Raw genomic sequence first — 72,089 nt, forward strand, 5'->3', positions numbered from 1 at the left:
GAATTTGTAGGAATGATAGACTTCGCTCCTATCGTTTCCCACAAACTCCCGGATAACAAGGGCGAGAGCGACGGTTCCAGCATCGGTGATGTGGCACCCTACCACCATCCATCCTAGGAGTGTGCTATGGTGGATGGTCCAAGACAGCCGCCAGTGGTTGTGGAGTCTATGCAAACTCACCCCTCTCCGGACCTGCGTGCGGAGGCCCTCGTGTCTACGCAGGCATGATCGGTGCATCACGTTGCGCCCCATGCGCATGGCCCAGCAGGTGACGCTTGGGGTCATGCTCGTCAGGTCTAGCACGACATCATGAACGAGGGGAGTAATGCCCCATAATTCGCCTGGGTCGGCTAGAATATCGCAGAAGCAGTAATGCTTCTGCGCGGTGTTCCTGAGCCCGTCGACCCAGAGGAGCGGGCAGTCTATCAAAACCTCCAGGTTCTAGTAGAGGCCACCTCCATCCAACAGGTGGAAAGCTCCATGTCATGACTTTGACCTACGCCCTCTCTCCCCACCGGGGGGACACGGACGCGCCAGCCGGATCGCTCCGTTCGCTCACCGCTACAGCCGATAGGCTCGGCTCAGGGTACGGTAGCCGCACCACGGTTCGATCGGGCGCCTACTCTACACTGACTGCTGATATGCGAGCAGCCTGATCCACACCAGGACGCTCATAGTGTCATCAGCGACCAGCATCGGGCCTGACACGATAACAATGTCCATCGTACGGCAGCAGACGACACGGATCCTGGCCAAACCATCGAGGGAAGCGGTGAAACACGCCCCAGGCGCGGTTGTCGGTTGGACAATCGGAACCCTAGCCCTGAGGGCCTAGGGCCACGGGCCTTCAACTGGTGTATCCGGAGAGCACCGTTCCCACAACGTTTCCGACCTCCCTCCAACATCACCAAATACATAGGGGAGACAAACCCAGGCATTTGGCTCAAAGACTTCCGGCTTGCCTGTCGAGCTGAAGGAGTGGATGATGACTATTTCATCATCCAATATCTTCCCATTTGTGTGGGGGAACATGTTCGAGCATGGCTTGAATTCGTTCCACACGACAGCATCCGCGACTGGGCGGACCTTGAGAGGATCTTTGTCAGGAATTTCTAGGGGACGTATGTCCACCCAGGAAACTCCTAGGACCTCAAGAGCTGTCAGCAGGAGCCCAACAAGTCCTTGTAGGATTACATCCGTAGGTTTTCTCAACGATGCAACACCCTCCCTGATGTTGTCGATGCAGACATCATCAGTGCATTCCTCTCTGGGACAAACTACAAGTCCCTGATCCACAAGCTTGGCTGCCTAAAACCCCGTACCACCCGTGATCTGCTCAACGTTGCCACCAACCACGCCTCTGGCGAGGAGGTGGTCGGAGCGGTCATCAGTGGAGGCTAGGACAAAGGCAAGCCCAAGCGTGTGGATCTAGATGAAGGCCCCTCCACTCAGAGGGGCAAGAAGAACAAGACAGATCGGCGCTGGTCGAACAATACTGCGTTGGTCACCGCGACTAATCGCACACCTAGGCAACCCGAACAAGGACTGCCTAACCACTTCAACAAACTCATGGATGGTCTATGCCCCAACCATGCCTACCCCATCAAACACCTCTACAAGGAGTGCGAGCTCCTCAAATGTTTCCTCCAATAGGCCGACGGGTCAAAGGAGGGAGACAGCAAGGAGCCAACAGCCAAGAAGGAAGGCGCGGTAGGCAAGGATGGAGATGGTTTCCCTGAATCTGAAGAGTGCATCATGATCTTCAGCGGGTCCGACACCATTAGGACTAAACGTCAGCATAAGTGAAAGGTTCTTGTTTGGTTTTGGTAATTGAGTGACAACTTAGGTGGACTAATTGTGTTTATGTGAGATACACAGGTGATTAGTCCATAGGTACATGTGTGTGAGCAACATATGCCATGGAGGTGAAAATGGCTTGGAGATGTTGCAAAGCTCACACATGTGATGATGAAGGAGCTTATTGCACATGAGACATGACATTGAGTCATGTGATCAAGGTGGAGAAGATCAAGACAAGACTTGGCTTGATGGACCGGTTGCAAGCGTGAAGGGCAAGTCGAAGGCTTTGGAGTGATGGACCACGTGGCGGTGAAGCTTGAGCAAGACTTGGCGCCGATGGACGATGGCAACGGTGAAGAGCAAGTAGAGTCAAGATCAATGAACCAATATGATCATATGATGATATGAAGTGGATCATATCATTATTCATCGTGTTGGTGCATGTGTTGCATCAACATTGAAGGAGATGGAATGGAATGCGCAAGGCAAAGGTATAACCTAGGGCATTTCATTTCACCGGTCATAGGTGTGTAGAGAAGTTTATGACCGGCTTTAGGATAGATGGCCGTACTATCAAGAGGGGCAAACTTGTTTGCATATCGGTCATCTAGTGCCACTCGAGTGATCTAACTTTGCATTGTCGCTAGGATCGAGTGGCGTGGCAAGTTGAGTGGCTAACATCCTTTGGGAAATGATTGTGAAAAGCTAACACACATACACATTGTGGTGTACACTTGGTGGTGTTGGCACATTTACAAAGGAGGCGCTTTCGGGAAAATGGAATGCCTATTTTCTATTGCGCCGGATGCAAGTTCTTGGTGGTTAGCACATTGGAGCAAGGGTGAAGAAGTTAGAAGTGAAAACGAGTTGGTCGCGAAGATGCCGGCGTCGGTCAACTGACCGGACGCTGGATCTGAATGCACCGGACGCTGGAAGGCTACGTCCGGTCAGGCTGACGTACGGTGACGCAGTAGCTGGAGAGTGACCGGACGCTAGCTGCGTCCGACCGCGTTCGACCGGACGTGTTCGGTCATACTCAGGAGCTTACTGGAAACGACCGGACGCTGGGGGTTCTACGTCCGGTCAGTTGAGTGCTGCTACGTCCGGTCAGGTCAAGTGACCGTTGGAACCGGGACACGTGGTCGTCTGTGAGCGACCGGACGCTGAGGTCCAGCGTCCGGTCAACACGACCGGAGCGTCCGGTCGGCCCAACCATTGCCCAGTGAAGGGGTAACGGCTAGTTTAGCCCTTGGGGCTATAAATAGAAGTGGCCTTCGGCCATGGCTGGTGTGGAGCACCTCAAGGGACTTAGTGTCCATGCTTGTGAGTGCTTGGGAGCCCTCCATCACACACATACTTGATAGTGATCATTCGATTGTGTGAGTGAGTGATTCTAGTGCGATTGCATCGTGAGGTTGCATCGAGTGGCACTAGGTGATCGAGTTGCAAGCTGGTGGTGCTTGTTACTCTTGGAGGTTGCCACCTCCTAGACGGCTTGGTGGTGGTCTCCGTCGAAGCGCACAAGAAGCTTGTGCGGCGCTCCGGAGAAGTGCTTGTGAGGGGCATTGTGCTCGCCCCGCGGGAGCCGCGAAGAGCAACTCTAGTAAAGCGTGTCATTGAGCTACCCTCACTCAAGGGGTAGGTTCTTGCGGCGCCCGACGTGCGGGCTTAGCGGGTGATGCTAATTAGCCGCCAAACCACCAAGTGAGCGGTCAACACAACGGGGACTAGCGTGTTGGCAAACACGTGAACCTCGGGAGAAAAATCATCGTGTCAACCTTATTCTTCCCGTTGGTTTGCATCCCCACTACATAAGCTTGCAATTACTTTTATACATATTAAGCTTGTGTAGTTGCTCTTGTAATTAGATAGCTTGTGTAGCTTGCTAATTACCTTCTTGCTTGTGTAGCATAGAAGTAGCTCCCTTGCGTGGCTAATTTGGTTTTAGTAACCATGTTAGTCACATTGTTTAGTTTGTGTAACTAAGTATTTGCGCTCTCTAATTAGGCATTGGTTGCCTTGTTATTGAGCATTGCTAGTGAGCTTAGTTAGCTTTGTGCTTTTGCTTACTAGCATGTGTAGGAGCTCCCTTGTTGTTTAAAGTACTAGTGGCATAGGTTTGTGTGACCTTGCTCCTAGAATTGTTTAGGAGAGCTCTAGCTAGCCCGGCACCTTTGTTGTATAATTGTTATCTTTGCAAGGTGCTAGTGAACATATATAGTGGGGTGTAGTCTTGGCTAGACCATTAGTTTAAATTCCACATTTGTATCGGTTAGCCGAAGCGATTAAGTTTTAGAAAAGACTATTCACCCCCCCCTCTAGTCGCCATCTCGACCCTTCAATAAGGTACGCTACATGGAGGCATACGCCGTCGAGACGGTCATCCCCTCCTTCCTTAGCTGGTTGGAATCCCCGATCACCTTTGATTAGAGGGACCATCTCTCCTGCATCGCAAGACTAGGACGCTACCTGCTCGTCATCGACCCCATCGTTCGCAAGAAGTGCCTCACTAAGGTGCTGATGGACGGAGGCAGCGGCCTCAACATCCTATACATCGACACCCTCGATGCCATGCGCATCCTTCGATCAGAGCTCCGCCTGGCGGGCTCCCCCTTCCACAGGGTAATCCTAGGAGCACAGGCATACCCGCTCGGACATATCGATCTACCCGTCACGTTTGGCAGCCGGGCCAACTTCCGCTCGGAGGTCCTCACCTTCGAAGTGGTGGACTTTCTAGGGTCCTACCACGACATCTTGGGCGGCCATGCTATGCAAGATTCATGGCAATCCCCAACTTCACCTACCTCAAGCTAAAGACGCCGAGACCAAACAGCGTCATCACCATGAGTAGCGCCTTCTTGCACGCCTTTGTGTGCGACCGTGAGCACTACGAGCTCGCCACCGTGGTCATCAACTCATCCGAGCTCCTACAGCTCAGGGAGTCGTCAACCCTAGCAGTCCTAGACTACAACAAACCAACCTTCTCGATGGCCTTCCACCCGCTCGAGGAAACCAAGGCGGTGGGTGTTGACCCCACCGACCCAGTCAAAATAGTGCGAATCGAGACCCAGCTACTGGCCAAATAGGAACGTGAGCTCATCGACTTCCTACGCGGCAATCATGATGTCTTCATATGGCAGCCTTCTGACATGCCGAGGATACCACAGGAGGTCGCAGAGCATGTACTATGCCTTATCCTGGCCTCAAAGCCCGCCAAGCAACACCTACGTTGTTTCGACGATAAGAGGCGTAGGGCCATAGGCGAAGAGATCGCCAAGCTCCTGGCAGCCGGATTCATCGGGGAGGTTTTCCACTCTAACTGGTTCACCAATCCCATCCTTATCAGAAAAAAGACTAGGAAGTGGAGAATGTGCGTTGACTATACTAGACTCAACAAGGTGCGTCTAAAGGATCACTTTCCCTTGTCGCGCATAGACCAGATAATCGACTCCACCTTGGGTTGCGAGATCCTCTCCTTTCTGGATGCCTACTCAAGCTATCACCAGATCACGATGAAAGAGTCCGATCAACTCACAACCTCATTCATCACCCTATATGGTTCATACTGCTACGTAACCATGCCTTTCAGCTTAAAGAACATTGGCGCCACCTACCAAAGGTGCATGCAGCAATGCTTCGCCGACCAAATCAACCCGCCCGATTAGCCTGATCAGGCCGAATGGCCAAAACCAACAATCGCCGTGTATGTTGATGACATAGTGGTCAAAATAACTCGAGCGTGTGATCTGATCGCAAACTTGGCCGCTACATTCATGAACCTTCGAAGGTTCAACATCAAGTTGAATCCCAAAAAATGTATTTTTGGCGTTCTAAAGGGGAAGCTACTCGGATACATTGTTTTCGAGCGTGGCATCGAGGCCAACCCCAAAAAGATCGTAGCCATCTCTAACATGGGTCCCATATGCAATGTCAAGGGCGTGTAGAGGCTCACCGACTGCCTAGCTACCCTAAGTCACTTCATCTCCCGGCTCGGCAAATGGGGGATGCCACTCTATAAGCTCCTCAAAAAGACGGATGCCTTCATCTGGACTGAGAAAGCCCAGCAGGCTCTCGAAAGCCTCAAAACGTCCCTAACATCGGCCCCAATCCTCGTCGCTCTCGAACAGGAAGAACCCCTCCTTCTTTACGTCACGGCAAGTAACCATGTGGTGAGCGCCGCCCTGGTCATCGAGAGGGAGGAACCGGGACACCAGCTCAAGGTACAGTGACCCATATACTTCATCAAAGAAGTACTTACCTGACCCCAAGGTCTGGTACCCCCAGGTGCAGAAACTCCTATACACCATACTAATGGCGATCAGGAAGCTCCTACACTACTTCACCGACCACGAAGTCACAGTCGTCACTTCGTACCCGCTCGGAGACATCATCCGCAACCACGATGCCGCAGGACAAATCTCTAAGTGGGCAGTTGAACTCATAGGCCTTGACATCAGATATACCCTTCGCACTGCAATTAAGTCTCAGGCTCTCGCGGATTTGTTGGCCGAATGGACGGAGGTCCAGCTACCGACCCCTGACGTCACCCACGAGTATTGGACAATGTACTTCGACAGGTCTGTAATGGCACCTGGCTCAGGGGCTGGAGTGGTTCTGATCTCCCTATATAGGAGTAGGCTCCTCTACGCCATTTGCCTCCACTTCTCAACTTCAAACAATGCCACAGAATATGAGGCCCTTATCAATGGACTCCGCATCGCCATCGAGCTTGGTGCTACATGACTCTACGTCCATGGCGACTCGGAACTAGTCATTGATCAGGTCATGAACGAGTCCTCCTGCAAAAGCCCCCTCATGATAGCATACTGCTAAGAGGTGCGCAAGCTCGAGGACAAATTCTAGGGGATCAAACTACATCACGTCCCTCGAAGGGACAATGATGCCACCAACGGGGGATACCACAGGAGGTCGCAGAGCACACACTATGCCTTATCCTAGCCTCAAAGCCCGCTAAGCAACGCCTGCGTTGTTTTGACGATGAGAGGCGCAGGGCTATAGGCGAAGAGATCACCAAGCTCCTGGCAACCGGATTCATCGAGGAGGTTTTCCACTCCAACTGGTTCACCAATCCCATCCTTGTCAGAAAAAAGACTGGGAAGTGGAGAATGTGCGTTGACTATACTGGACTCAACAAGGCATGTCTAAAGGATCACTTTCCCTTGTCGCGCATAGACCAGATAATCGACTCTACCTCAGGTTGCGAGATCCTCTCCTTTCTGGATGCCTACTCAGGCTATCACCAAATCACGATGAAAGAGTCTAATCAACTCGCAACCTCGTTCATCACCCCATATGGTTCGTACTGCTACGTAACCATGCCTTTTGGCTTGAAGAACATTGGTGCCACCTACCAAAGGTGCATGCAGCAATGCTTCGCCGACCAAATCGACCCGCCCGATCAGCCTGATTAGGCCGAACGGCCAAAACCAACAATCGCCGTCTATGTTGATGACATAGTAGTCAAAACAACTCGAGCGTGCGATCTGATCGCAAACTTGGCCGCTACATTCACGAACCTTTGAAGGTTCAACATCAAGCTGAATCCTGAAAAATGTATTTTTGGCGTTCTAAAGGGGAAGCTACTCGGATACATCGTATCCGAGCGTGGCATTGAGGCCAACCCCAAAAAGATCGTAGCCATCTCCAACATGGGTCCCATATGAAATGTCAAGGGCGTGCAGAGGCTCATCGACTGCCTAGCTGCCCTAAGCCGCTTCATCTCCTGGCTTGGCAAACAGGGGATGCCACTCTATAAGCTCCTCAAAAAGATAGATGCCTTCATCTAGACTGAGGAAGCCCAGCAGGCTCTCAAAAGCCTCAAAACGTCCCTAACATCGGCCCCAATCCTTGTCGCTCCTGAACAGAAAGAACCCCACCTCCTTTACGTCGCGGCAAGTGACCATGTGGTGAGCACCGCCCTGGTCATCGAGAGGGAGGAACCGGGACACCAGCTCAAGGTACAGCGACCCATATACTTCATCGAAGAAGTACTTACCGACCCCAAGGTCTAGTACCCCCAGGTGTAGAAACTCCTATACACCATACTAATGATGATCAGGAAGCTCCTACACTACTTCACCGACCATGAAGTCACAGTCGTCACTTCATACCCGCTCGGAGACATCATCCGCAACCACGATGCTGTGGGACAAATCTCTAAGTGGGCAGTTGAACTCATGGGCCATGACATCAGATATACCCTCTGCACTGCTATTAAGTCTCAGGCTCTCATGGATTTGATGGCCGAATGGATGGAGGTCCAGCTACCGACCCCTGACGTCACCCACGAGTACTGGACAATGTACTTCGACAGGTCTGTAATGGCACCCGGCTCAGGGGCTAGAGTGGTTCAGATCTCCCTAGATAGGAGTAGGCTCCTCTATGCCATTCACCTCCACTTCTCAACTTCAAACAATGCCGTAGAATATGAGGCCCTTATCAACGGACTCCACATCGCCATCGAGCTTGGTGCTACGCGACTCTATGTCCGTGGTGACTCGGAACTAGTCATTGATCAGGTCATGAACGAGTCCTCCTGCAAAAGCCCCCTTATGATAGCATACTGCTAAGAGGTGCGTAAGCTCGAGGACAAATTCTAGGGGATCAAACTGCATCACGTCCCTCGAAGGGACAATGATGCCACCAATTTCCTCGTGAAACTGGCCACCAGGCGGGATCCATCCCCAAGCGGGGTCTTCATCAATGACATCCACGAGCCATCCGCTCACATCCTAGAAGGTCTGACTTGGACACACCCCAATGCCCAGCCAGCGCTTGGGGGCTCCGACCCCGATGCCCAGCCAACGCCCGGGGGCTCTAACCCCAGTACCTCTATGTCACCCACGAACATCACCATACTAGCACTCGATCAAACCGACTAGCGAGTACTGCTACTCACCTACCTCCTCGAGGAGGTTCTCCCACCTAAAAGGACTAAAGCCCGACGAATCGCTCAACGATCCAAGACCTTCATCGTGCTTGGTAACGAACTCTACAAATAGAGTCCATCAGGGGTACTCATGAAGTGTGTCCCCACTAGCCGGGGGAAGCAGATCCTCCTCGAGGTCCATGCCAGGATCTACGGACATCATGCAGGCCCAAGTTCTCTGGTAGGAAAAACTTTTGCCAAGGTTTTTACTAGCCCACCGTGCTACAAGATGCAGAGGAGGTCATCCGCAGGTGCGAAGGATGCTAGTTCTACGCTCGACAAACCCATTTACCGGTGTAGGAGCTCCAAACCATCCCGATCACCTGGCCATTCACGGTCTGGGGTCTCAACATGGTGGGACCCCTCAAGAAGGGCCCGGGCGACTTCACTCACCTACTTGTAGCAATCGACAAGTTTACCAAGTGGATATAGGCCAAGCCCATCACCATCATCCACTTAGAAGAAGCGGTCAAATTCTTCCTCGACATCATCTACCGGTTCGGCGTTCCCAACTGTATCATCACTGAACACGGGACTAACTTCACCGGGAAGAAGTTCCTGGACTTTAGTGATGGGTACGACATCAGAATTAACTGGGCCTCGGTTGGACACCCACGTACCAATGGTTAGATCGAGCGTGCCAATGGCATGGTCCTCCAAGGACTTAAGTCATGCATCTTCGACCGACTCAACAAGTACGCCGAACGATGGGTTGCAGAGGTCCCAGCGATCCTTTGGAGCCTAAGGACGACCCCAAACTGATCCACAGGATTCACACCTTTCTTTCTGGCTTATGGAGTCGAGTAGTATTGCCCTCCGACCACAACCATGGCGCACCAAGAGTGAAGGCTTTCGACCATGACCGAGCCATGGAGGCTCAATAGGACATAGTCGACCTACTTGAAGAAGCCCATGAGACGACTATCATTCACTCCGTCTGCTACCAACAAACCCTCCGCAGATACCACGAAAGGAAGATCAGAGAAAGGATACTCGAAGTCGGTGATCTCATACTCCAGAGAACCCAATCAATGAAGGAAAAACACAAGCTCTCTCCACCATGGGAAGGACCCTATACGATAGCCGAAGTAATTCGACCGGGCACCTACCGACTGGAGGACAACAACGGCAACGTTCTCAACAATACCTAGAACATTTTATAGCTACGTCGTTTTCCCCTAAATTTGGTCTAAACCGCTTTTTTAGTTAAAACATGCTCCCGTAAGAGCACCCCTACCCAAAACACTTTCAGTCCGGGTCGCTCGGGGGCTCCATAAGGGTACAATATTGAATATTACCTCGGTACAATATTGAATATTACCTCTCTTTCTTTTTTACTATCACACGATAAAACAACTTTGTCCCTAAACGGAAACACATTCCATTCCTCTGATTACCTTATGTAACTTTGTTCTTACTCCCAATAGGACGCACCCTGCCTTTCCCTATGGGTACGAATAGCCAAGCCTCACGGGCCATGCCCCAGGCTCCCAAGGTCGCACCCTATGAGACAAACAGACATGTATAAGAAAGAAAGGATAAAAACAAAAGTTACGCTAAGATAAACACAAAGAACGAATATTGTGGTTCTATCACAAGGGCAGCACGGATGTATTTATTGATATAGAAAACTATTCACACAGGGACTCACCCACAAACTTAACTATTACATTCTCTACTGCTACAAATACTACTGTGGCCGCTCAACGACATCGCCTGGAAGCCAAAGAAGAAACCGGATGCAACCACTAGGGACCCGCTCGGCTCCGCTCCTTCGACTTCAGCAAACACAATGGATACCTCCAGGGCATCGCACCTATAGATGCTCAGTAGAAGAACATAAAGCTCCTGACCTTCTCATGCGGCTGAGGTAGCTCCTGGGTAGGGGCGCCGCTACCAAGGTATGGTCACCATGCCTAGGAGAAATCTCATCAAACTTTATGAACTGGTCGACTTGAGCGGCTGTAGGCACGGAACCCTCCACCGGCACAATCATGAGTAACCTCCCCTCCGACAAAGCTCGCCCAGTAAAGATCCACCAGAGAAAATCTACATGTGGCTCTAGCCCAAAGAAGGCCTCGCAGATTAGATCCAGCATCAGCTGCACGCGGCCTCCAGTCCGACATCACGCTCCGGGTTCACAAAAGGATCTGTAAGTCCTCCCCCTCGCTCACTCTCTCTCTCACTTAGGAACTGCCACAGCATACAGGCACTCTCGGTGAGACGGAAGAAGGAAGAGAGACAATAGTTGGAGAACAGGAAAAGAATTGAGACGGAGAGCCCTTTTCTCCCCCTATTTAAAGAAGAAAAGCAGACGATCAGAGCGCAAAACTCTACCCCCATTCAATGCAGATGGGAAATGATGGGACACACCCTGCCTGAAGGGACGCACACTGATTGACGGAGCAACGCTAGGTCAGATGGAATGTTGCCTGGCAAGGCAAAACGTGGCCTGGGAATGGCCCACAACTATTGCATGACTGGGCATGAAAACCGAAGCGTCACCACACGCGGACGGCTCCCTGCTTCCCTAGGACAGACCTGGGAGACCAAAAACAAAATCTCTGCCGTGAGAGACCAACTGGCCCCCTGAGTCGATCGAGTCGCTTAGTATCCACACCGAGACATAGGTAGGAAGCGAAGGGGCGCCCCATGTAGGCCATGCCGACTCTATCACGAATGACGAGCATGGGTCCCGATCGGACATTTTCCGACTGAAGCTCTCGAAGCCCCGTCACTCCTGTCGTCAAGGTAAACACTATCAAACCCCCTCTATTTCATTATAAATCATTTCATACATCCATATGCACATTCATTCCATACGCCCGCGCCTCCTGGACAATTCGGGCCCTCAACCGCCTAGGGGCTCGGGAACTAAGCATTGCACGTGCAGCAAAATGCATCAGAACGCTCCGTGTTGTATCACGAAGCGGCGGTTGCCTCATTCGACATAAGCAATCATCAGAGCCAGGGAGAAAACCGTAGATGAGCACCATGCGGCCCTCGCCTGATCTGGCAGACCGGGTCATCTCAACCTTCTCGTTCGATCCTGAACCTCTCGCTAGGCCCACAAAATCTCCATCGAGGGGAGTCCGTTAGGCCACCCGGGTCGGTCTCCGAAATGACCTAAGCACCTGCCGGGTTGCAGGTGAAGGATAGTTGAATGTCACAAGAGGGCTATGCCGACCCCATCATGAATGATGGACCTAGATTCCGCTCGATCACACCCGTTAGCGAACTCACCGAACTAGTCTTAGAGCCCGAGTGATCAGGACAAGCGACGAAACTCAGTCCCTCCAGTTGTGAGGAACCGAGGATGGGGTAACGCACACAACTCACATCGACCCCCATGAAGGCCCGACAGGCTCGGGGGCTCAAGACAAACAGCAAGGATAGCGACCTCGAACTCGCCACATCCATGACTCCCACTCGCCCGATCCCACGATGCGCACCGACGCCAGGATCCATGAGCACCGCCTCATCCGATCTTTAACTAACTAACTACGCTTTGGCTCCATCTGGCTTCACTTCCGAATGCGCTCAGACTCCTAGGACCATGACCCTGAACTCGCGTCAAACAGCTTCACTTCCGACCATGCTCCAGACTCCTGGGACCGCGACCTCGAACTCACGTCAAATGGCTTCACTTCTGACTGCGCTCCAGACTCGTGGGACCGCGACCCCAAACTCATGTCAAATGGCTTCACTTTTGATCCCACGTGCGCATCGACGCCAAAGATCAGTGAGCTCCATTGCATCCAAACTAAACTGTCTCAATCCGCGGCGAGCACCGATGCCAGGGTTTGTCCCGAACTAACTCCCTCACCCGATCCCATGGCGCGCATCGACACCAGGATCAGTGAGCTCTCTCACGTCCGAACTAACTTTCTCACCCAATCCCACGGCGCGCATCGACACCAGGATCAGCAAGTTCTGTCTCAATCCAATCCCCATGCCCAAATGCCTCGGCTGCACAACGATGCCTTGGTTAAACAAAAATTCATCTCAGACTAAAAACATGCACACATGCCCGCTAAACACGACACCCCCCAGATGGTTCTGCCCGAACCGCCCGGGGGCCCGGAGGCTACACCCGCGGGTGCGCTCGCGCGCACCCGCCGAACAACAGAAAAAACTCCCCCGCTGACAACACAGAAAACCCCCCTAGCCGATTCTGTCCGAACCACCCGGGGCTCGGGGGCTACACCCGTGGGTGCGCTCGTGTGCACCCGCCGGCAAGACAAAAATCCCCAAGACGATTCTGCCCGAATCGCCTAGGGGCTCGGGGGCTCCTGTCGGGTTCATAAACCCGGGGTCCCTTGGGGACCGGCTTCCATGCCAAGGCTCGACCCAAGAGTCTAAAAACAATAGGGCAAAAGGACAGTCCAACAACCGACCGTAAGGCCTGGCCCAAGAAGAGCAACACCCGCTCGTCAGCTACTTCGGCCCACCTATCCGATCGGAGCGCTCGATTCGGGCTCCAGCCGCCTCTAGATGGCCTCTCCGATCGGAAGGCCTGCCCCGAGCCCTACTTCCGACTCTGACCCCACGTCTCTCCGACCGGGGTATGTAAGAACCCTGCTCGCCGCTCTCCTTCAACCGGCGCAACCTAAGCCGATTGGGGCCATCCGACCAGGGATGCCCGCTAGGAAGGGACCAGGGACGAACGAAGAAAGCAGCACGCGAGTCAAACCACGATACAGGGACCATACCTTATACACCTGCGGGAATAGTGTTCCACAACCACCCTGACATAAATAGTATTGTAGGCACCGACATTTATTCCTACAGTATTGTAGGCGTCGTTGGACCCCCGTACGACGAAAAGCCCCTCACATGCCTCTGGGCATCAATAGTGTTGTAGGCGTCGGGATTCACCATACCCGGTAAACGTCGTGAGACTCCTCACATACCGCTAGGCTTCCAGCAGTATTTTGCAGGTACCGACGTCAACCCTTCCTAAAGAAGACAACACAACCTCCCACGTGCACCTGACATTCTACAGTGATATCAACAGTGTTGTGGGCATCTACCATTATCCAATCCACATCAGCGTGGGCAACAAGGCTTAAAAGCATCCATACCCTCCCCCTCTCACCTGTAAAGCCATCCCTTTCATCTATAAAAGGTGATGCACTTCCTCCAACCGGAGGACCGATTCATTCAAGCTCAGTTCCTTTAGATTCATTAGTCCAATAGCTCACAACTACAGAACCGCTAGGTTCGGACCTCAAGCACATGTTTAAACACTTTGCTCATAGCGGAGTTCCTGTCGCTCTCGGCCCTTCCGACCGGAGCCGACCAAGCCTCTGGTACCCCTGTCTTTCTCATTCTCGTTTGTAACCCCACTGCAGACTTCGAGCACCTAGGCTTAGGAATAAAGTCACCGACCGACCAAAACTGGACATAGGGCACGTTGCCTAAACCAGTATAAATCATGTGTCATTGAGTGCTAGACCACCTCCGATCACAACGTACAGCAAAACTACAAATATTCACTAGTTGGTCACTTTCTGTACCGACAAATACTAAAACAAAATGTGCTTAAGTGAGATCACTATGAATGATATACTTCCGTCCATGATCCACAGCCATACGTAGCCACCTGGTCTAGGCTCTCGTAGCTCTGAGCGTTGCCGCCGCCGCCTCCATCACCACTAGTCCCCCACCCTTCCGCTCCGGCATATCGTTAAAGGCCGGTGGGAGTGGGGATCCATCATTTTTAATAAGTTTTTTTCGGTAAATCGAGTCCTTAAGGTTAGGGTCTCTATACTAAATTTCTTGATTTTTGAGATTTATCTCCTCCTACTCCTTTCCGGCGACGGCGAGAGGGCAGGGTGGAATCGCTTTCTCCATGGCGGCTCCGTTGAAGATGAGGGCGACAACTACGGCGTCAGTATCCTCACCAGTATGACATGGAGACTTTTATTTCCAGACAGTGACATCAAAATGGAGATGGTGTTGCTACCATGGAATATTTTTTTCCGGTCTCTTCTCTGTTTTATCGTGGTTAGATCTGGCCACGATGAAGGACTAGGGAGATTAAGTTTGAGAACGGTGACTAGGGAGATTAAGTTTGAGAACGGTCTTCCTCATTCTTCGGTGACCGAGAGAAGAATAAGAAAGACACCAGAAAGAGGCAGTTTTTTAACTCCGCCTTCATGAATGTTGGCCATCGTTCGTTGGCCATGTGTTCTCAGGCCTTTTGCCGAATGTTTGCATGTGTGATCATCTATACTGCAAAGCGTCATACATGTTTGGTTTTGAGATCTGAAATTATTCATAGCGTGGGTATAGGCCCCGTGCGGCTTGCTAAAACTGGCTGAAAAAATACGGTTCTAGCTGAATTGTTGTGAGAGAAAAATACTGTTCCGACTGAAAAAAAAAAATGAACCAATCGTTTTTAAGATAAGTCGAACGGGGTCATAATTTAGATGAAAATGAGTTTTCTGGATAAGCATGAAGAGGCAGTCTGCTCCACCGTTATTCTTCCTTCTAGGTCCCCAAGGAAGAACAAAGTTTGAATCGATCGAGTTTTGCGAACCGCCGGATGTCAAGCTGCCTAAAACCTTCCCCTATTTCAAAGTTGCAAGTACCTTGACGTGTACCAAAAGCACGTCCAAAAGCTACAGTCAGCTGCATCTTGTCCTGCATGGACTTTATATTCCCGATGCACGCTCACTCGCCGGTCACTCCTGCCAGTACCAAATACTGTGCGTACCAGCCAATGCGTGTCCGGAATCGATAGATCTTAGGGTCTGTTTAGATTAAAAAAAATTTACGCAGTATCCGTCACATTGAATCTTGCCGTACATACATGGAGTATTAAATATAGACGAAAAAAAACTAATTACACAGTTAGGTGATAAATCGCGAACCGAAACTTTTGAACATAATTAGTCCATAATTAGTCACCAATTGACAAATACAAATGAAAGTGCTACAGTAGCCAAAATCTAAAAATTTTTGCATCTAAACGAAGCCTTAGACCGACACGACACCTAATCTCGAAACTCTACCAATGACAGGCGCGCCAATCAAACAAGCATGAGTACTCCAATCCACGCCCGGCGACGGCGAGCTGCGCGAGGATGCACCGTGGTTCTCCGGGTGCCCAAGCCTGGAATCCCGAATCGATCTGGACTGACCCCGTCACCCCACCCGACGTGCGTGCGTGCGGACGAAGCAACCCACCCGATGAACCCCGGAGACCAGACCACAGCCCGGCTCGGGCGACGCTCTATCCACTTGGAGAACCGCGAGCGAGGGCGGTGGCGCATTGACATGGCAGACGCGCACGCGACAAGCGGGCGCGGACAAGCACATCGCGACAGGTCTCGGGGATCCGGGGCCGCGTCCGCCTGCACGTGCGCTCTCCCTGTTGTTCCGGCTGAACCCGTCGTCGCGGCGCTTCTTGGCCCGGCGCGGCCTGCGCGCACACGGGCGCTCGCACTGTCGCTATCCAGGTCACCGGGGTAGGGCGCGACCCAGACACAGTACCGTGCTACTGGGCTACTACTGGCTACTGGTAGCCAAGGTGCAGGACTGCAGGTGCTGAATGAGGCTTAGCGCCCGGCCGGCCGGCCCATCCCGTGCGGTCGCACTGCACCCGGCAGGGCACGACCCGTCTCCGTGGTTAGCCGCACAACAAAACAGCTTCAATCAGCAGCCGACAGCCCCAGGCCACCGCGCAGGCCGCGGGCACGGGTGTCGTGCGCGCAGTGCACGGCATCGGTCAGGAATCGAGAGGTGAGGAATGATGAGGATCGCGGCGCAGGACCGGGCTGGAGAGTGGAGACGGCGATCCTCGTTCCATCCTGCACCTGGATCTGGATGCAGCGACCCCGTCGTTTTTAGCATCGTACTCCACTCGTGCGCGATGCGTTGCGTGCTGGTGATGACAATTAACAACTGGCACTTGCGTGCTACGAAAGACGAAAGAGAAATCTGTCGCCGAGGGAGCAGGTCCTCATGCGGCGTGTGCGTGTCGCCGGAAATTGTCGTGTGTTAACACTGCCAATGTCAGAAAATCTGGTGGGGCAGCGGTGACAAGAGATTTTTGTTCATAACTGAAACCATTCTGACGCGTGCTCTGAAAGATAAGTATTGATCAGATGGTGATGATCAGAAGGCTCAACTCAAGGGTGCGAAGCTCACTGTTAATGCGGTATTGTTGTTGCTCAGCGGTGAGGTTTCCGCGAGGCTGCGAAAGATCATTGATGGTGTTTGGTTTGTCCTCGGGTAACGTAACTGTAAATGGAATCAATTCACTGAGTTTTGATTGCTTGGATCATTGATTCTAGACTTTGTTTGGAGTGGACATGGTAACGGTATTGCAGAGAGAGATCGGCGACGTACGTAATGAGAAAAAGGGTCGAGGAGTGGCGGTATCGACAATGAATTGGGTGCTATTTGATTACACGGTATCTCCGTAACAGGAAGGGCCAAAGCAAACAGTTGTATCGTTATCTAGTCCCAGGAGTAATTAGATTACGTTACATTCCATCGAACCAAACGCTTCGATGGTTCCTTTTGTCACTATTGCATTAAGATTTTTACTCCATCCATTCTAAATTACAAGACGCTTTGACTTTTCTATAATCTATAAATACATTAGTATCTAAATATATTGTACGGAGTATATCTAAACGCATGACAGAAGTTATATTTCTAGAAAATCCAAAATGTCTTATAATTGGAATGGAGAAAGTACACAATTAGAGCTCCAGACGTCTTAAAAATGGAAATAGATTACCAAACGTTGTACCACTACTTCTTGTGTTGTCAAGGATGCATTGATGATACACAAACTCGCTAGATTCTGCACTAGGCATATCTTAAAGTCTACATATCTAGTACACCAGACACACATCCTCAACAATGAACTCAACTTGCTAGCCATAGGCCTCGTTCGCTGGTCTGAATCTTAGCTGAAACTGGCTAAAAACACTGTTCTGGCTGAATTGTTGTGAGAGAAAAACACTGTCTCGGCTAAAAAAACAAGCCGAACAAGCCGAATATGAGATAAGCCGAACAGGGCCATAAACTTAAACAAGGATAAAAAATAGATAACCCAATATGCTAGTATAGACAAATGTATTACTATAGACATGTAATTTGGAGAGAGTCCAACTCAAAATCGGATGAGTGCTACTAGAGCGACTAGGCTAGAGGCATGTTCGCACCTTGCCTTATCATGGCATAGGCCCTATTTGTAAATGCGGTGGACAGTGGACTGTTTTGGCTGCTGCATAATTCATACTTGTATTTGTATTGCATGGACATGAAGACCCGGAGCAAGAGATGATGGATTTATATGATCATGTGAACCTAATAGGTTTGTTTTTAATTGCTCTATTGCATATGTGCCGCTTGTGCGTGATTGGTGAATGGTGAATGGCGAATGGTTGTTTTATCCGTGATGAGGCCACGCACTACCCAATGCCTCTATACATCTGTACCGCAAGCATCACCCTGTCAGTGTAACAAAGTCTTAATGATGTGGTTTTAATCAACTCTTTAATACGTGCTTAGCTAAGATTATAGTCATCCATTTATTTACTCTTTATATTTTTTTTGTTCAAGGACTTTCACGAACCTCCAGTCCTATCAGTGTAACAACTAACAAATTTTTTCTGTTCAGGATTTAACGGCGCTATACTTTCAGTGATAGGCGATATCCTCGTCGACAGCGAGGTGCCTGTGGTGACTTCGTGAATCTCGAGATCTACCGGCTCCGTCCTTCGGAGGTACTCATAGGGGTAGGGTTTTGCGTGCGTGTGTTCATAGGGGTGAGTGTGCGTACGTGTTTTTGAGCGTCTATGTTGTACTGTGTAATTCTCAAAAAAAAAAGTTTCAGCTCAAGCTTGAGTGACCCTGACTCGAGGATTGTTGTGTATATGTAGAGGGTGATTGGTTGCTTTAATGATGGAGAGTCGGGATGGAGAGCCGGTCCAGGATGATGGGATGCATGCTCAAATCATGCACCTAGTCCTGTTTGGTTGCCTTTGTTGTTGGTTTAGAACGAGATGAAATCTTGTTTGGCTGCATGCATGAATTAGAGTTTTGAATGTACGACACATGTGTCTTTGTACCATGGGTGCATCGTGTCGTCCTACATCACGAGAGAAGTGGAAAGCGAGAAGATAGACACATGTGAGACGAAGAAGTGAAGATGAATAAGATAGAACAGAAAAAGAATGCGAGGAAAGCGTACGGAAACGAGGCCGAGGATGGTCTTGAGCGTGCAACCAATCACCCCCGTAGCCTAGCAGGCAGCTCAGCAGCCAGGCTCGGATCAGTTTCCTGAGCCAGACACATTCTCAGACCACGAACCAAACAGCCCATCAATAAGCACCCTAGTTGCCTGTGCTGACGCACGCAAGTTATCACAAATAGAGCCGTGCTACTCCGTCTGTCATAGGAAAACACCATATGGCTCTGATTCTTGACGTTTAAGCACTACAAGCACACTGAAGATCCCTGTGCAGAAACGCAGAATGCACAGATGCACACAACGCTCGCTAGCTATCCCAGAGCAGAGTACTCCGTGTCTGGTTGTCTGTTCCCTCGTCCTCCAACCCCGACCCTCAATCCCTCACACGCTTCCTAATATAAAACCCGCCACGCGCCAACCCAATCGCCAGTTCGCCACCGGCCAGTCCCCGGCGCACCGAGCTTCGTGACTCCACCTCCGATCCACGCATGGCCAAGCGCCTCTTCTATTCCTGCCGCTCGCCGTCGGCAGCCGCCGCGGTCAGCCCCACGACCACCCTCCTCCCGAGGGACCCGAGCGCTCACCCGCCCGTTGTCCCGGCCCCATCGGGCGGCGCGTGCTGCCCTCGCCGCGCGCCTCGGCGGCGGGGGCGGGCCCAGACACCTGCAGCCTGCGGCGCCGGGGGCTGCGCCGTCGACTACGGCGCCGACGACCTCCCTCCGGCGCGTGGAACGCCGGCGTACCGGTGGCTGAAGAGCTCCCGCTGGCACGTCATCGAGGCCGCCAACGCGTACGCCTCCGACGGCGACGGCGACGACACGCCCCGCCTCAAGATCGACGCGCGGCGCCGGGTGCGGCACTCGCGCCGCCGCCGCCGCCGCAGGGTCCTCCACCGGAGTCTGGCGGGCCCGTCGAGCTGGTCGTCCGGGGACAGCGGGTGGTTCAGCAGCGACGACGACGACGGAGACGAGCCGTTCGGCGCCGTGGGGGAAGCGTCGTCGGCGCTGCACGTGGCGGCGGCGTCGTCGACCACCACGACGGAGTCCTCGTCGACGGGCGCGAGCCGGAACAGCGCCGGCGCCGGTGCCGCGAGGGGAGAGGAGGCCGCGGCCGCGGCGCTGGCCGGGGGCTTCGCGGTGGTGAAGCGCTCCGACGACCCGCGCGCCGACTTCCGGCGGTCCATGGCGGAGATGGTCGTGGGCCGCGGCATCTACGACGCCGACGGCCTGGAGCGCCTGCTCCGCTGCTTCCTGGCGCTCAACGACCGGCGCCACCGCCACGACATCGTGGCGGCGTTCGGCGACGTGTGGGAGGCCGTCTTCTCCAACCCACCGCCGCAGTCGCACTCCCACGGCGCCGCCGCCGCCGCTGCTGCCGCTGCCACATCCTCCGACGCTACGAGCTGCAAGGCTGCAGGCCTGCAGCCATGTCTCGTCCCTAGATAACGTGCTCATCGCACACGTATGTCTATGCACTTCTTTTAATTACGTGAAGCAGCTACTCTAGTATATGTAAAAATGCGATTATATGTACATGTAAATTACGCTGTCTGTTTACGGCGGCGGCTCCTTTCGGCCTGCTCCCTACAGCATGCATGTTCATGTCAAGGCCTCGTGTAGTTCCTTCTCCTAAAATCTAGTAGGATTGGCCGTACAATGTTTAGACACGTGAATGTATCAGTAAACATAGAGTAAAAAAATAACTAATTATATAATTTACGACTAAATGGTTAGACTGCTTTTTAAGCCTAATTAATTTATAATTTGACAATTCGGTACTAAGATAACACATGTGCTAATAATAGATTAATTAGATTTAATAAATTTATAGTGGTATGTAATTTAGACCCGTTCGTGTGTCCTTAAACTCAACTTAATTCGCTTTTTTCTATCTGAAATAGTGTTTTTTTCTCTAACAAATTCCGCTATATTCATCCAGATTTTTTCAGAATTTCTCCAAGCAAACGGGACCTAAGGATTAAAAATTTAGGAGGTGTTTGATTGCCCCTCTTAAATTTTAGTCGTTGTTCCATCGGATGTTTAGACACGTGTATGGAGTATTAAATATAAACTAATTACGAAACTAATTGTATAGTTTGTGACTAATTTGGGAGACGAATCTTTTAAATCTAATTAGTCTATGATTTGATAATGTTTTGCTACCGTAAACATGTGTTAATAATAGATTAATTAGACTTAAAAATTCATCTCGTGAAATACCGACAAATTATATAATTTATTTTTTTATTAGCATCCGAACATCCATATAATATCTTCTCGACGCAGCTTCTCAATTTTAGTAACAGCATCAAACAACCTCTTAAACAATGCCTGAGTTCATGTGTGGAAACAGGTGTCACGACTCTGGTGTCTGACCTGATGTGATGTGACCTGGAGTGAGCGTACGGAGTATGGCACTATTTCTCGGGCCTTGTTTAGATCACTTTCAAATTCCAAGTTTTTTTACTCTCTCCATCACATCAATTTTTAGCCGCTTGTATGGAGCATTAAATATAGGTAAAAATAATAACTAATTGCACAGTTTAGTTAGAAATTACGAGATGAATCTTTTGAGCTTAGTTGGTCCACAATCGGACAATATTTACCAAATAAGACGAAAACGCTACTATTCATCGGGTTGCAATTTTTTACAATCTAAACATGGCCTCGATCCCAATCCATCTCTGCTTTCTCCCGTGTTCAGTTCCAAAAGAGTGCGTGGAGTATTAAATGTAGACAAAAAAAAAAAAGCTAATTATACAGTTTGATTGAAAATCACGAGTCAAACATTTTGAGCTTAATTAGTCTATGATTAAATATTATTTGTCAAATAAAAATAAAAGTACTACGTTACCTAAATTCTCACTTTCTCTCCGACTAAACATTATTTGCTCACTGAATATTTCGTACGAACATCTTTCGCGTGCGCGCATTGCCATTTCGTGCAGACTGATCGCGGCGCAGACACAGAAACTACTCACCTGCCGGTGTTCTTTCTTGCACAGCACCAAGGCAGCCATGGCCCGGAACACCCAACATGGATGTGACGCGCACTTGCGCAAGGTTCCATTTGGTGCGTTGAGTTGGCCTGGCGCCATGGCTCCATTTTGGCGCGGTAACAAAGAGCAATTTGTTCAGCTTTTGGTGATTTGCTGTAACTTATAATCGGCCGTTCGTTTGAACTTATTCAAAACTACTTTTCAGTTAGAAAAAAAATATTTTTCTCTCACAACATTTTAGCATTAGCATCATCCTGAGTTAAATTTTAGTATAAGCGAACAAACTAAATGTCTTTTAAGGCGATTATTGTTGTACTTGCTTAATCGTTCTTAGGAAAGTGGAGTTTTGTTCTACAGAAAGCACTCACTTCACGTCCGGGCATCGTTCACTTGCCGGAGAACGCTGTGGAGAAGAAAGAAAGCAAACAGTTGACGCGATATGATTTGATGCGACATACATTTATTGACAGACTAGCTATAGGACGTTGTGAGTGAAATTGGATTCGTAGATCTCAAAGCGTCTTTATTCACGCTAGCCTTGACCTGGAGGAGTTTGGATTCTCTTGCACAACTTTTGAGCAGGTTTGTTCAGTTCCTTTCAGCGGCTACATAAACACCATGGACAGCCTATAGGCAATAGGCAGTATACGCCATACGTATTTGCATTTGCATACTGCTCCATTTTTTTTTGGTGCTGCTGCTCTGTTGGAGTAGTTGGTAAAGTGAGGAAGAAGTACTTACCGGTTGTTCGGCCGGGACGAAATAAAACACGGTTCAGGCTAAAAACACTGTTTATGCTGAAATTTTGTGAGAGAAAAACACTGCTCGGGCTGGAAAAAACAAGCCCAGCCGAACAATGTCTTAGTGTTCAAGGCTCTATTCGGCTGTTCATAAAGCCACTTATGTTGATTTGTATGACTGATAAAAGAGAAAAATATTATACCATGGCTTATAAACCGGCTATAGTTCTTCCAAATTGAAATGTCAGGTTTCCAAAAACGGGGGAGAATGAATTGTTGTTGTACTGAATTGGTGCTATAGTTCTGTATTTATTCAGTCTGTCCTCACCTAGAAGATTTGTACGTTGTGACATTGCTCATGCTCATCACCTGAAGATGCTGATGCAGTAATAAGTGATCGACCGGAATGTTTGCACCAACGGCCAGATGTTTGTAGTTCAAAATTCGAATTTTGTTATGTCGGCAGTTGACTATGTTCCATGCATTTATGTACTCCCTCTGTCCCTATAGTACCTAAAGGAGAGCACATCTAGTTGTTTTTAAGAAATCAATAAATTTAAAATGTTGAAAATCTAAAAAAAAGATAGTACCAAATAAATAGTATTAAATTATTATTAATCGAATTTGAAATTAAAGATTTTTAAAAGCGGCATGTACTTTTTTTTTAGATGGAGGGACACAGACTAGGGTTACTCGGTTGTACGTTCGCACGAATATTTATTCTATAGCTCGATCGTCCAGTCGTCCTGGATGTTTGATTCGAGTACAATCACTAGTCGATCCTACGCGTGTTCTGGGCTCTGTGTATCGGAACGCAGCTGGAGGATTTGGTTTGTTTGTGCAAAATTTATTACTGGAGACAGCACTACTACCAGCTACTAACTGAAATGCTACACCGCAGGACGACTATCGACTATACCAGCCAACTGAAACGCTCAAAACATCTCTAGGGCACTCTCAATGCAGAAATCACTATAGTTTTTATGGACATTAATTGTACTGCCACCTAAGCATTTTGCTGATGTGGCAAGGTAGTTATTGAAGAGAGAGAACAAAAATCATAGAAACCGGGTCTAAGTTAGAAACCATGTCTACACGAGAACCAAGACACGAAAGGATGTGATTGGTAGCGAATGGAGAGAGAGTGTATGTGATTGGATAAAAAATTATTCTATAGAAACTATCCATTGGAACCATGGTTTCTATACATAATGTCTATGAAAATTAATAGGTATAGAAATTATACGTAGTTTCTAGCATTGGGACTACCCTTAGCGCTTTGGACGTACACAGTGGTACACTGGCATTCCCAACGCGGTTCCATTTGTCCAGCAGCCAGCCAGTGGGCGGAGCGGCGGACGGGAACGGCCGGCCTTCCTTTACGTCTGTTCAGACGTGCTGATTGCTATGGGTGTGTTTGGTTTGAGCTATTATAGTAGCTATTAAACGGTTTAATTATTTTTAGTAACTTTAGAGTTGTTAGAGAGGACTAAAACCTTTTTAATAGTTTTTAGTCATAGCGTTTAGTTAAAAAGTTACTAAAATAACTAAAGGCTACTAAATTTAGTAGCTACTAGGCGAACCAAATAGACCCTAAGTTGACCAAAACTCAAAAGCCCCGTTGGTTTCCGTAAAAAACAAGACAAAATATTGTTCCACACGATTTTTTAAGAGAAAAATACACTTCTGGCTAAAAAAGTAAACTAAAAAATATGAATTATAAGGGAAGTGAACATGACAAAAAAAAAAAAAAAGATGTTGGCAAAAGAGCTGCTAGCTGTGACCAACTGACCACAAGCCACTGCAGCCGTGCACGGGGGGTGCCCAAGCGACGCGTTGGATTAGACCACATGGTCGCTATTCTATTATTCTGTGTGCCTGGCCGCTAGGTCCTTGGAGAGCTGGAGGCTTCCATTATCGGGTCTGGTTTAAATTTAGGATATAAAGTTTTAGGTGTTATATTGGATATCATATATGATGTTGTATGGGGTATTCGTATACTAATATAAAAATAAATTACAAAATCAATCAGTAATCCGTGAGATAAATTTATTAAGTCTAATTAATTAGTCATTAGCACAGTGTTACCGTAGCAAACATTGTCAAATCATGAAGTAATTAGGTTTAAAATATTTGTTTCGCAAATTAGTACAATTAGTTATTTTTAATCTACATTTAATACTCCTGTCCGATAAACTTTAGGAAAAAAAAACTAAAGGCCGCATGCAGAAAGCCGTGGACGATGCCGGCGCCCCCCTGATTTTGAGGGACTCGTTCAGGAAGAGGCGGCAGCATCATGGTGCAGCCACCTCGCTACAGAAGTAACACTAGGAGTATTATGGCGACGCAGCAAGCACATTGCCTTGCCTGGTTGAGAAGGTTGTGCTAAAAATGGACGAGATAATTTCTTATTTGACATTAGGAAAATGAATCGTTTTTTTCTTGGTCCTGAAATTTTCTTCGTTCCCTATTTGACACTCACTTTAACTTTTATCCCTAATTTGACACTACCGTCAAATCCGTTAGCTAACGATGTTAACTGACTGTTAAAAAGACGTTTTTGCCCCTAGAAAAAAAGCGGCGAAGCAAATTTGAGAGGAAAAAAACCTGCACCTTTTTTTTCAGCTGGGCGCATGCATCAGAGGCGGGCGCAGGTTTTTTTTCCTCTCAAATTTGCTTCGCCGTTTTTTTTTCTAGGGGCAAAAACGTCTTTTTAACAGCCAGTTAACACCGTTAGCTAACGGATTTGACGGTAGTGTCAAATTAGGGATGAAAGTTGAAGTGAGTGTCAAATAGGGAACGAAGAAAATTTCAGAGCTAAGAAAGAAACGACTCATTTTTCCAGTGTCAAATAAGGAATTCTCTCGAAATGGACAGGAGGTGCCTGGGATTACAGCTTGGTTTGCAACCGGCGGTGAAGTGAAGTGAACAGGCGGCGGCACTGCCTGCAAATTGGGCATTCCGGGCTGAGGCGCTGAGCGGCACCGCCCTGTTCCGGCCGGCGCTCCATCCTGTCCGCCGGTTCACCACTATTTGTTCGTGTTGAAAGAAGGCCGCCGGCTCGGCTGGGTGGTTGCCGGCCCGGCCCAGCCAAAAAGCTTAACACTCAGGTTATTATCTCTCCTGGACCAATCTAAATTATACGTTCACTCAGAAAAACATCCGTCCAATAGCCTCCAACCACTGTACATTTAGGAAAATATAAACATAAATTCATTTCATTTAAATTAAAGGCTAATATAACATCCAAACCAAATCCGATGGCTGACCGAAGAAGTTTGATGACAGGCTTCAAACGCAGCCGCCCTCCGCCTCATCACGCGAGCACGGTTCGAAGTCTGGAAACACGGAATTAAAAAAAAGCAAACGCCGGACGCCGTCGGCTACCCAGGCGCGATCCTCCCCACGCGCACTCCTCTCCCCACGCCGATCGCCGGTCGCCAGGCCGTCGGGCGCTGGCCGCGGGGCAGCGGCGGCGGCATGGAGCGCGTCTTTTCCGTGGAGATCCCCAACCCCTAATGGGCCCAGCCGCACCCTCAAATCGGCGGCCACCGGCGTTGTTGCTGCACCAGGGTGGAGGAGGAGCAGGCGGAGCGGGGGACCCGCGGCTGGGGGCGCTCCTTCCCCGACGGTTCCCCACCGCTCACGCCGGATGTGCCGCTGTCGGCACCTCCCGCATCGAACACGCGAGCGGACGAAGGAGGTTGAGGCGTGTGGCGGCGTGTCGCAACAGGTATGCCGGTGATGAGCACCCAATGGGTATTCCCACCCCTTCTCTGCTCTCCCATTTGTGCGATGCCGAGGATCCAAACCCTAACTTAAGCTATTTGGTGTACTCGGATCTGATCTAATTACAAGCGTGTACATGTATTCGTTTTTTCTTCAAAAGTTATCGGATCCGCCCTGCAGTTGGTCTTGGTTTGTTGGTTTGCTCTGTACAGATGGAGGGTTAGGGAGGAACTAACTTGTTTCTGTTTCTGCACCTGAACTTGCGAATCCAGCAGAAGCCATCGGAGAGTTTGGTAAATCTACTGCCTGATGTAGGAATGTCGCTATGCACCTTCCGCTGAGTTTAATAATACCAAAATTGCTGGTAATTTTGTCTTGTCATATGTCATCCTCATAATTTCTATCGATGTGTTACTAATTACAGCTACTAATATAGCGATATATAATCCGTAACTGTTTAGTTCGTCTGTTCGTTCATAATTTCATAGGGTACTATAACTCTTTCCAACATGCTTATAATTACAGCAAAGCATATAATGAACTGTTCTTAGGTGTAACTACTGAGCAGGAGCCTCAATCATCGACTAATTCTCCTGGCTATAGTTTGGGTGGCGTCTCTTCTTAATGCTTCGTTCGAGATCACCAGAATTATTCAAGGACCTGGTGTCCTGGTCTCCTGGACCAATGGATCAGTTGTTGTATTGGCCAGTTTGCTTATTTCGCCTTTCTTTTGTTTCATTATGGATTTTTGAACTATGACTCCTTTAGTGCTGTGAGCTGCTACTTGTATTTTCAATTGATCACAAAACTGCTTACTCAATGCATGTCATACTTTTGATTCACGTGCCAGCTAAATTTAGGAGCTTCACAAATGAAGGCCCTTCTCACTTAAGTAATTGTTCCTTATGAATCTATTTATTCATTCAGCATATGGCACATAGTTATGTTTTTTTTCTTTCTTGAATTCAGTCAAATAAACTGAGAAAGGCGTGGATATTATTGCTCGTTATGTCATAATTATCATACCTCCGAAGAACGTTTGAAAGAAATGATGGACAAGTCTCACAAGGCAATACAAGACGTTTTCTTTACGAAAACGCTAAGTTCATATGATCCCATACATCTGGATCTACTGCACAAGCAGGTCGCTCATATGATCCCATACATCTAGATCTCCGTACATAAAGCTTTCAGAGAAAATTTTATGATTATCGGTGCTATTTTTGATATGGTATTCTTATAATATGTGAGATTTTAGTACATTACGGAATGTAGTTTCAGTCTCCAGGTAGCCGGTGTAAACTGCCACGATTGTACATTATTGGATGATGTTGTTAGATGAAGCCACTGCGAAGCTGGATTTGGAGGCGGCCAATGGCCACAGAGTCGATGAGAAGCTTCCGAGAGAGGTACTGAGTACTGACCAGTGTTCTGATGTGTTTGTTACTAGTTGTGTTAAATTGTATTTGAGTTTAGTCCTTACTGAAGGCAGGTAGTGCCGAAAATTGAATCAGACAATCTATATACTCGTACCGATTGTTGTCCAATCAATAGGTTTTAGGTGCTCAATTCAGATTTGTGATGATTTTACAGCATGATATACATCACATGCACTATAATGCAGCAGGTTCAAAGAAATGTGTAATGTGTGATTTAGGATTAGCTGCTTGGTGACTATACTGGACTAAAGTTATGACCCCTGTTTCACTCTTGATCACTGACCATTTTTCTTATATTATGAGCTGCACCAAGAAGGTACTTTTGCTAATAAAAATAATAATGTTTTATGATTTTTTCTGAAACTGGAATTAGATTTTGCTACAATTAAATTGACATTGTGACCTGTGATGTGTAAATTAGTAGAAGTGTATGCATTGTAAGTTTTTATTTTATTGCGGATATGCATATAGAAACCGATCAAAACACTATTTTTAGTAAATCTATCGTCTTAAGACTGAATATAGGGTCTACACCGGAGATGATTGCCTCACCATTCCAAACATATGAATGTGGGGCATGCTCCACTATAGATGATTCCACTGGAGACTGAATGTAAGACTGAATGTGGCGTGTTTCTTTGCAGAGCAAGCAAGAAGAGGAGGCGACGAAGCTTATGGAGAGCACAGACAAAATTAAGAAGAGGTTGGCAGCCAAAGAAGTTGAGGTGCAGGAGGCCAAGATCACCCTCGACGCCAAGGTCACGACGATTGGCAACATCATGCATGAGTCCGTGACGACGATAACCCTGTTCGCTGGTCTGAAACTTGGCTGAAACTGGCTGAAAAACACTGTTCCGGCTGAATTGTTGTGAGAGAAAAATACTGTTCCGGCTGAAAAAAGAAGCCGAACAAGCCATTTTTAAGACAAGCGAACGGGACCGATGTGATCAGAAAAATTAGTTGTTGGTTATTTAGTAACCCTAATTATTTTAGTTTTCTGATTTATTTTTTCTAAAGGCTAGTCGTCTAACGTCCGAATGTTACTGTTTGTTTGCTGCGATTCCTGCCTCCGATAGGAAAAAAAAGTCTAATGGACCTCCCAACTTTTTTCTAAGTACGAAATACCTCTACCAACAAAAAAAAACGGTTTGTGATCTCCTTAACTTTTGAAACCGTGTGATTTGCTCTCTGGTTAGGCCTTGTTTAGATTGCCTCAAAATTCAAGTTTTTTCACTCTCTCTCCATCATATCAATTTTTAGATGCATATATGGAGCATTAAATGTAGGTAAAAAAAAAACTAATTGCACAGTTTGGTTGTAAATTACGAGACGAATCTTTTGAGCCTAGTTAGTCCATGATCGGACAAAGTTTATCAAATACAAACGAAACATAATACAGTGTCCAGATTCAAAATTTTGCAATCTAAACAAGGCCTTAGTTTGAAAGCGGCTCGGGCTAACATGGCGCCAGATCAGCCACGAGGAAGTAAATTGAACAAGGCGGTAGATCTTCTACGCTGCCACGGTCTTCCTGCTTGCTTGCCCTCCTCTTCCGTGTCACGGCTTCTCCCCGGGGAAGCTCTTGTTTCATTTCGTTGGCATGCTAACAGTAACAGAGATGGCGTTGCGGTGACTAAAAAAAAAAAAGAAAAAACAGAGATGGCGGGATTAAAAAGTTTTGCATCCAGTCTCGCAAAAGAAAATAAAACAAAGTTTTGCATCCAAGACCAGGAATGCATGAACCTGCTGGTGGCTGTGGGACTTTCTGCCTTCGTCCAGGGGATTTACTACTACACCGTAAGAGCAGCGGCAGGATCGGACGATCGAGCTGCAGGAGATGCCCCCAAATTGCTCCGTTCGCTTAGCTTATAAGTTATGACTGAAAAAGTATCGTTTAACTAATTTGTTGTGAGAGAAAAATACTATTCGTTGACTGAAAAAATATAATTTATAAGTCAAACAAATATGACGTCTAGAACACGATCCTAAAAGCATGTTCTAATTGACAGGGTTGCTCAATCGCAGGATCGTATTATTGTAAATCAGCATGTAATTTTGTAAGTGTGAGTATGCGTTCAGGAGATCGTCGGATGCCGCTTGCAAGCCGATCGATCAACGTTCGCATATGTGCCACGGCACTATAGCGAATAAAAAAAGCATTCTCTAATTTAGCCATTCCTTTGATATACTTTGTGAGAACTGTAATGTTTGCACTAAAGACCGTTTTATGGTCCTGCTAAATAATTCAAATGGACCGGGGTAAGACCCCTTGAAATAGAAAAAAAGGAATTAACACAGTTGTATGACATTACTTTTCGTTAATCAAGCCGAGTCTCATACATTATTTGTCCTGTTCGTTTGAGCTGGTTTGGCTTATAAGTCACGGCTGAAAGTACTGTCGTCTAGTTTGGCGTGAGAGAAAAATACTGTTTATTGGCTGATAAGCCGTGACTTATAAGCCAAATACGACCAAGCGAACAGGCTTATTGCTGTTTCAGAAAGCCACTACACGTCTACCTACCGTCCTGTTCGTTTGGGCTGGTTTAACTTATAAGCCATGGCTGAAAATACTGTTACCTAGTTTGATGTGAGAGAAAAATAATATTCATTGGCTGATAAGCCAGTGCTTATAAGTCAAATACGAGCAATCGAAAAGGCGGTACACCCGTTCACTATTGGCGTGTGGTCTTACACTGTTCGTTCGTTCTGGCCTTAGAGAGCAATATCAGAAAGCGACACAAACACACCCACAATGAAGCAAAGCCAGTAACATCTGCACGCAGAAGCGAGTCTTGCAACCGCAGGCGCTGCACCGGCGTGTAGCAGAAGGCCACCACAGCTCCGGGGCGGACAAGGATGGGCACGAGCGCCCTGTGCCGGTTGTTGTGTCCGTGGCCATTCGCCATGCCCGCCGCTGCCGCTGCCGGGGGCAGCACCACGAGAAGGCCTCGAGGGACCGCTTCCGCGTAACGCCGGCGGTCTACTACGACGTAGTACATCTTCATTCTGCTCTGCGTCTGCGCCGCGTGCGGTTCGCCGGTTGCCGGTGGTGGGTGGTTTGTGCATGAGGCTGCCGAGCAACGGTTTAAAACCCCGCGAAAGGACGCGTTTGGCATCCCTTGCGTCGGCTGGTTGGATTGGGGATTTGCGTCAGGCGTCTGTTTGTTCGTTTCGGCCAACTGATCACGGCGAAACTGCTCGTCAGTTTGGGTTGGATTTTAGTTGTTCGCTGCGGGGGAAGAAAGCCCACGAAGGGGTCGAAGTTGCTGCCGCCTTCTACAGGAATAATCTGGCCCAGTAGGCCGACATGGACTTCGGTTAATCCTCCTTCATCACTGAAAAAAACGTGAAATTCTTTTTCCATTATGCCCAGGAGACTGCATCTAGCAATAAGAGAAATGTTGCAAGCCAGGTGACACCTGCTATTATGGGGGTAAACTGTAAAGTTCAGAGAGCCAGAGGTGATTGATGGGAGGGGATGGAAGCAAAGAAGTTTGTCTATGCAATCAGCAACTCAAAATAAAAAACAAACTGTGCGGTGAGCGTGGATCGAACACGCGACCTTCAGATCTTCAGTCTGACGCTCTCCCAACTGAGCTATCCCCGCCTGATGCTGTTTTCTCATGACAGTCTTATATATCGCGGTGACAGTCCGCACAAACAGCACAGCAACTATTTCTGCTCATTTATTGTTGTACTTGAAAATATATCTTATTTTCTCGAATGTAATTATTCTTTCTCAATGGGCGCCAGCTCCAATCTCTACTGTAATGAACCAATCAAAATTGTACTAGGTTACCCCTAAGAAAAAGTCTCCCGCTGAGAGCCTTCAACCATTGTACACACAGAAAAATACACACAATAATTCATCTGCATTAAAACCAAATCCGATGACCACGATTAGATGTGGGATGTCAGGCTTCTCACCCCCATGCCCTCCTCGCACGCCGCACGCCGCTGCGATTTAACGCTCGAAGCCAATCATCACCGAATAAAAAAACACTTTCAAAACCTTCCGGGCCGTCGCCGTGCCGTTCGACGTTGAAACATTCCGATCGCCCACGCCCACGCGGCCACGCCTACACCCTTCATGGAGAGGAGGAAGCCGCGGTGCCCGTACGCGGCAACGCCCTTCGCGGAGGGGAGGGGAAGCCGTGACGCCTCCGCGACATAAAATCGCACCTCGGCGCCGCCGCTTCTGCCTCCTCGCCTTCTCCTCTTCCCTACCTGCGCCGCGGCAGATGCAGCGCACAGCCCTACCGGCGGCTGCGCGCACGACCTCCATCCTTTCCTGCCTTTGCCCCCGCTGATCCGCCGCAGCTGTCGGCACCGCCTCCTCATCCTGCTCCTCTTACATCTGGACATGAGAGCTGCCATTGGTGGACCTCGGGAAGGGGCACAGATCGGGACTCGGGTGCGGTCAGAGATGGACAGGAGGGGCAGACATGCTCGGGGCCGTGGCCGCACCGTTGTCAGCATCTCTCCCCAAACTCCAACAGAGTGAATTGGAGCTGCGGATCGATGGACCCGGCCAACCTCCCCTACCGCCACGCTAGGCTCACCAGGTGACAGCTCAGGTACTTAGGTGTGCATTTCTTCTCCTTTAGTTTCCATGTTCCTTCTGATCTTTGTTTAAAAAAATGTTCCTTCCGATCTACATCTGGTTTAGTTTTTGGCTTTGCTCAGTTTATCTTCTTTGGGTGCCTTCCATGTACAGAACCAGAGAACAGAGACATTGTTTTCCTATAGGTTTTCTCAAGACAGTGTAAGTTTTTGTGCCTCAACTTCCTCATTGGTAAAAAACTGTTCTTAGACGTTCCCTATCCCCATCATGCTTCATGAGTCTATATGTACTACTAATCTGTTTGGTTATCATATATAGCATCCCCTCCCTAAGTTATGTCGGATGGAGCTTCGTTGAAGTCCTGACACAATTTTCTGTATGTGCTGACACCTTGGATTTTTACAGCGGATGACATTTTGTCCATTCATGTTCTGCTTACCTGACTGCGAAACATCAAATGATGCCATTTTGTTTATTTCTGAGCCTAGCGCTTCCTTCCCTTCTTTTCCAAATTCTTTTTTATTGTTCTAATTCCTAATTGATTGATAATGAATAGAAAGAACATCCTCTCGTGACTATTTTTTATTGTCCGGCCATCTTATTTTAGTGGTATAGTTGGGAATTAGCTGTTCGAGTTTGATCTTGAAAGCTATATGATCTGTTGTGGCGACTGATTCAGTTTTAGCTTACTTTGTTCAGTTAATGATTGCAAAAATGATTAAGTTGCCTAAGCAGCTATCCGTATTTAGAAATCTTAATGCTAACATCAGTTTATTGGTTTGCTTCTTCCCAGAAAGATTTATTGGTTTGCTTCACAGCCAAATACATTAACACTATTTAGTACTTATCCTTCAGAATCCACCTGTATTAAAATGATCCTAGGTTCAAAATTTGGGATGATGTCTTTATGCTATTTGTATTTTCATTCTTCCTTAGACGTCTTGCTGCCAAGACTATGGCTCTAACTGCTATAGCTTCTAGGCCCTACAACATCTACCATTGCTTATTATGCCATTGAATTGTTTGACGAAATGTCAATGTTATATAGTAGTATGCTATATAGCAATTAAGTCTGAGTTGTAGCTGGAACTTGAGGACAAATATTTTATTTTTTATAAGTGCAATGAATTTTTATTGTTGGTCTTCCCTTTCGTAAAATTTCATTGTGCATAAGGGAGGAGGAAGCCGCGGTGCTTGGTGAGCTGGGTCTGAATGACGGCGAGCCTGGTGAGCCACGGTGCCTGGTGAGCTGGAGGAAGCCGCGGTGCCTGGTGCCTGGTGAGCTGGGTCATTGCAATTTGCAATAGCGTCTTGCTACTCAGAGAGCCGACCTCGCGTCGTCGCACAACGTGCAACCTTTATCTGCCTGAACGATGGCACGCTTTCATTGCTATATTACCTCAGTTTGCCGGACGTGGTGAGGAAACCCTACTGCCCGTCGCTACTGTCGGCCGGCCGGCCATAACCCCGGCGCCGTGACGAACGCGCAGCAGGCCACTAAACTCGGACGGCCCGGCTGCATCTACGGACTAGCCGACAGAAGATCTGGCCGGACACATCTCATTGTCATCGCATGTACTTCACAATGTCTACTATCAGTATCATAGGGACTCTGAAGTCTGATTATGAACGATTTTCAATGTGACAAATACTCTGCATTTGTTCTAAAAACTCTGGGAGTGAAAAGTTGCAAAAAATTAGCAGCGAATCAGAGGAGCTTGATGGCTTGACCCTAGCAGCCTGGCCTGCAGTTAACACACCATGTTACTACTAAAAAAACTAAAAAACATGTGTTCTATCTGGTTTTAGTTTCAGTTTTTTTCATATCAGAAGTCACTTCTTTTTTTCCACCATCTAATGGATTAGATGTCGACAATATTTTTTTCATTCTAGATCAATATGTACCAGTGCCAGTGTGCAACACTGCAACTTGACTGATATAAAAAAATACTAAATAATATTCATGTTGTCGGTGTTCCGGACCGGGGGGTCCTCGACCGACTAGTGAATTTGTTCTGCGTGCTCCCGATTCCGGATGGTGATGCAAAGGACACAAGGTTTATACTGGTTCGGGCAATCGGCGCCCTACGTCCAGTCTGAGAGATCGAACTTGTATTCCTTGCATCGGAGTGCTCGTAGTAGGGGGTTACAAGCTAAGGGAGAGAGGGAACTAGTCCCAGGTCTCGGCAGGGTGTCATGTGGGCCGTCTGAGATGTTGCTCTCAAGCGGTTGGAATGTGCGTGCGTGTGTGTGTGTTATCCGGTGCCCTCCCCCCCTAAGTGGCCCAAGTCCTCTCCTTTTATAGTTGAAGGGAGGACGAGGTCAGTACATGTATCACTATGCGGCGTCGTGCTAATAGGAGCAGCACATCTGAACCCTGTGGCCTATTCCTGTTGCGGCGTGGTTGTAGGAGTGATCCGTCCTTGAAGTACGGGGGCGGCGTGGTTGTCCCCATCAGATCCTGTGCGTCGTGGGAGCCCCGGGAATGTCTCGGAGTGGATGTGGCGGCGAACGTGTAAGCCGTGGTGGACAGATTGTGTGCGAGGCTAAGGCCCGGTCGGTGCTGAGGTTTGTACTGCGGTGGGGGGTCTCGGTAGGCACGAACCCCGAGATTGCCGAGGCCCCGATGTACAGTGCCGAGGCCTTGAGCGGGCGGCGGGTCATGGGTGCAGCGTTAGGACACAGTGGCCGGTAACCCCTGTCATACCCTGCCCCAGGCGCTGATCGTGGACACAGTGCTGGGACACAGTGGCTGGTAATCCCCGCCGTGCCCTGTCCCGGCCGATATGGCGCTGATGCGACTTCGGGTCACGTCGGCCATTCTGTGATGTTGAGCCACTGTCGGCTGAGATTGCGGGAGTGGTTGAAAGTATTAATGAGACGTGACTCGCTGTCGGGAGGGTCGGCCGAGGCGGGGGGTGACGGACCGCGGACGAGCCGGCCTCGAGCGATACGGAGAATGAGGCCTCGTGCGAGATGGAGATCAGGCTCCTTGCCGAGGCCTCTCGCGAGAGGCCTCACACGATACGGAGAATGCGCCTCCTGCCGAGGCCTTTCGTGGAGAGCCTCGGGCGAGGCGGAAGCGGTGTTTCCTGCCGAGGCCTTCCCGGGGGGGCCTCGCGTGAAGCGGAGTTGGCGTCAAGATGCCGAGGCCTCCTGCCCAAGGCTCGAAGCGAGGAGGGGGAGGACCCAGTGGGCTCGGTCACGGTGGAGGAGGGGCCCACAACTTACCTTCTTGCTTTTATTATTTTTAGATGAGACCTTGGCAACCTGTTTGATGTTTTGCTGGGGGTACCCCATCCAAAGGTACCCGACAGTAGCCCCCGAGCCTCGGAGGGAGTGCGTGCACTCCCCCTGAGGGTTTGCCGAGGCTTGGTTTATACCTGCCCCGTAGGAATTGGGGTTTGTTTTTTTAGGTTCCGGTGGGTGCGCGCGAGCGCACCCGCCGGGTGTAGCCCCTGAGCCCCCGGAGGAGTGGAGTTACTCCTCCAGGGGCTTTCTTTATTTTCGTGTTTGAACGAGTAGTTCTTATTGCATTTGCTGAGCCTCCAAGCGTAAGTTCGGGTTGCGGGGGTCTCGGCGAGGCTGCAGGAAGAAGCCCTCTAGCCTCCACATGGAGCGAGAGGTTCGCCAGGGGTCCCCTGACTTTGGGTATGACCCTCAAGCTTCCTTTCGTTCGGAAGGAGGGGTGGAATGTGCTAGGCTACCCTCGATGGGCACGAGCGTGGACACTTCCGGTGAGCTGTTAGCGGGTAGTCCGAGTGGAGGCCCAAGCCCCATTCGCTGGGGGACGGCTAGTGGTCTAGAGACGCACTCCAAGAGTACCAGGGGGTTTCTCTAGTGGGTGCCGAGGCCGTTCACGGGCCTCGGTGGCTCGGTGCCTCCCTATGGTGGGATCCCATTCGGATACTTCCCCGCCGGTCTCGGACACGACTTAGGGCGCCCCGAGCGACCGTTCGCTCGGGCCTGGGCCATTCGTAGGCTCGCCTCGCTATCATCCCTGACTCTGTTGCCCTAGGCAGCTGTCGAAACCTGTTGGAGGCCCAGCCTTCGAACCCCTAGACCGTAACGGGCTCGATGCCCTTTTTATCGTGATTGTAGTGAGACTTCTAGCGCGGTTTCGGACTGTTCGTCTTTGTCTTGGGTGTTCTGGCCCTTTCATCTGATCTTCACATGTCCTTTTCGTTCGGACAGAGGGTTAGTTTGCCGAGCCCATTTTGGTCTCAGCAAGGTTGCAGGAAGAGACCCTAGCCTCTGCGTGAGAGGGCCGTCGGGAGTTCTCCTGACTTTTTATACGCCCCTTGCGCGTGAGGGTTTGTTTGCCGAGGCCCCTTTGGGCGTGAGCCCGGGTTGTGGGGTCTCGGCATATTTGCAGGAGGAGCCCCCTAGCCTCTACATAGGGCGAGAAGGCCATCAAGGGCTCCCCTGACTTTTTATGTGACCCTCGCGCTTCCTTTTCGCTCAGAAGGAGGGGTGGAATGTGCCTCGCTACCCTCGATGGGCATGAGCGGTGGCACTCCCGGTGAGCTGTTATCGGGTAGTCCGAGTGGAGGCCCAAACCCTGTTCGTTAGGGGACGGCTAGCGGTCCAGAGACACACTCCAAGAGTACCAGCGGATTTCTCTAGTGGGTGCCGAGGCCGTTCGTTGGGCCTCGGTGGCTCGGTGCCTCCCTACGGTGGGATCCCATTCGGATACTTTACTGCCGGTCTCGGACATGACTTTGGGCGTTCCAAGCGTTTCACTCGTTTGGGTCTCGGCCCCGTACAGGCTCGCCCGTAGTCGCCCCTGACTCTGTTATCCTAGGGCGGCTGTCAAAACCCTTTGGGGTCCAACCTTCGAACCCCTAGATCGTAATAGGCTCAGAGCCCGGTTCCTTCCTATGAAAGGAACAGGCCACGGGAAATATCTTCCCTATCGGCTCGGCCGTGGGTGGTGCGCCTTTTAAGGCAGTTTCGTGGGGAGGCGAACCGACGCCTGCTGCCGTAGTGGCCGAGCGCGACGTGATGGACGGGACGTAACTGTCCTCGCATTTAATGCGGGAGACGTGGGTGCGTGGGCCGCCGAAATCGGCTCGTGGTTAACCGCGCCGGACGGGGAAAACCGCCCCGATTTCATCGCCCGTTCGTTTCACCTCCTCCCTGCATAAATACCCGAAGAGTCTCATCCCTCCTTGTCTTACCTTGCCTGCCACCTCCATCGAGCCATCGCCAGAGCAGCGGGTGCCGGGGAGAAGAGGAGAGAAGAGCAAGCCTAGGGAGAAAGCGAGAAAAAAGCGAGAGCGTGGAGGGAGAGAGAAAGACTCACCGCCGCACCCGATTCCTCCATCGCACTCATGGCCGGCAACGTCGTCGTTGTTGAGGCGGACCCTTGGGATCCGTCAGACATCACCGAGGAGATGCTCCAGTCGCTTGTCGACGGTGGACTCCTCCGCCCGGTGACAGACCTTAGCAGGCCGGAGTGGATTGCTCCGTACGGCGAGCTGGAGCTGAGGCCCCACGACGGCTACGTCGTGAGCTTCGTCTCCTTCCACGAGCGTGGCCTCGATGTTCCGGTGGACCGGTTCATGCGGACGCTCCTGCACTACTACGGTGTGGAGCTCCACAATTTTAATCCCAACTCCATCGCTCAGGCGGCTATCTTCGTTGCCGTCTGCGAGGGGTATTTGGGGATTGCTCCCCATTGGGATTTGTGACTCCACCTGTTCCGGGTGGGGCATACTACCGAGCCGACGGGCACGTCGGGAAAGAGGAAGGCATCGAGGGCCGGAGGCTGCACTCTCCAAGTGCGTTAGGACCACCTGCACCTCTACATTCCGGCCCAACTCGCATCCTCCAACCGCCGATGGTACACGAGTTGGTTCTACCTCTGTAACGACGATGGAGGACTTCCCCCTTATACTAGGCAGATTGTGGAGAGTTGCCCAGAGAAATGGAAGTGGGGCGTCCCGAAGGTCGACCAGCCCAAGCTGGAGCCGCTCCTGGAGGGACTGGTGAGGCTGCGGAACCATGGCCTCACCGTCACTGTGGTCGTGGCCGCCTTCCACCACCGGAGGGTGCTGCCGCTGATGGCTCAGCGGCGGTGGCTATTCGAGATGAGGCCGGGTGAGCCCGTCGAAGGCACCCGGATGTCTTCCTCCACCCTCTCCGACGAGGAAATTCACCGTCGGGTGGGGGAGACGGTAGATGTGAAGTTGAGGGGTGGCAACCTAACCCCCTTCGCGATGTGTCCGTCGCGGGGGTTCCTTTCGCTGGTAAGTCGAGCGCCGCTGTAGCCTTTGAACCTCCTCAGCCTCCCTTTATCCCTTGTTTCCTTATGCGCGTTTGTCGTTTCTTCAGGGGATGAGGGACGTGCACTCCTCCCCGCCGCCCGTTCCCGAGGACGTGGGGCAGCGGGCGATCAACCGCGCTCACGCCGACGCGTAGAAGAAGCGAAAGGATGCTAAGGTGGCGAAGCGCACGAAGCACATCCTTGCGCGTGAGGCGTTGGATAAGCGCCACCGTCAGCAACGGAAGGATGGTCTCCCGTTGGAGGAATCCCTGTCGACGTCGTTGTCGATGGAGGCCTCGGATGGGAATGACAAGGGCGAGGTGGGGCGAGGCCCCCTAGACCACCTTCCTGACATCATGGAGGTGGCACCTGGGGCGTCGGCAAGCAGCCCGGCACCCCTGGGAAGGGGAGCAGAAGTGGACCTAGGGCCGGCGGTGGCCCCCTCCGGGGCCGAGGCCGACATGCCCGAGGCACGGTCGTTAGGCAAACGCGCCATCAGCCCGGTAAGCTCGGTGGTCGCAGCGGAGCCGGTGGCGGTGGAGGCGACGCCACAGGCCCCGCAGAGGACCGAAGGGGCATCGGGGTCCGCTGAGGACCGACCGGCGCCGATGGATGCGGATGCGGCACCACTGTCACCGCCTCCGCCGTCGTGGATGAGGTTTGCCGTGGCAAAGCTGGGGCTGCCCTGTTCGAAGTAAGTGTATTTTTGGCGGGGTTATGGTGTCTTCCATTCGCTTTTTTGGTCTCGTGCTGACCCTGTAGGTTGATTTTATTTAGTCGGAAGCGGCCTACGAGCGACCTCCCCTTGGCGCCCCTTAAAGCACTTAAGGCGAGCCCCGGCTCCTCTGCCCACTGGGTGGCGGAGGCACAAGCCGCCATCCAACGCGGCGCGGCGTCGGCGAGGGTCGACCCAAAGGAACCGGCTGCCCAAGGAAGGGTTGCCGAGGCGGCCCCTACACGGTCGGATGAGGCCATCATGCCCTTTGTTGCCGAGGCTCCCGGGGCCTCTGGGGCTAAGGCGATGGAGGCCCCGGCACCCATGACCGCCGAGGCCGCAGTGTCCGCGGTCGGCGCTTCTACGTCTACCGAGGCCACAATGACGGAAGCCAGAGCCCCCGAGACCGCCGAGGCCATGATTGCAGAGGCTGGAGCCCCCGAGGTCACCACGGCCGTCGTGATGGCAGCGAGGCTGTCTGCGTAGGAGGCGGAGATGCAGGCGGCGGAGGCCTCGGCCGTGCCCTTGGCTCAGGGCCCGCCGTTGTTGCGGGAGAGTGCCCGGGAGACGGAGGTCTATCCGATCTCCTCCGACGATACTTCCCGGGCGCGGGAGGTGGTCGGCGCCGAGGAGACCGATGCCGTGGAGCAGCCGGCGCCGCTCTTAGACGAGGGAAGCTCGGCCCTCGTGCGGGTGTGACCCGAGCCTCGCGGGTGGGATCACCCGCGGGTACTGTGGCGGAGCCAGGACGACCCTGAGGGGGAGCCTTTGTTCGCCCTCGAGGACACGGCCGAGGGCAGGCGCTAGAGTACCTTCGAGCAGTACCGCGAGCTGGCGGAGCGGTCTCTATGGACGGTGCTGTCTGTGGTGGCCGACGAACTACCCGGAGTCGCTCAGGTTCGTGTTTTCCTTTCTCACGCGATGTTGTTCTTTCCTTGGTTTTGTCGCAATCGACGACCTCTGCTCTGCCTCCTCAGGAGCTCGAGACCCGGTCCCTCGGGAAGTTGGTCTTCCTTCGGCGGGAGAGGGGAATCTGGGACCAGCTTCAGAGGCAGAGGGGCCTTCTTGCCGATGCTAATGAGCTTCTGTCGGCACGAAGCGCGGAGGTGGAGGACCTCCACCTTCGCTGTGCCGATGCGAAGGTCGAGGCGGCCATAGCCTAGACGCAGCTCGCCCCCTTGGCAGCGCAGATCAAGGAGCTAGAGGAGGAGCTTACCCACGCCGTCAGCGATCGGGATGCCTTCAGGTCCTGGGCTGAAGAAGCGACGGCCTCGGGCAAGGCCCTCGCTGGGTAGCTGGGGGCAGAGGAGAGTGCGCACCGGTTGACCAAAGGCGCTCTGAACGAGGCCCTTGCTTTGGTTGAGGCCTCACAGATCGAGGCTGTGGTTTTGAGGGGGACGGTCGAGGGTGAGTTTGAGTCCCCTTGTTTTGCTTTCTTCCTCTTATGTTCGCTTCCTAACTTCCTTGTATGACACAGAGCTGGGGAGTGAAGCCTCCAGGGCGGCCGAGGCCTCTCGAGTCGAGGCCCAGCGGTTGAAGGAGCAAGCCGAGGCCTGTCAGGACAAGACCCGACGCTGGGAGCTGAAGGCCAAGGGTGAGCTCTGTGGGCTTCTGTCCCTAACTTAGGTTGTTTTTTCTCTGGCTCGACCTTATTCCATTTTCCGTGGTGCAGAGTCAGAAGCGGAGATCGTTCGGGCCGCCGAGGCTTCTAGCGCGGTGCAGACGATGCTCGAGACCGAGATCGGGGAGCACGAGGCGCTAAAGTGTGCTGCCCTTTCCACCTGCGAGGCCCTGGAAGTCGAGGGGGTTCAGTCGGGCAGCTCCCTTGGGAGCCGCTTGATTGCGCTGAGCAGCCAGATGCGCGAGCAGCTCCGAGGGGCGCTGCGCACGGGTGTTAAGCGGGCGATGGCCGTCATCTCCTCTCACTACCTTGGCGTCGACCTCCCGGCCATCAGTGATGGCTACGTTCTGCCTGATGATGACGAGGAGGCCCACGCGGCGGTCGCGAAGCTGCTGGAGGTGGCGGAAGGCCCTGGCATGGCGTTAGCGACGCTCTTTGAAGATAAGATGGTTTCTCCCCTACCATCTACCGGTGCTGGAGGCCCTGAGCCTTAATCTGGGCCCTGGGGGCTATGTAAAGATAGAATAGGGGTTATTTTTGTATCATAACATTTGTGGCCGTCGAGGCCTTTATTTCTGACGTATTTGTGCTTCTTAGTCGTTTTTCTCATGTTTCCGAGCCTTTGCCCTCTGTTGCTCCTGATCAGATTTCGTTTGCAAAACACCCCTTTGGAGCCTAAGCCGTCCCTTGAGCGAGAGGTGGTGAGGGAGTGCCGTAGCCCGGGGGCATAGGCCGTCTCGCGACTCTACCGGCCTCTTGCTTAGGAAACAGACCTTAGTTCGAGGAGTCTCTACAAGTGATTCGTCAGAGCTTGCTAGAGTCTTGGCGAAGGAATTTTTGCGAAAAAACACTAAGGAGTGGTGCGTGGGACCTAGGGGGAGTCTGCCATTTAGCCCTCGAGGGAGGCTTGGTTCTACCGAGGCATAACCGAGTCTCCCTTGTCACCTTTATTATGCTGCCAAGACCTACGATGGGCCTGGGGGGTTTCTCAAAAAATAAGACCAATTAAAGAACGCTTAGTAATTGTATTTCGAGAAACGACATATACAATGCTTGGAAATTTAGGGATAAAAGCGATGTAGCTATTCTATATTCCAAGCGTTGGTGAAGATTTCGCCGCTCTCGTTGGCCAGCTTGTAGGTCCCGGGCTTTAGTACTTGGGCGATGATGTACGGTCCTTCCCATAGTGGGGTCAGCTTGTGGCGACCCTTGTTGCTCTGTGCTAGCCTCAACACCAGGTCGCCTACCTTCAAGTTTCTGCCTCGGACGTGTCGGGCCTGGTAGCGCCGCAGGCTCTGCTGGTACTTGGCCAAGTGTAGTAGCGTGACGTCTCGGGCTTCCTCTAGCTGATCGAGGGCGTCCTCTCGGGTGGTTCGGTTGCTTTGTTTGTTATAGGCTTGCAGCCTCGGGGAACCATATTCCAGGTCGGTGGGGAGGATGGCCTCGGCCCCATAGACTAGGAAGAAAGGCGTGAACCCCGTGGCTCGGCTTGGAGTGTTCCTCAAGCTCCAGATGACCGACGGGAGTTCGGCGAGCCATTTCTTGCTGAACTTTTTCAATCGGCTGTGAATTCTTGGCTTGAGGCCCTGCAGGATCATGCCGTTACCGTAGAGGATGTTGAGGCCGCTGCCTCCGTCCATCAACACCTTGGAGAGGCGGGTGTTGCTGATGATCGGGTCGATGACCAGTGGGTATTGCCCAGGATTCGGAATACAGTCGGGGTGATCATCTCGATCAAAGGTGATCACCTCTTGAGACCAGTCGAGGTACTAGGGGGTGGCCACCTTGACCGAGAAGACCTCTCGATGTTCCCTCTTGCACTGCCATGCCATAAGGCATGCCGAGGGCCCACCGAAGATCATGAAAGCATTGCGTACCTCGGGGAACCTGTCGTCCTTGTCTTTGTCCCGACTGCTGGCCCCCTTCTGCTTGGTGTCGTCGTCGGGGAGCCTGAGCCAGGCATAGTAGCGCCGTAGCATGGTGCAATCTTTGAGAGCGTGCCTGACTGGGCTCTGGTGGTAAGGGCAGGGTTTCTTGAGCATGTCGTCGAAGGGCCTAGGGCCTTTGGAGCCTCGGGGATTCTTGCGCTCTGTGGCCGTGACCAGATTAGCCTCCAGGACCTCCTGCTTCCTCAGGCGCCCCTTTTTCTTTTTCCTAGGGAGGTGGGAGGCTGAGGCCTCGGGGGCCTCCTCCCTCCGCTTACCCTTGGTGTCGGTGTCAGGGAAGATGGCTCCGACAGCCTCTTCGCCCGAGGCGAAGCTGGTGGCAATGTCGAGGAGCGCGGCGGCAGAGCGCGGTACGTTGCGACCTAATTCTCGGACCAAGTCCTGACAAGTGGTGCTAGAGAGGAAAGCCTGGACGATCTCCGAGTCGCCGACGCTGGGTAGCTCGGTGCACTATTTGGAGAAGCACCGGATGAAGTCTCGGAGAGACTTGCCCGGCTTCTGGCGATAGCTCTTAAGATCCCAGGAATTCCTAGGGCGCATGTATGTGCCCTGGAAGTTTCCGACGAAGATCCTTACCAAGTCACGCCAGTCGTGGATTTGAGAGGGAGGGAGATGCTCGAGCCAGGCTCGTGCTGAGTCCGACAAGAGCAAGGGGAGATTACGGATGATGAGCAGGTCATTGTCCGCACCGCCCAGCTGGCAGGCCAGGCGGTAATCAGCGAGCTAGAGTTCCGGGTTGGTTTCGCCGCTGTACTTCATGAGATTGGCTGGCTGTCGGAACCAGGCGAGGAAAGGAGCAGCGCGGATGGCCCTGCTGAAGACCCGAGGGCCTGGCGGCTCAGGGGAAGGACTGCGGTCCTCGCCGCTGTCATAGCGACCGCCTTGGTGTGGATGGTAGCCCCGATCAGGCCCCTCGTTGTCATGGCGTCGTCGCCTGCTGACCGCCTCATGGTCTCCTTGCACCTCGCGTCGATTGCCGAGGCGGTCCAAGAGCACGGGGACCCTGTGGGCTATTGGCGCTCGGTCGGGCTCGGGATGAGCCGGGGCTTCCCTGTCCTGCCGAGGTAGTGCCGTGAGAAGGTTCGAGGCGCCCCCGTGCCGTCGGGAGGCGGAACTCTCGGCCTGCTGAACCGCAGCGGTCTCTAGGAGATCGCGGAGCTCGCCGTGGACCCGTCGCCCTTCCGTGGTAGAAGGCTCGGGCATCGCGCGGACCAGCATTGCCGCAGCCGTGACGTTCTGGCTGGCGCGATTGAAGACCGGGGGTTGCTCGCTCCCTTCGTCGTCATAGATGCGGTGATGCACATCGTGGGCCCTTCATCGGGCTCCCCCGCCTTCGCCGCGGCCTCGCTGTTCCTATTCGAGAGAGTCTCAAAGCTACTGCAGAAGGAGTTGGTCTTGTTCGACCTTGGCTTGGAGCTCACGAAGTTGCTCTAGGTCTGGGCGCTGAGGTCGTGCAAGAGCAACGTTCTCATTTCGTGCGGCCGGTAGGACATTGCGTGGGGGCGTGACGGCGCCCGCCCCTGGATGAAGTGGGGAGCGGCTACCTGCCCCCTCATCCTCTTTGCCTGCCCTCGGCATCCCGAGCCCGACGTGGAAGCACTCGCGAGTGGGGTCATAAGTGCCTTCGTCGTCGGAGTCGGAGTAACCGAAGCAGTAGTCGCTTGCGGCCAAGAACTGGCGCAAAGCCCTAGGGTCGCGGAGCCCGGAGAAATCCACTCCAGGCCATGCCTCGTCCTCATCCGTGGAGTCGGCATGGGTGCTTAGGTCAAGACGGAAGCGCTGGCAGCGCTCTGAGGGATCCTCATGAGCGGCAGCGTATGCGTAGGCGTAAGAAGCAGCGGCATTTCTCAACCCAAAGGGGTATAGGGATGGTGCCATCGCTAGATTCTGCTCCGCCAGGGTCGGTTCTTCAGGGAGTGGTGGAGCGGAGCTTGACGACTGGGCACCATCGCAAGCCACCGGCGTTTTCCCTTTGTCCAAGCTCAGGCTAGGCAGGTCCCCGGCCAGGGACCCCGTACCAATAGCTGGTCGTAGGGTATCGGCGGGGAGTGGCATGCCGCCCCGGGTTCGCGTAGCGTCGGGGTGGCCTCGCTCGCGTCGTGCCTGATGAGTGCGGCGAGAGCGGCCGCCCGGGCGCCGCCTGCGCCTGGGCTGCCGGTGCGTAACTTCATCATCGGACGGTGGGGCTCGGGGAGTGAGGAGTACCATGTCGTATTCATGCCCTAGAGACATGAATTCTAGGCTCCCGAACCAAACTACGGTGCCGAGACGCAATGGTCATCTGGGGTCTGCCATCCAGAATCTGCTGGGATGACGAAACTAACACGCAGCGTCCCCTACCTAGCGCGCCAACTGTCGGTGTTCTGGACCGGGGGGTCCTCGACCGACTAGTGAATTTGTTCTGCGTGCTCCCGATTCCGGATGGTGATGCAAAGAGACACAAGGTTTATACTGGTTCGGGCAATTGGCGCCCTACGTCCAGTCTAAGAGATCGAACTTGTATTCCTTGCACCGGAGTGCTCGTAGTAGGGGGTTACAAGCTAAGGGAGAGAGGGAACTAGTTCCAGGTCTCGGCAGGGTGTCGTGTGGGCCGTCTGAGACGTTGCTCTCAAGCGGTTGGAATGTGCGTGTGTGTGTGTGTGTTATCCGGTGCCCCCCCCTAAGTGGCCCAAGTCCTCTCCTTTTATAGTTGAAGGGAGGACGAGGTCAGTACATGTATCACTATGCGGCGTCGTGCTAATAGGAGCGGCACGTCTGAACCCTGTGGCCTATTCCTGTTGCGGCGTGGTCGTAGGAGTAATCCGTCCTTGAAGTACGGGGGCGGCGTGGTTGTCCCCATCAGATCCTGTGCGTCGTGGGAGCCCCGGGAATGTCTCAGAGCGGACGTGGCGGCGAACGTGCAAGCCGTGGTGGACAGATTGTGCGCGAGGCTGAGGCCCGGTCGGTGCTGAGGTTTGTACTGCGGTGGGGGGTCTCGGTAGGCACAAACCCCGAGATTGCCGAGGCCTCGATGTACAGTGCTGAGGCCTTGAGCGGGCGGCGGGTCGTGGGTGCAGCGTTAGGACACAGTGGCCGGTAACCCCTGTCATACCCTGCCCCAGGCGCTGATCGTGGACACAGTGCTGGGACACAGTGGCCGGTAATCCCCGCCATGCCCTGTCCCGGCCGGTATGGCACTGATGCGACTTCGGGTCGCGTCGGCCATTCTGTGACGTTGAGCCACTGTCGGCTGAGATTACGGGAGTGGTTGAAAGTATTAATGAGACGTGACTCGCTGTCGGGAGGGTCGGCCGAGGCGGGGGGTGACGGACCGCGGATGAGCCGGCCTCGAGCGATACGGAGAATGAGGCCTCGTGCGAGACGGAGATCAGGCTCCTTGCCGAGGCCTCTCGCGAGAGGCCTCACGCGATACGGAGAATGCGCCTCCTGCCGAGGCCTTTCGTGGAGAGCCTCGGGCGAGGCGGAAGCGGTGTTTCCTGCCGAGGCCTTCCCGGGGGGCCTCGCGCGAAGCGGAGTTGGCGTCAGGATGCCGAGGCCTCCTGCCCGAGGCTCGAAGCGAGGAGGGGGAGGACCTAGTGGGCTCGATCACGGTGGAGGAGGGGCCCACAACTTACCTTCTTGCTTTTATTATTTTTAGATGAGACCTTGGCAACCCGTTTGATGTTTTGCTGGGGGTACCCCATCCTAAGGTACCAGACACTTGGCAACCTGTTTGATGTTTTGCTGGGGGTACCCCATCCTAAGGTACCCGACACATGTGTTGCAAATGTCAGAATTCCTTTTATTTGTGAATTGATGTACTATAGAATTCTTTGTTATGTCCTTATGGCCTCGTTCGGCTGGCAGAATTTTGGCTGAAACTGACCGAAAAACATTGTTACGGCTGAATTGTTGTCAGAGAAAAATACTGTTTCGGCTGAAAAAAGAAGCCGAACAAGCCGAATATGGGGTAAGCCGAACAAGATCATGTTGTTGATGTGATGCACTGATTCCCAACAAATTTTGTCACCGATCAACACTATAAGCATATATTCTCTAACTATATTCCGTACACTACATACAAAATTAATAACTTAACTTATTATATCTACCATGCACAGCTATTAAATTCATTGATGATGGAATTTTTGGAGGACATTCTTAAGAGTCATGCCAACGAATGTTTTGACAACTTTTCTGAAGATCTTCAAGTCATGATTAAGGACTTAGATAGAATGTAAATTAAATGGTTATATGAGAAATTTTTTTACTATGGCTTCTTAGTTTCCCGGATTGTATACATGCTCAAAGATATTGTGTAAAAGTTAAACTGTAGAAAAAAACATTGAGTGTTTTCATGTGCGTCTCCAAGATAAATCCTTTATCTTAGCACGGGCATGAAGTTTGTCTATGCAATCAGCAACTCAAAATAAAAACAAACTGTGCGGTGAGCGTGGATCGAACAATCGACCTACATATCTTCAGTCTGACGCTATCCCAACTGAGCTATCCCCGCCTGATGCTGCTTTTTCATGACAGTCTTATATATCGCGGTGATAGTCCGCACAAATAGTGCAGCAACTTTTTCTGCTCATTTATTGTTGTACTTGAAAATATATCTTATTTTCTCGAATGTAATTATCCTTTCTCAATGGGCTCCCGCTCCAATCATCAAAACAAACTCAACTAGCAGGTAACCCCGCGCTTCTGTCCGGAGGGGAAAAACGCAAAATAAGAGGGGAAAAAGGTAATAGTACAATAATCAGTACATTAAACGGTGAACAAACATCTCAAATGGTTGGTTGGAAAGGTATGAGCGAATCTCGGAAACATAAAGGGTAATACAAATTAGAAGATTACAATAACGACCGGAGAATCTCCTATGTCAGTTCTATTAGGTGTGAAGTTAATAATAGGACCAAAATTCTTGGTTGTAAATGAAGCAAAACTGAAAGCACAGAACACATGGAACACAAATATAGACGAAGTAAGAAAGCAGCAGCCTGCCTGCACCTCCAATGTGTATTAGCCGTTGATGTTGTGGCGACGAATGAAATCCAAGATCTGAAGCATCCTTGTTCCTTCTTCCAAGATCTAAGTGAGCGGAGGAGCATCATCAATAAACTTTCGAGTACTAACTAATTGATCTCTAGGGACCTGTGAGGCAGTTTGGACCTGGCAAACTGATCCTTGTAGTCCTGGGTTCTAAGGAAGCAACCAACATAGAAAAAAGGGAGCAAATCAAATTTACCTAGGATCAACCTGTGAAGACTGTAAGTGGGGCACAAAAATAAAACTGCTGACCAGGACCAGTTTGTGTTGGTAAAACGAAAACGAAGATGAAGAATGGCCCACATGGACTCCATGAACATAAGGCCACCAAGTATTGTAAGGTAAAGATTATCAGGCCTTATCAAATGGAATCAGCATATGAAATAAGCTCCTGCAAATAGCATCAGGAAGTCAGCAACTAAATACCAAACAGATTGTCGAGAAAATGTGAGAACAAAAGGAAACGGTTGTAACATGAGTTGGAACCTGGATTGTAAATGTTGGGTAATATATGCAGCCCTTCCATGTATATGGTGATTTCATGAACGTATCTCTGAATTAAAATAGCATAACATGAGTTAGAACCTAGTAGGGTACACCTTTGTAACAGTTTGTTGTTGAAGGAGAAATTTCTGGTGCAAATATCAGGCAATCATTTATAAAAAAGGCTTATGCTGCTGCATGGGCAGTCATTCATTAGCTCAAAAGGGATCAGACATCTTCAATTAAAACCGCTAACGCTTGCACAATGTAATGAGCATTAGTGTGAGGGTTTTATGGAGGAACAAAATTACAACGTGGAAGGAGATAGGCATACAAACCTGCGCAATCAATCAAAAGAGGAGTAGCATTGTAGCAATGAGCACAAAATCAAAGGCTGACCCCAAAGCTGCAGTGCCACATGACATACATATGCAAGATCGTAGCTGAATGTAAATGACGCACAGGGAAAATCGACTAACAGCACATACCTTGCTAGGCCAAGTAGAACGCAGGCTGTCGTGGTTGACCTGCAGTGGAATTTCCCACCTGGGCAGGCATGCAGCCGTCAAGGCGACCCTGCTCGCTGCACCAAAGAGGGGAGGCGGAGATCGCAGTCATGACAGAACGAAGAGGAATTTTCGGTGCAGAAAGTGACCAACTAGTAAATAGTTGTAGTTTTATCATACGTTATGATCAGAGGTGGTCTAGCACTCAATGACACAGGATTTATACTGGTTCAGATAACATGCCCTACGTCCAATTTGGGTCGGTTAGTGACTTTATTCATGAGCCCAGGTGCTCGAAGTTTGCTGTGGGGTTACAAACGAGAAGGAGAAAGAAGAGGTGTACAGGGGTCCAGTCGGAAGGGCGGGAGCGATAGGAGCAGCGCTATGAGTAACTGTTCAAGTGTGTGCTTGGAGTCCGAACCCGGCAGTTCTGTGGTCGTGAACTGGTGAACTCGATCGGTGCTTGTTATCTTCAAGAAGGGCTCTCCCTTTGTTGGAGGGGGCGCGTCCCCTTTTATAGATAAAGGGGATGGCTTTACAAGTGATAGGGTTAGGGTACATATGCTATCGAGCCTTGTTGCCCACGTCGGCGGTACAAGATAATGGTATGCGCCTACAATACTGTTGATGTCACCGTAGAATGTCAGATGCATGTGGGAGGTCGTGCTGTCTTTTTCAGGGATGGTAGACATCGGTACCTGCAAATACTGGTTGATGCCTAGAGACATGTGAGGAGTCTCGCTATGTTCACCCGTTATGGTAAATCATGGCGCCCATACCGCTATCGATGCCCAGAGGCACGTGGGGGGCCTTACCGTATGGGAGTTTTAGCAGGCCCTACAATACTGTAGAGGGGGATGTCGACGCCTACAATACTGTTTGTGTCAGGGTGCCTAGAGAGTACTGTTTCATGCATGGTATGGTCCCTGGTACAGTGGTTTTGACTTGTGAGGCTTGTCTTGCTTTTCTCCGCACATCTTCTAGTTCCCCACGAGCGGGCGTCCCCGGTCGGATGGATCCAGTTGGCTCTGAATGTGCCGGTCGGAGAAGAGCGGTGAGCAGGGTTCCTGCAAACCCAGGTCGAAGACGCAGGGTCGGAGTCAGAAGTAGTGTTTTGGGCCAGGCCTTCTCATCGGAGAGGCCGTCCGGAGGTGGCTGGAGTCGAAGCAAACACTCATGTCGGAGAGGTGGGCCGAAGTAGCCGATGAGCAGGCGTTGTTCCTATTTGGCCAGACCTTCCGGTCGGTGACTGGGCCGTCCTTCCGGCCTGTCGCTTTAGACTCTTAGGCCGAGCCTTGGCATGGAAGCCGGTCCCCGAGGGGCCCCGGGTTTTATGAACCCAACAGAAGCCCCCGAGCCCCCGGGTGATTCGGGTAGAATCATCCGGAGGATTTTTGTCTTGTCGGTGGGTGCGCGCGAGCGCACCCACGGGTGTAGCCCCCGAGCGGTTCGGGCAGAACCGTCTAGGGGCTTTCCTATGTTGTCAATGGGGGAGTTTTTTTCGTTTGAGATGGAATTTTGTCGACCAAGGCGTCGTTGTGCGGTCGTGGCGGTTTTTTAGTCGTTTTGAGAGATTGGGTGAGAGGGACCTCATGGATCCTGGCGTCGGTGCGCGCCGTGGATCGAGCGAGGGAGTCAGTCAAGGGTTTTGGACGAGACAGAGCTTCACTGATTCTGGCGTCGATGCACGTCGTGGGATCGGGTGAGGCAATTAGTTTTGGACGAGACAGATCTCACTGATCCTGGCGTCGATGTGCGCCGTGGGATCGGGTGAGGCAGTTAGATTTGGACGACATAGAGCTCACTGATCCTGGTGTTGATGCGCATCATGTGATCTAGCGAGGGAGTCAGTCAAGGGATTTAGACGAGATAGAACTCACTGATCCTGACGTCGATGCGCGTCGTGGGATCGAGCGAGGCAGTTAGTTTTGGATGAGACAGGGCTCACTGATCCTGACGTCAATGCGTGCCATGAGATCGAGTGAGGGAATCAGTCAAGGGATTTGGACGAGACAGAGCTCACTAATCCTAGCGTCGATGCGTGCCGTGAGATCGAGCGAGGGAGTCAGTCTTGGATGAGACAGAGCTCACTGATCCTGGCATCGATGCACGCCGTGGGATCGAGCGAGGGAGTCTGTCTTAGACGAGACAGAGCTCACTGATCCTGGTGTCGATACGCGCCATGGGATTGGGTGAGTCAGAGTCGTGGGGCGAGATCGGGGTCGCAGATTCGGGTTTTTAGACCGTAGTCGAAAGCGTAGCCGGATGGGGCGAGATCGGGGTCGCAAACCTAGGTTTTTTGGAACACAGTTGGAAACATAGCCAGATGGGACGAGATCGAGGTTGCAAACCTAGGTTTTTGAAGCGCAGTCAGAAGCGTAGCCGGATTGGGCGAGATTGGGGTCACAAACCCAAGTTTTTGGAGCGCAGTCGGAAGCGTAGCCGGATGGGGCAAGATCGGGGTCGCAAACCCAGGTTTTTGGAGCGCAGTCGGAAGGGGCGAGTTTGGGGTCATAGTCCCAAGCTTTTTGTCTTGAGCCCTCGAGCCCTATTGGGCCTTAGTAGGGGTCGGTGTGAGTTGTGTGCGTTACCCCATCTCTGGTTCCTCACAACCAGAGGGGCTGAGTTTTGTCGCTTGTCCCGATCGCTCGAGCTCGAGTGACGTGCTCAGTGAGTTCGCTAATGGGTGTGATCGAGTGGAATCCGAGTTTGTTGTTCGTGATGGGGTCGGCATAGCCCTCTTATGACATTCCACTACTCCTTTACCTACAACCCGGTAGATGCCTGGGTCATTCCGGAGACCGACCCAGGTGGCCTAACGGCCTCCCATTGAAGGAGATTATGTGGGTTTAGCGAGAGGTTCAGGATTGAATGAGAAGGTTGAGATGACCCGATCTGCCAGACCAGGCGAGGGCCGCACGGGGCTCATCTATGTTTTTCTCCCCTGGCTCTATTGGTTGCTCAAGTCGAATGAGGCAACCACCGCTTCATGACACAACATGGAACGTTGTGATGCATTTTGCCATGCTTAGTTCCCAAGCCCCTAGGCGGTTTAGGGCCCGAATCGTCCGGGAGGTTCAGGCGTATGAAATGAATGCACGTATGGATGTATGAAATAATTGTAAGGAAATAGAGGGGGTTGGTAGTGCTCACCTTGATGGCTTGAGTGATGGGATTCGGAGAGCTTCAGTCGAAAATGTCCGATCGGGACCCGCGCTCGTCGTTCGTGGGTGAGCCCCTGTGTGAACAGTTTTTGTATTAATGAACACATGCTCACTTTGATGGTTTGAGTGATGGGGTTCGGAGAGCTTCAGTCGGAAATGTCCGACTGGGACCCGCGCTCGTCATTCATGGGTGAGCCCCTGTGTGAATAGTTTTTGTATTAATAAACACATCAGTCCTGTTATCTGTGATAGAACCACTATCCGTTCCTTGTTTTTATCCTGGTGTAGCTATTGTTTTTGTCCTTTCTTTTTCGCACCTGCCCGTTAGTTCCGTAGGCTGCAGCTTTTTTAAGAGCCTGGGCATGGCCCGCGGGGCTCGGCTGCTCGTAGTCGTAGGTCATGGCGGGGTGCGTTGGTTAGGAGTGAGAACAAAGTTACGTAGGTTAGTTAAAGGAAAGGAAATGTGCTTCCATTAGGGGATAAATTTGTTTACCATGTGACAATATTCGGTATTATGAGGTAATATTCGGTATTATGCCCTTATGTAGCCCCTGAGCGACCTGGGCTAAAACCGTTCGGGCCAGGGTGCTTTTCAGGAGTAAGTGTTGACTAAAAAGCGGTAATACCAAATTTTAGGGAAAAAACGATGTAGTTGTTCGATATTCTAAGTGTTGGTGAGAGCGTTGCCGTTGTCGTCCTCCAGCCGATAGGTGCCCGGTCGGATTAATTCAGTCACCGTATAGGGTCCTTCCCATGGCGGCGAGAGTTTGTGTTTTTCCTTTGCTGATTGGGTCCTTCAAAGTACGAGGTCACCGACTTCGAGGATTCTTCCCCTAATCTTTCTTTCGTGGTACCAACGGAGAGTTTGCTGATAGCGAGCGGAGCGGATAACGGTCGTCTCGTGGGCTTCCTCGAGCAGGTCGACTATGTCTAGCTGAGCCTCCATGGCTCGATCACGGTCAAAAGCCTTCACTCTTGGGGCATCGTGATCAAAGTCAGAGGGCAGCACTGCCTCAGCTTCGTAGGCCAGGAAGAAAGGCGTGAACCCTGTGGATCGGTTCGAGGTCATTCTTAGGATCCAGATGATTCCTAGGACCTCTGCCACCCATCGTCTAGCATATTTGTTGATTCTGTCGAAGATGCGTGACTTGAGTCCTTGGAGGACCATGCCATTGGCACGCTCAACCTGACCGTTGGTTCATGGATGTCCGACCGAGGCCCAGTCGATCCTGATGCCGTATCCATCACTAAAGTCTAGGAACTTCTTTCCAATGAAGTTGGTTCTGTGGTTAGTGATGATACAGTTAGGAACACCGAACCGGTAGATAATGTCGAGGAAGAATTTGAACGCCTCTTCCGAGCAAATGTTTGTGATGGGCTTGGCCTCTATCCACTTGGTGAATTTGTCGACTACTATGAGTAGGCGAGTGAAACCGCCTGGGCCCTTTTTGAGGAGTCCCACAATGTCAAGGCCCTAGAACGTGAATGGCCAGGTGATGGGGATGGTTTAGAGTTCCTGTGCCGGCAGATGTGTTTGCTGAGCATAGAACTGGCATCCTTCACATCTGTGGACAACCTCCCCTGCATCTCATAGCGCGGTGGGCCAGTAAAAACCTTGACGAAAGGCTTTTCCAACCAGCGACCTTAGGGCCACGTGATGTCCACAAATTCTGGTGTGGACCTCGAGGAGGAGCTTCTTCCCCTAGTTTGGTGGGGATACACTTGATGAGTACCCCTGACGGACTCCGTTTATAGAGTTCATCACCGAGCGTGATGAAGGTCTGGCGCATTGAGCGATCCATCAGGCTTCAGTCCTTTTGGGTGGAAGAACCTCCTCGAGGAGGTAGGTGAGTAGCGGTACTCGCTAGTTGGTTTGATCGAGTGCCAATACGGTGACGTTCGTGGGTGACGTCATCATAGAGGTATTAGGATCGGAGCCCCCGAGCGCTGGCTTAGCATCGGGGTCGGAGCCCCCGAGCGCCGACTAGGCATCGGGGTGTGTTTAGATCAGACTTTCTAGGATGCGGGCGGACGGCTCATGGGCGTCGTTGATGAAGACCCCACTTGGGGATGAATCCCGCCTGGTGGCCAATTTTGCAAGGTAATCGGCAGCATCATTGTCCCTTCGAGGGACATGATGCAGTTTGATCCCCTAGAATTTGTCCTCGAGCTTGTGCACCTCTTGGCAGTACGCTGCCATGAGGGGGCTTTTGTAGGAAGACTCCTTCATGACCTGATCGGAGGGGCAGCGTGCAGCCGAGCGGGCAACTACCGCCGAGCAAGGGCTCGAGGCGGTGAAGGCCTGTCAGGCAAAGACCAAGGCAGGGTTGCGGACATCCCTGGTGAACACCGAGGCAGTGTTGTGAGAGTCCTTGGCGGCCCTTGAGCCAGAGCGGGCTGCTTTGGTGTTAGCACAGAATGCCCTAGAGTCGGCATGGAAGGCCCTAGAGGCAGAGCGGAAGGCCCGGTCAGAGGCGAACCAGGAGGTGCTCGCGATCTGAGGCCGGGTGATGGGGATGGAGGACGCGAGTGCCCGGCTACGCGAGTAGGCGGCCTGGTAGGCAGAGGATCTCTCTATCCTTGAGAACTTCCACGTTGGTACATGCCTTTTCTGTTCTTTGTTGTTGGTTTTTTACTTCAGCCTATTTCTGAGCTTGTCGCTCTTCTCTTAGAGCTAGGTGGAAAGGTGAAGATGCTAGAGCAGAACCTAGAGATGATTAAGGCAACCCTTAGCTAGAATGCAGAGGAACTGGTCAACTCCCATGAAGAGCGATGTGCTCTCAAGGGGGATCTTGACCAGATCTGCAACGTTGCCTAGCTTGTCGTCTCGGACGTCTTCGGGTCGGCGCCCAGCACTAGCGCGCCTGCGGTCCAGCTGGCGGAGGTCTCGAATGTGGTTTGGGACCTTATCAGGAGCAGGTTGTTCTACGAAGCGTCAGGGGTGCTGACTTTGGTGGCGACACACCATCCAAACTTGGACTTCACCGCCATCTACAGTGGGTATGCCAAAGGCTTGAGCATGGAGGACATCCAATCGATCGGGGAGAGCTTGTTGCCACATGCAAGGTCGGTGGCAGAGCAAGTCTCTGCCTAGTGGGTGATGGACGTCCATCATGAAGACATGGCCAAAAGCATGCATGGGGAGGACACTGCCCAGTCTACAGATGGTACGAAGCCTGGGTCGGAGGTGAATGTCACCCTAACCCTGACCGAGCTGAATGTCATGCCACCGGGGAGTGAGTAGCCCGCGCCCTCATCGGTCGCTTCGATAGCAGATGCCGCCAGGCCGGTCCAATAGCTTGCAAAATATAAGTAATTTAGTGAAGGTAGAAGTTTAAGTTTGTGGGGGAGCCCCCGTGTAAACATTACTGTGTGCTTAATGACTACCGTCGGTTTTGTTTTCTATGATGGAATTGCTCCGTTCGGGGGAGACTGTTCCCTTTTGTTCCTCAGTTTTCTCTTAGCATAATTTTGTTTTTTATTCTTTCTTTCTCATACCTACCCGTTTGTCCCGTAGGTTGCGATCTTGGGAGCCCAGGGCGTGGCCCACGAGGCTCGGCTGCTCATAACCATAGGGAAAGATGGGGTGCGATTGGTTGGAATGTTTTTAAAGCAAAGCTACATAAAGTAAAACTAAGGAACAAACTATCCCGTTGGTTGGGTAGGAAGGAATTTCACCATATGTAAACAAAATAGGGAGATAGTCATTAAGCATAATGATAGTAGTGTACCCTAGTGGAGCCCCCGAGTGCCCCGGGCCGAAAAGTGTTTGGGTCGGGGTGCTTTTACAGGAGCATATACTAAGTAAACAATGGTAAGATTGAAGTTTTAGGAAAAAACGACATAGCTATTCCAGTCGTTCGGAGAGATGGGCGTCGTTGTTGTCCTTTGGTCGGTATGCATCCAGTTGGATCACTTCGTCCTTTAGTCGTCCGGATCCTGGCCCACTACGCCCTCGGCCGCCGCTCGCCGGTCTATATGCGCGGGGCGTAGTGTGGTGCGCCGGGCGTGCCAGCGCAGTTGGTGGCTAGTGCAGCCACTGTTGTCATAGTGCCTCGCCGTGCTCCTATGTGAGCTTGGGGGTCTCCGTACAAGAGTGCAGTGAGGTATGAGTCTGTGAGGACTCTACTTCCGCCGGTGGGTGTCCCGGAGCGTCCACCATGGCACACTCCTGGGACAGACAGTGGCTAGGCGCCATGTTGCCGATGCTAGAGCCATCACTCTCGCCATCGTCATCCATGAGGTCGAGGAAATAGGTGGGAGCATAGCTCGCCATTCCCACGAATTCAGATGCGAGAGGGGGCGGCGCTAGCATCCTTCGGAGCCCCCAAGCGTATGTGTCCGTGGAAGACATGAGGCCATAGGGGTACCAATCGTATAGCGGTTGTGTCAGGGACAACGGGGTTCCTCTGGGTAATCGGCGGAAGAAAGAGAATAGTATGTAAATAACAACATGGACATTACTCTCAACGGGGTTTGAGCAGAGAGTTTTCTTGGAAAGAAGCACAGATGCCGCGTCATTGAAGCCATGTGTCCCAGAGTTGATGGAGGGTGCTCCTCCAATGGGTGCCAGGACGTGAGCCTCCTTGCGGAGGTGTAGCACACCGAGCCGGTCGGCGACAAAGTCTAGGCTTCCGAAGAGGAAGGCCTAGGATGGCTCGAAGACGGGTGGAAACCGCATCTCTGCGTGTGAGAGTGCGGGAAACTCCAGCGAGCCAAAGCGAATCGTATCGCCCGAGCCCACCATGGTGAGGGTGGCGGAAAAGTGGGCAATCCGATGACCAAAAAGTGTTGAATGCACAACGTCTTCCCCAAGGACAGTGCCAACTGTCGGTGCAGAAAGTGACCAACTAGTGAATATTTGTAGTTTTGCCGTACGTTGTGATCAGAGGTGGCCTAGCACTCAATGACACAGGATTTATACTGGTTCAGGCAACATGCCCTACGTCCAGTTTGGGTCGGTTAGTGACTTTATTCCTGAGCCCAGGTGCTCAAAGTTTGTTGTGGGGTTACAAACGAGAAGGAGGAAGAAGGGGTGTACAGGAGGTCCAGTCGGCTCCGGTCAGAAGGGCGGGAGCGACGGGAGCTACGCTATGAGTAAGTGTTGAAGTGTGTGCTTGGAGTCCAAACCCGACGGTTCTATGGTCGTGAGCCGGTGAACTCGATCGGTGCTTGTTATCTTCAAGAAGGGCTCTCCCTTTGTTGGAGGGGGCACGTTGAAAGGTCCTAATGGCTAGAGGGGGTAAATAGCCTAATAAAAATTTCTACAACAACACTTAACAAAATAGTTAGACAATTATGAGGCAAAGTAAGTGTTGCGCTAGCCTACTCAAAATGCAAGCCACCTACAACAATCTAGTTTAGATAGTGTCTATTCACACAATAGCTATGACTCTATCCTATGTTAGTGTGCTCTCAAAGGCTAACTAAAGAGCCACACCAACCAACCAACCAAGCTCTCACAACTAGCTACACTAAAGAGCTTGACAACTAGTTTGCGGTAATGTAAGAAGAGTGATCAAGATAGTTATACCACTATGTCGAGGAGTGAACTAATCAATCACAAGAATCAATATCAATAAAGACCAATCACCTCGAAATCAAAGGATGAACACAATGATTTTTTACCGAGGTTCGCTTGCTTGCCGGCAAGCTACTCCTCGTTGTGGCGATTCACTCACTTGGAGGTTCACGCGCTAATTGGCTTCACACGCCAAACCCTCAATAGGGTGTCGCACAACCAACACAAGATGAGGATCACACAAGCCACGAGCAATCCACTAGAGTACCTTTTGGCTCTCCACCCGGAAAAGGTCAAGAACCCCTCACAATCACCATGATCGGAGCCAGAGACAATCACCACCCTCCGCTCAATGATCCTCACTGCTCCAAGCCATCTAGGTGGTGGCAACCACCAAGAGTAACAAGCAAAATCCACAGCGAAACACGAACACCAAGTGCCTCTAGATGCAAACACTCAAGCAATACACTTAGATTTTCTCCCAATCTCACAAAGATGATGAATCAATGATGGAGATGAGTGGGAGGGCTTTGGCTAAGCTCACAAGGTTGTTATGTCAATGAAAATGGCCAAAGGTATGAGCTTCAACTGGCCATGGGGCTTAAATAGAAGCCCCCATGAAATAGAGCCGTTATACCCCTTCACTAGCATAACGCGGGCTGACTGGATGTAGCACCGGACGTTGCACCGGACGCACTGAACACGAATACTGGACGCGTCCGGTCGCTATACTGGACGTGTCTGATAGCTGCTAGACCACCACGTGTCCCACTAGATCCTAAATGCATATGCAATAAGTTAGAGCATCTAGTGGCACTTTGATAACCGCATTCCGATATGAGTTTCACCCCTCTTAATAGTATGACTATCAAACCTAAATGTGATCACACTCTCTAAGTGTCTTGATCACCAAAACAAAATAGCTCATATGGTTTATACCTTTGCCTTGAGCTTTTTATTTTTCTCTTTCTTCTTTCCAAGTCCAAGCACTTGATCATCATCATGGCATCATCATCATGTTATGATCTTCATTTGCTTCATCACTTGGAATGTGCTAACTATCTCATGATCACTTGATAAACTAGGTTAGCACTTAGGGTTTCATCAAATCACCAAAACCAAACTAGAGCTTTCAATCTCTCCCTTTTTGGTAATTGATGACAACCCTTTCACAAAGATATGAATTGAAATTCAATTGAATCCATGTTGCTTGCCCAAGCATATTTACCATGTGTAAAAGGATATGGATAAGTTTCATGAACCCCAAATGGTAGCAATTGCTCCCCCTACATATGTGCTAAGAGTTTGGATTGTAGCTTGCATATATGCTTAGATAGGAAATATAGGAGTTAATGTCTACCACATGATGCTAAGGTATAAAAGATGGACCTTTGAAGTGTGATACCAATCGGAGTGCACCAATATACCATCCTTAGAACCATGGTTAGCTTAATACCACTTAGAAATATTTGGAAGTGAAATCACTAGATATCCTATACATGCTAGTTTTCATTTCATCATTCAAACCTACAACTAGCATACATCATACAAGCATGGATGTTTAAATTTAATACTTGTGCCATGCAAGCAAACATATGAAATGCACTTTCAAATGCACCAAACAAGTTTATGAGCTTGCTCCCCCTACTTGTGTGCTTAAAATTTTAGTTGATCCCTTTCCTTTGTCATATCTCTCCCCCTATGTCATATATCAAGATATCTTTATGTTTCTCTCCCTTTATGATATTTCTTCCCCTTTTTCACTATCTTTGCTACTATCTTTGTTTCTCTCCCCCTTTGTCATCAATGACCACAAAGGTTCTAAATATAGATAGTATTACTCGTAGAGTCGAGATTATCAATGTCAATCAATGGGATGAGGATCATTTTCCCAAATTTGGTCCAATCTAGATCATTTGCCAAAGATATTTAACTCGGTTTGATCCAAGGACAAGCTTCTTCACACCTCCAAATAAGAGTTAGCTTGTACCATGTTGAGTTAAACACTTAGAGCTCATTTTCTAGATCAAACACTTGGTTTACACGCCCATAGACATGTCATATGCCATCACTAGATCAAGTCAAGCATAGAAGCAATAGTGATACCATATAGACATCAAAATCATTTGATTTTCATGAATGAGCCTAATAAAATAGAACCACTTGAAAGGTCCTAATAAGATTGAAAATATGACTAGATGCACTAAACATGTCCTTAGCAAGGATGTATGTCATGCCAATCAACTTTTACCTTGGATTGCTCGAAGGAGAGGCATGTCATATGAGTAGGGGTGCATCAACACATATTTGAGAAATCCAATATGTTCAACTCATTCCTTAGCTTGCAAAACCTTTTCTCATCCAATGGCTTGGTGAATATATTGGCAAGTTGATCTTTAGTGCCTACACTCTCAATGCAAATGTCCCCTTTTTATTAGTGATCTCTTATGAAATGATGGCGGACATCAATGTGCTTTGTTCTTGCATGTTGAACTAGATTATTGGTTAGCTTGATTGCACTCTCATTGTCACATAGCAATGGCACTTTCTTGAACTTGATTTCAAAGTCACTTAAAGTGGCCTTCATCCAAAGTATTTGTGCACAACAACTACCAGCGGATATGTATTCGACTTCGGCGGTTGATAATGCAACACTATTTTGCTTCTTTGATGACCATGAAACAAGTGATCTTCCCAACAATTGACATGTGCCCGAGGTGCTCTTCCTTTCAACCTTGCATCCCGCATAATCCGAGTTGGAGTAACCAACTAGCTTAAACTTTGCTCTTTTGGGATACCACAAACCAACATTTGGTGTATGCTTCAAGTACCTCAATATTCTCTTTGTAGCCTTCAAATGACTTTTTCTTGGTAAGGCTTGAAATCTTGCACACATGCATACACTAAACATGACATCTGGCCTTGATACGGTCACATAGAGTAGGCTTGCAATCATAGACCGATTCAACTTTTGATCCACCATATTTTCACTTGCATCACTATCTAAGTTGCCATTGGTTCCCATTGGTGTACTAATGACTTTGCTATCAATCATGCCAAACTTCTTGATCATGTCCTTGATGTACTTGCCTTGACTCACAAATATACCATTCTTTAATTGCTTGATTTGAAGGCCAAGAAAGTAACTCAATTCTCCAATCATGGACATCTCAAACTCATTAGCCATCATCTTTCCAAACTCATCACAAAATTCTTGATTTGTTGATCCAAATATGATATCATCTGCATAGATTTGCAATACAAATAGATCTTTTCTAATCTTCTTGATGAAAAGAGTGGTGTCAACCTTGCCCATTGTGAACCCTTTAGAGAGTAGGAAATCCCTCAATCTCTCATACCATGCTCTAGGTACTTGCTTCAAGCCATACAATGCCTTCTTCAACTTGTACACATGGTTGGGCTTCTTGTCATCTTTAAAACTGGGAGGTTGCTCAACATATACTTCTTCATTGATGTAGCCATTGAGAAATACACTCTTGACATCCATTTGATAGAGCTCTTGATGTTGTGGGCACAAGCATAGGCTAGCAAGATTCTAATTGCTTCCAATCTAGCAATCAGGTTATATGTTTCTCCAAAGTCAAGACCTTCAACTTATATATAGCCTTGTGCTACCAATCTTGCTTTATTCCTTACTACTATCCCATCTTGATCTTGCTTGTTTCTAAAGACCCATTTGGTTTCAATCACATTGTGTCCCTTTGGTCTTTCTACCAACTCCCATACTTGATTTCTTGTGAAGTTATTCAATTGTTCATGCATAGCATTCACCTAATCAACATCCTTCAATGCTTCATCTATCTTCTTTGGTTCAATGGATGACACGAATGAGAAGTGTTCACAAAATGATGCCAATCTTGATCTTGTTTGTACACCTCTTGAAATATCACCAATGATAGTGTCCAATGGATGATCTCTTGCAAAATTGGTTGGTTGGAGGATTGGAACTTGATTGCTTGCACTTGCTTGATCATTTGGTTGAGGTGATGTACTAGCCACTTGATCTTGTTCATTGTCATGAGATCCACTTGTACTAACTTGATTTGTATCATCTTGCACATTTGAGTTAGAGAGCACTTGCACTTGATCATCTTCATCATCATTCACTTGCCTAGGCCTCAATTCACCAATATCTATGTTCTTCATGGCATTTGAAAGTTAAATGCCTCTAACATCTTCCAAGTTCTCATTCTCTACTTGTGAACCCTTGGTTTCATCAAATTCAACACCATAAACTTCCTCAAGAGTACCATTATCCAAATTCCAAACTCTATATGCTTTGCTTGTGGTGGAATAGCCAAGTAGGAATCCTTCATCACAATTCTTGTCAAACTTGTCCAATCTTGTGCCTTTCTTTAAGATATAGCATTTGCAACCAAAGACCCAAAAATATGCAATATTGGGCTTTCTACCATTCAAGAGCTCATATGGTGTCTTTTCTTTCAATCGGTGACAATAGAGGCGGTTGCTACAATAGCAAGCCATATTGATAGCTTTAACCCAAAAGGATTGACTCATATTATACTCACTAAGCATAGACCTTGTCATATCAATGAGTGTTCTATTATTCCTCTCAAAAAGACTTAATGAACAAGCATATAGATAATCTAGCTTCACTAGCATTGAAATCAACCAAGTATAGATTTTCATATCTAAAGCCTTTGAAGATCAAGTTAGAGCCATCTATATTTATGATCTCTACATCATCTACCCCAAATATGCATTTGAATCCAAGATCACATAATTGAGCCACAGATAGCAAATTAAAATTCAAGCTCTCTACTAGCAACACATTGGATATGCTCATGTTATTGGATATTGCAATCTTACCAAGCGCTTTGACCTTGCCTTTGCCATTGTCACCAAATGTGATACTATCATAACCATCATTGCCATTGATGTTGATTGAGTTGAACATTCTTGCATCATCGGTCATGTGTTGAGTGCACCCACTATCAAGAACCCAATGCCTTCTTCTGGCTTTATAATTGACCTACAAAAGAAGATCAATTCTTTTTAGGTACCCAAACTTGCTTGGGTCCTTGAAGGTTAGTCACTAGGCTCTTTGGTACCGAAATGGCTTTCTTCTTTGAGCCCATCTATGGTTTACAATGAACTTAGCCTTCACACTATTTGTACCCTTAGTAAGCATATAGCATGAATCAAGCTTAATGGAGGATACATTAGCATTTTTGCTCTTGTTTTTGCATTCTTGCTCTTTATGACCCACTTGCTTGCAACTAGTGCAAAACCGATCATTATTCTTCACAAAACTAGTCTTGTGAGGAGCAAAGACCGCTTTACCTTTCTTGGGGGTATAGCCCAATCTCTCTTTGTAGAGAGAAGCTCTTTGGCTACCTAAGCACATAAGCAAGTGGTCCTCACCACCATAAGCCTTAGCTAAGGTGTGAGTGAGCTTAGTGACATTCTTCTTGAGGTTCTCATTTTCAACCACTAGTGAGGCATCACAAGTGAAACCATCACTACTAGATGAGGAGGAAGTGGAAGTACTACAAGAAGGGTTAGTAGGAGCAACAATGATAGGCATAGATAGTGATTCATCAATTATATCATAAGTTAAACCTACATTACAAGTTTCAATATGCTTCTTTTTATTTTGCTCTTTAAGTGAAGAAGAATGAGCTTTTTCAAGCTTTTTGTGAGCTTTGCCAAGCTTCTCATGGGCTTCCTCTAGCTTCTCATGAGTTGCTTTGAGCTCATCAAGGGCTTTCTTAAGGGCTTTTACCTCCTTATTCAAGCTCTTGCATTCCCTTCTCTTAATGTCAAAGTGTTCTTTAGCATCTTCTAGCATGTCAAATAATTCATCCTTAGTAGGTTCATCATCATCACTATCACTATCATTTTCATTTTCATTTTCATGCTCATTATCATCAACATGCACTACACCACAACACTGATATAGCGTCACATGTGTGTCATTATAAGTTCACTAATACCGTTGAACTATTGGTCGGTATAGCTGGCCCACAGATCAAGTGTCGGTAAATGTACCTTTTGCGTTGAACTATGAGTCGGTATAGATATTTGGTTGTATAGTCGAACCATCGGTCGGGATAGATACACAAAGAAGGATGAACCTTCGGTCGGTATAGAGTGGTGCGCGCTCTGAAAAAGAAAAAAGGCCCGTTCGTGGGAAGATAAAGATGGGCCTTCACGCCAGTAGCCCCAACTCCCAAACCCTATCTACTTTTCTCCCTCTCCCGTTCACCCGCCGCCATCTGCGCTCTCATCCCCCTCGCTCGTCTCCCCCAAATCACCGCACACGGCGCGCTGGTTCCTCCCTCTGCCGCCTACCGCCCCTCCTCCACCACATCTCGATAGCCCCTCCTCCAGAACTTGCATCCCTCCCGCCGCCCCTCCACTTGTAGCCTTCTACCGCCCCTCCACCAGTCCACCCGCAGCACTCCTCTACCCTTCAACCTGCAGGGGCACGCCGCCCCCGATCTACAAGCATGCGCCACCCAACCTGCTTGCGAGCTTGTACCATCCGCCGTCGGACATGCAGGCACACACCGCCCCCGACCTACTGCGGGCTGAAACTGTCCGCTGACTGGACCTGTAGGTGCGCGCCGCCCCGATTTGAAGGCTATAGGCCTAGCTCCTGCCGGTTCTATCATTGCATTGCAAGGGAAGTAGCATCATTAATCTGTTCCATCATTTTTGATTCGGTATAGAGTGGTTGCCTGAAGCGTACAAGAAGAAGGTGCTCCTTGGACCTCTGCCCTAAGAAAAGCCACAACATCTACAGGCGCCTCATCAGGCCTTAGCAAGCACTAGGAACCAGCTCGTGGATTAGACTCACGAGTATCAGGTAAAGTGCTCTCTACCACTTTGCTACCATTATTGCTGCTTGTCTTTTCTGATTCCTGGTAAAGATTCTCCATGTAGTGATATGGATCTCTATTTCTGCTACTAACTGTGCCTTCTATTTATTATAGTAGACACATTTGTTGTTGCTTATTTGCTTAACTGGGCCAAATCAACAAGTACACATGGCATAGAAACTAAGTGTGCTCTCTGCATCCCAGATGTTGCTTAGTCGATTTGGCATATGGCAAAAATGAATACATAGTTCATGCAGAGCTTCAATGTGTCATCCAGATTTATTGTAGGAAGTATAGCAGTTGCCTTTAAATTTACTCAATGTGGGCTGTGGCTTTAGTTTGATCATCAGTATGGACTGTGGTTTAGTTTGATCTTCATTTACTCCACATTCAGTTACTGTGGCTTAAGATTATTTTTTCCTATTTTTTTGCTTCCTGTGGATAGTTCAAGAGAATCTATAGCTTAATTGAAAACTGAGTGTAGCTCATGAGAAATATGGAAAGTTTACTTATACGATAGGCCCCCCTCCCCCTCCAAACTGATCACCCTATTTTGCAATGTTTATTCTTGTTAAAGTTAATATGCATGTGTTCTTTTTCTTGCTTGCTTGCCTGCCTGTCAGTACGACTGAGACTGAATTGAATTGAACTAAATTTCAGGGACAACTAGGAGTCTAGGATAGTTATTCTTATTAAGTTGTTCTTTGACATGACAAATTTCTTTGAATTTTGCAAAGTCACGATGCTCTGTTAGATGTAAACAAATAGGACACTGATAACGCTGTTCACTTTGACTATCTCATTTACTAATCCCTTTAGGTGCAAGACAGATCCTTGCTTTTCTCCTTTTGTCTGTCTACATGTAAATTTAATGGGTAAAAAGAACTTTGTAGCTATGGGGAACTTGATAATGTCGCTGAAATAATTAGACTATCAGCAAAGAAAACAGCATTTTATGGATGGCAAAAAACTATTTTTAATTATATCTGATGCAAGGTTAGCTGGTATTTCTCTCCATGTTGATAGAAGGGCAAAAAAACCAGGTCTTATGTTGCTCCATTTTAGCCATATGTGGCAATTTGCCATAAGCCAATTTAACAAAATAATACTCAAACTGTCTGCATTAATTTTGCAGAGAAGAAGAGTACACATAACTCTTGAACTCCCTTGGAGTGCAGATCGTGCAATATAGCAGTTTGGGAGGACCCATTGTTCTAATCAACTTCTGCTATGCAGGTCACTTCCCTACCCCTGCTTATTGTGCGCATGCTATATCAGACACATTTTTTCTGGTCATGTTATGCATAAGAGTTTCAATTTGGCAATTTAGTTTTTTGTATCCAACAAACACGAAAGCAGCATAAAGTTGGACCAGTTGTTAGTTAGACAAATAAGTGTGCATACTTGATAGTGTACTAGACTATCTAGGCTCTCAATATGTTCCTGTCTTTCTTTCAAATAAGTTGACAATCTTCTATAGAAGCTTAAAAACCTGTCCAAAAGACCCTTGCATTTTTTTTCATAGACAACACCTTTGCACATGTGAGTTTTATTCCTGATCAAGTATTCTTTGGCTCTTTGCAAGTGTTTGATGAGGCTATCTCTAAATTGCAGCAAGAGGATCAAGGTGCTCATGGTGGCTATTTTTGTTCATGACTTCCTAGTGACAAAAGATTCTGTTGCGTGAGCAAAACATATGAGTTGTGAGCTGTACAGGCCGACATCTTAATTGAGTAGGTAGTTCAGTGAGCTAGCTTGGTTATTGCCTTTCTATCATTGCATTGCAAGGGAAGTGACATTGTCCAAGGTTGACATATTTTCTTCCATCACTGCTATCCACATTTGCTAAGCACTAAATTGATGTCTTCTTGCTGATTATTTTTTCTAGGCTTTTAGTATGCATCGCTCTAAATGTGTCACCTTATAGCAGCTAAAGTTCAAGTAAATGGTCTTCTCTTTGATAGAAGAATAGCTCAATACCACAGGTAGTTTATGAGGTCCTTGTTCTCATATAACCATCAGCCAAGGAGCTTGTGCTACGGTATGGTTCGCTTCTCTATGCCTTACTGTCATTGCCTTCTCTTAAGCTTCTGATGTGTTGTGTGGTTGCACTCTTTGTGGAAAAAGGCATAATCTGAAATCCACTTGATCTCCTCATGGATAAAACATGGATTTTTTTGAATTATTTATATTTCTGACAGTTGAAGGTTACCAAGGCATCACAATCATCCCAGGGTATGTTTCTGAATTTTACTTTGAGCAAATAGTCAAGTCTTGAATTTTACTTTGAGCAAATAGCCTAGTCTTCTCCAATTTCTTTTTTATCTCCAAATCTGTCTATTACATGTTCTTTAGTAAAGTCATTGAGCTGTTATCAGTGAAGTCATTGGGGTACTAGTCCTTGCTATTTTTGCTAACAGTAAACCCCTGTTTAACATAAATCTATTGAAATTGATGATGTCTGTGTATGGTTCATTTGCTGCAACATTTTACAACCTATTTCTGTTGTAATGCCCATATAAGCTGTGAACCACTTTTTGATTTGAAGACCCAGTTGTTGATTCATTTTGTAAGAATTAGTAAACTTCCTAGTGACAAAATGGTGAGCTTGCTAGTACTTATGACAAAATAGTCAGCTTGCTAGTGACAAAACAGTAAACTCCCAGTTTGAGCTGATTCTCTTTTAGTTAGTGATGGTTTTTTAAGTAACCTTAGTTGTATAAACTGCACAATTTTGTTTAACATAATTAACCCGCTTCCATCGACTACTGCAGCACCAGAGTTTTTTATGCATGAGTGATTGACAAGTTTGCTTAGAGATAAAATCGCTTCTAGATCATACTCACATAAAAAAACCTCCAGCTAAATCAAACATAGCCTTCCATGCATGTTTCCCTGTCAATACCTAGAGCCTAGCCACTTCAAGTTATAGCATGTTCTGTTACTTGTCATATCATTAACTACTAATTATTCTGTGTATATGAGCATTGTTCCTAGCTCTGCACCTAACACATATCAAAGTTTGAAGAATATTTTTCTGCACTGTTTGAAGGATATTTTTATTCATTTTTTAGGTGTGGAGAAGGGGAAAGAAACATGGACAATCTGTTTGTGGCAAGCTGAGGTAAAGTTTAGTATTGTGGTTCCTTTTTATGAAATTTGGCTATTAATTTTAGAGAACCTCTTGGAGTTGATCTTATTGGTTGTCTTTCTCCAACTTTGGTAAAAATTGTCGCTAATTGGATATTCATATTGCATTTCAGCCATCCTGCAAGGCCTAGGCAGTGTACCTGATGGTGTCGACAAGTTAAAAGGGCTCATCGAAGCTGTGTTTTGTTTTGAACCTATTAGAGACAAGACTCTAAGCTCACTGTTAGTCAAATTTGAGCAGTGAGCTTTAGGTGTTAGTGAGCTAAGCTTTTGGTTACAAGTGGTGGATGTATGACTTTTGGTCACATGAGGTAGATCTAGGGATGTTGATGGCTTGCTCATGCACAAACTTCATGTTTGCGAGCTTCTAATCTATTTTGTACTTATGAACTTGAATCTGACCGACCTTACATTGGGCTACTCATATATGAATGAATCAGTTATGGTTAATATATCTTGTAATGAATGCGTGTGCATTGATAATAGATTATTTTTGGGTTACTATGTACTGCTGATTAGCAACATATATATTGTCTCTATGTGAATGATTCGTGTTGGATTGTTAGTTGCTAAAAGTATTTATAGCTTCAAACTATGTGTCAGTATATGTACCCCCTAAGGCGTTAGACTGTCGGTCGCTAAAAACTTGTCGGTCGGCGTAGGCTATACCGACGCCACTTTCAGCGGCTGCAAGTAAGTGTCGGCATGGATCTATACCGATCGATGGAGCATCACTATATTGACCTATACCGACCGACGGTACGTCCCTAGTCTAGGGTTGTGGTGTAGTGATGTTCTTCATCACTTTCATCATCACAAGATTGTACCTTAGTGGCCTTAGCCATGAAGCATGATGAAGATTCAAAGAGAGAAGGCTTCTCATTGATAGCAATGCTTGCAAGAACCTTCTTCTTGGTGGTCTTGTTATCATCACTATCATCATCATCATCACTTGAGGAAGCATCACTATCCCAAGTGACTACATATGAACCACTCTTCTTCTTCTTGAATACCATCTTGCCATTCTTCTCTTTCTTTTTCTTCTTGTCCTTCTTCTTGTTCTTCTTGTTATCGTCATCATTATCGCTATTGTATGGGCATTGAGCAACAAGATGATATTTGCTTCCACACTTGAAGCACCTTCTTGACTCTTCTTTGTTCTTGAATGAAGATTTCTTTATTCTTGCATGGTAGCCCTTTTTCACCATGAACTTGCCAAATCTCTTGACAAAGAGAGCCATCTTCTCATCATCATCATCATCCCAAGATTCATCTTCTTCACTGGATGTTTCCTGCTTTGCTTTGCCCTTGGATGATGTGGCTTTGAATGCCACGCCCTTCTTCTTGTCATCCTTCTTGTCATCTTTCTTCTCCTTCTTTTCTTCCTTCTCATCATCATCTCTATAAGCATCATTGGTCATGATATCTCCCAAGATTTGGTTTGGTGTCATTATGTTCAAACCGGTCCTCACTAGTAAGGTGACCAACATGCCAAATCTTGCGGGCAAACATCTCAAGAACTTATTGGAGAAGTCCTTGTCCTCTATCTTTTCACTAAGTGCTTTGAGATCATTGACAATCACTTCCATCCGATGGAACATGTTTGGCACACTCTCATCTTTCTTCATCTTGAAACTTGCAAACTTCTCTTTGAGAATATATGCCTTTGCACCCTTCATGGCTTGAGTACCCTCAAATGATTCTTCCAATTTCTTCCAAGCTTCATGAGCCATCTCAATATTCTTGATTTGCTCAAATGTTCTTTCATTAATTGCATCATGAATAGCACTTAGAGCAATGTCATTGTTTTGGAGAAGTACTTCTTCGGCAACGGTGGGATTCTCTGGATCTTCAATCTCAATTTTTATTTCTACCACCTTCCAAACCTTCCTATTGATTGACTTGAAATAAGTTGTCATCTTGGCCTTCCAATAGGGATAGTTGGAGCCATCAAATTGGGGTGGCTTCTTGGTGTTGTTGATTTGAGCCATTTTAACACCAAAGGTTGTTAAACCTCAAATAACGGTGACCTCGGCTCTAATACCACTTGAAAGGTTCTAATGGCTAGAGGGGGGTGAATAGCCTAATAAAAATTTCTACAACAACACTTAACAAAATGGTTAGACAATTATGAGGTGAAGCAAGTGTTGCGCTAGCCTACTCAAAATGCAAGCCACCTACCACAATTCTAGTTTAGATAGTATCTATTCACACAATAGCTATGACACTACCCTATGTTAATGTGCTCCCAAAGGCTAACTAAAGAGCCACACCAACCAACCAAGCAAGCTCTCACAACTAGCTACACTAAAGAGCTTGACAACTAGTTTGTGGTAATGTAAAGAGAGTGATCAAGAAGGTTATACCGCCATGTAGATGAAGGAACCAATCAATCACAAGAATGAATAACAATGAAGACCAATCACCTCGGAATCAATGATAAACATAATGATTTTTTACCAAGGTTCACTTGCTTGCCGGCAAGCTACTCCTCGTTGTGGCGATTCACTCACTTGGAGGTTCACGCGTTAATTGGCTTCACACGCCAAACCCTCAATAAGGTGCCACACAACCAACACAAGATGAGGATCACACAAACCATGAGCAATCCACTAGAGTACCTTTTGACACTCCGCCAGGGAAAGGTCAAGAACCCCTCACAATCACCACGATCAGAGCCGGAGACAATCACCACTCTCCGCTCAATGATCCTCGCTGCTCCAAGCCATCTAGGTGGCGGCAACCAACAAGAGTAACAAGCGAAATCTATAGCGAAACATAAACACCAGGTGCCTCTAGATGTAAACACTCAAGCAATGCACTTGGATCACTCCCAATCTCACTATGATAATAAATTAATGATGGAGATGAGTGGAAGGGCTTTGGCTTAGCTCACAAGGTTGCTATGTTAATGAAAATGGCCAAAGATGGTGAGCCATAGCCGGCCATGGGACTTAAATAGAAGCCCCCATGAAATAAAGCTATTATACCCCTTCACTAGGCATAACATGGGCAGACCGGACGCTCCGGTCCAACTGACCGGACACTGCTCCTCAGCGTCCGGTCGCCCGATGGCGTCCACGTGTCTCCTGTGTTTAACAGTGAACGTTTGATCTCAACGGTCGACATATTGACCGGACACTCCAACAGAGCTGACCGGACATTGGACCCCTAGCGTCCGGCCATTTACAGTAAGGGACCAAAACATGTTTTTACCGACCGAACATGTCCGGTCATGCTTGACCGGACACAGCCCAGCGTCCGGTGCATAACCCTAATTGCTGTGTCAACCAACAACATGACCGGACGTAGCCCTTCAGTGTCCGGTCAGTTGACCGACGCCAGCGTCATTGCGACCAACTCCATTTCATTTCTAACTTCTCCATCCTTGCTCAAATGTGCCAACCACCAAGTGTATCACCTTGTGCACATGTGTTAGCATATTTTCACAAACATTTTCAAGGGTGTTAGCACTCTACTAGATCCTAAATGCATATGCAATGAGTTAGAGCATCTAGTGGCACTTTTATAACCGCATTTCGATATGAGTTTCACCCCTCTTAATAGTATGGCTATCAAACCTAAATGTGATCACACTCTCTAAGTGTCTTGATCACCAAAACAAAATAGCTCCTATGGTTTATACCTTTGCCTTGAGCTTTTTGTTTTTCTCTTTCTTCTTTCCAAGTCCAAGCACTTGATCATCACCATGGCATCATCATCATGTTATGATCTTCATTTGCTTCATCACTTGGAATGTGCTAACTATCTCATGATCACTTGATAAACTAGGTTAGCACTTAGGGTTTCATCAATTCACCAAAACCAAACTAGAGCTTTCAAGCGTCCCCTTTTATAGATAAAGGGGATGGCTTTACAGGTGAGAGGGTGAGGGTATGTATGCTACCGAGCCTTGTTGCCCACGCCGACGGGTACAAGATAATGGTAGGCGCCTACAATACTATTGATGTCACTATAGAATGTTAGTTGCATGCGGAAGGTCATGCTGCCTTTTTTAGGGATGGTAGACATTGGTACCTACAAATACTGTTTGATGCCTAGAGGTATGTGAGGAGTCTCGCTATGTTCACCTATTATGGTAAATCCTGGCGCCCATACCGCTATCGATGCCTAGAGGCACGTTGGGGGCCTTACCATATGGGAGTTTTAGTGGCCCCTACAATACTGTAGAGGGGGATGTCGACGCCTACAATACTGTTTATGTTAGGGTGGCTATAGAGTACTGTTCCATGCAGGGTATGGTCCCTGGTACAGTGGTTTTGACTTGTGAGCCTTGCCTTGCTTTTCTCCGCATGTCTTCTAGTTCCCACCGAGCGGGTGACCCTGGTCGGATGGCTCCAGTCAGCTCTGAGTGTGTCGGTC

The 72,089-nt window shown here is 49.2% G+C and overlaps 1 protein-coding gene, 1 long non-coding RNA gene, 1 other non-coding gene and 1 pseudogene across 6 annotated transcripts; 2 read left to right on the top strand and 2 right to left on the bottom strand.

The window, feature by feature from the left end:
• Nucleotides 1-19,413: 19,413 nt before the first annotated feature.
• Nucleotides 19,414-20,623, top strand: LOC136540458 (transcription repressor OFP7-like). Its single transcript, XM_066532467.1, has one exon. It carries the CDS (start codon nucleotides 19,454-19,456, stop codon nucleotides 20,408-20,410), a length of 957 nt encoding a protein of 318 aa, XP_066388564.1. The 5' UTR covers nucleotides 19,414-19,453; the 3' UTR covers nucleotides 20,411-20,623.
• Nucleotides 20,624-25,989: 5,366 nt separating this feature from the next.
• LOC136540459 (uncharacterized) lies at nucleotides 25,990-28,973 on the top strand. 4 transcript variants are annotated; one of them, XR_010779959.1, is made up of 3 exons: nucleotides 25,990-27,576; nucleotides 27,714-27,841; nucleotides 28,516-28,973. It is a non-coding gene; the product is annotated as an uncharacterized lncRNA (long non-coding RNA). The 4 variants fall into 4 exon arrangements; XR_010779961.1 differs by having other exon boundaries at nucleotides 27,721-27,841; XR_010779958.1 differs by having other exon boundaries at nucleotides 25,990-27,324; nucleotides 27,402-27,841.
• A 1,503-nt stretch (nucleotides 28,974-30,476) lies between these two features.
• Nucleotides 30,477-32,248, bottom strand: LOC136537375 (uncharacterized; annotated as a pseudogene).
• TRNAF-GAA (transfer RNA phenylalanine (anticodon GAA)) lies at nucleotides 31,406-31,478 on the bottom strand. The gene has a single exon. It is a non-coding gene; the product is annotated as a tRNA-Phe (tRNA).
• Nucleotides 32,249-72,089: the final 39,841 nt, after the last annotated feature.

This window comes from Miscanthus floridulus, chromosome 2 (assembly GCF_019320115.1).
Source record: "Miscanthus floridulus cultivar M001 chromosome 2, ASM1932011v1, whole genome shotgun sequence".
Taxonomy (NCBI): domain Eukaryota; kingdom Viridiplantae; phylum Streptophyta; class Magnoliopsida; order Poales; family Poaceae; genus Miscanthus; species Miscanthus floridulus.

Bases quoted from the DNA above. Each gene is read 5' to 3' on its own strand.
- LOC136540458 (XM_066532467.1), top strand. From the start codon at position 19,454: ATGGCCAAGCGCCTCTTCTATTCCTGCCGCTCGCCGTCGGCAGCCGCC.